Source organism: Cebidichthys violaceus, unplaced genomic scaffold (genome assembly GCF_023349555.1).
Source record: "Cebidichthys violaceus isolate CVI_PGR_0920_01 unplaced genomic scaffold, fCebVio1.0.p SCAF_6, whole genome shotgun sequence".
Lineage (NCBI taxonomy): Eukaryota > Metazoa > Chordata > Actinopteri > Perciformes > Stichaeidae > Cebidichthys > Cebidichthys violaceus.
Genome location: NW_027176816.1, coordinates 8,430,777 through 8,491,724, shown reverse-complemented (window position 1 = coordinate 8,491,724; position 60,948 = coordinate 8,430,777). Strand labels below are relative to the sequence as shown.

The 60,948-nt window shown below is 41.1% G+C and overlaps 3 protein-coding genes across 4 annotated transcripts; 2 read left to right on the top strand and 1 right to left on the bottom strand.

Moving 5' to 3' along the window:
• The first annotated feature begins 280 nt into the window (after positions 1-280).
• Positions 281-3,547, top strand: masp2 (MBL associated serine protease 2). Its single transcript, XM_068733413.1, has 6 exons — positions 281-358; positions 434-656; positions 745-922; positions 1,403-1,534; positions 2,599-2,795; positions 2,974-3,547. Exons 1-6 carry the CDS (start codon positions 351-353, stop codon positions 3,133-3,135), a joined length of 900 nt encoding a protein of 299 aa, XP_068589514.1. The 5' UTR covers positions 281-350; the 3' UTR covers positions 3,136-3,547.
• A 2,060-nt stretch (positions 3,548-5,607) lies between these two features.
• dffa (DNA fragmentation factor, alpha polypeptide) lies at positions 5,608-12,563 on the bottom strand. Its single transcript, XM_068733412.1, has 6 exons — positions 12,323-12,563; positions 10,695-10,853; positions 10,414-10,598; positions 8,303-8,495; positions 7,341-7,465; positions 5,608-7,005 (listed from the first exon to the last, which is right to left on the bottom strand). The coding sequence occupies exons 1-6, from the start codon at positions 12,414-12,416 to the stop codon at positions 6,829-6,831; spliced, it is 933 nt and encodes a 310-aa protein (XP_068589513.1). The 5' UTR covers positions 12,417-12,563; the 3' UTR covers positions 5,608-6,828.
• A 1,564-nt stretch (positions 12,564-14,127) lies between these two features.
• pex14 (peroxisomal biogenesis factor 14) lies at positions 14,128-59,023 on the top strand. Of its 2 annotated transcripts, XM_068733232.1 has the most exons (10): positions 14,128-14,208; positions 15,718-15,768; positions 33,699-33,783; positions 39,921-40,046; positions 42,531-42,616; positions 44,221-44,323; positions 48,038-48,135; positions 53,820-53,911; positions 56,811-57,183; positions 58,637-59,023. In XM_068733232.1, the coding sequence occupies exons 1-10, from the start codon at positions 14,158-14,160 to the stop codon at positions 58,658-58,660; spliced, it is 1,089 nt and encodes a 362-aa protein (XP_068589333.1). In that variant the 5' UTR covers positions 14,128-14,157; the 3' UTR covers positions 58,661-59,023. The 2 variants fall into 2 exon arrangements, with proteins under 2 accessions (XP_068589333.1, XP_068589332.1); XM_068733231.1 differs by having other exon boundaries at positions 56,811-59,023.
• Positions 59,024-60,948: the final 1,925 nt, after the last annotated feature.

Genomic DNA, 60,948 nt, shown 5'->3' with positions numbered 1-60,948 from the left:
TTTTCAGATTTAGTTTGATTTAGAAATCCATATCAGTGTTGTCGGTCTCCTTCCTGTGTTTAGTGAATGCAATTAATTTCAAGGAAATACTGTATGTATAGTCATATTAATCTAAATTATCATTTCCCACTTGTAAAAACTTATAGAGGTGATATAAAGAGTTAAACAGAATAAAATTAATATAAATGAATCTGGCATTCACCAGTTTGATAGATTTCTGCGAACCGAGGGAGGTGGGGATTGATGACAAACTGATCATGTGCTTGTCTCACTTTGTTTACCTAAATGTCGGCAGCTGGGTTCATTTACCCTTGGCTCACTGAGGGTGAACTATTCCAAAACACGTGAACATGACCAGGTGAGTGTCAGTTAGCATTTTATTTGTGCAAAAATAATCCTTGAAACTGCTGCCATCACACCTAATTTTGCCCAGTGGGTGCTGTGTTCTTGCCCTATTTTCCCTCCTCCATGTCTCACTGAGTGTGGAAATGACAGGGTTATATGGCAGCTTCACCTCCCCCAACTTCCCCCAGCCATACCCTGACAACCAGCTCGAAGTGTGGAACATCACTGTCCCAGATGGCCACAGGGTCAAACTCTACTTCAGCCACTTCAGCATGGAACCCTCAGACCAGTGTGAATATGACTACATCCAGGTAACATGCTGGAGAAACTCCAACTCCCATTCTCTGTACTGGAGTCCGTGGCTTACTGACTAAAATGCCTCTGACCTTGTCAAACTAGGTTTTGGCAGAGGGGAATGAAACCTTGCGGTTCTGTGGTGAGGAAGAGAAGAACTATGAAAGGACCCCGAGGAACACCATCATCCTATCAGCTGGGAAACTCATGTCAGTGGTCTTTAGGAGTGACTACTCTAACGAGGGACGATTCACGGGCTTCCAAGCATTTTACACCGCAGAAGGTGAAGCAGAATAGTGACATGTGTTGCCAGAAGGCAGACACAGTTTTTGGTCGCTCTAATTGCACGAAGCAGTGAGTAAGGGAGTTTATAGCAAAATAGGAGCAGGATTATATCATCACAGATAAATACAGTAATGTTTTAAAATTCATCTTTAGAAAGAAATCGGTTTGTCCAAATAATATAATTAATTTAAACATAGATTGACAGTATATTTTTCATTTTCATGTCATTTTCATCATCCAGTTACTTTTTGGATTGAAGATTTGACGCCTGTTTTCATGCAATTAATACTTCAAACTTTTCTTTAAATGTCTAGCGGTTGTTTACGCAGATTGCCAATTACATTTTTGTGTGTTAAGACAAACCAGACTCATTCAGTGTCTGCTTAATTCTGCGAATAAAGTCTGCGATTTAAAGTATGTTGGAAAATGCATATCTACTGTACAGTGTTTCATTCTCTAATCTCTCTATCTCTAACAGACATCAACGAGTGTCTGTCCAAGATAGATGGGGAAAGAGTGTGTGATCACTTTTGCCACAATTACATCGGCAGATATTACTGCACGTGCAAACAAGGATACCTTCTCCATGACAACAAAAGATCCTGCACAGGTAAGAGCCACGCACACTAAAGCTCAAGACGCAAGTGAATCAAAAGTTGTATAGTTAGGTTCAGTGTTAAGAGCTTAGCACACAGCCTTTCACTATACATTGATACGGTTTATGGTGTTTATGGTGACTTTTGTTTGATGTACTGTATTTGGCTTCAACATACTTTAATTCCACAGCTTTTGTTGACTATAATCAAAAATAGCCATTTGGCGATTCGGTGTTGGGGTGTTGAAAATACAAAACGCTGCTAATGTCAGACTTTTACAAAACATGTGGATGAAAATAAGATCAAATGGCTGTGTTGTAAACATGTAATTACACTTATTGGAAAGTAAGGCCATTTGCATTTGTACTGCAGAACAAATCTTCAAATAACAATTTTCTAATATTTCACAGAGGGCACACAGTTGATATTGTATTAGATTGGATTTCCTTCTATCATAGCTGGACTCTGCTAAATAATTTCAGACTGATAAGGCGCACTGATGCGTCAAGTAGTTGATCTTTGCCAGCTGGTGTGAGGCAAGGTTAATTACTGTCGATTCCTGAGGGAAAATCAACTTCAAAGTGGCATTAAAAATTGATACCTGTGCAGCATAAATAGTGTACTGACACCAGGTAATTAATCACAATTACCAGTTGATGTGCCTTAAATTATTATTCTTTGCTAGAGGAAAAGGGGGTGACAAAACAAATCATACAATGAATAGGCAAAAACGATTACCTGCCGAGAGATTGTACTAATTATATGAATTACAGGAACTCAGCCTTTTTGCGATACTCATTTGTTTTTGTCCGTAACAACATCTGCACACTTGCCGGGGCAATAATGCAAACCCAAATGAATCCCATTATTTATGATGCCAGCAAATGTCTCAATTGACAGGAAAAAATGTTTTCTTCTAAACCAAAAACTTTTTCATAGCCAGTACCTTATTGTTGCAGGTAGATCATTAAACATAATCATTTAAATTAACATGTGAACCCTGAGGACTGGACAAGATATCTAAAACATGCCTCAAAATGTTTATGTGGGATTCTAAATGTATGAGTCTTCCCCACAGTGCCATGCCATAGCCAGGTGTTGACCACACCATCGGGGGTCCTGACCAGTCCGGGCTACCCGAGCCCCTACCCGCCCATGAGTCAGTGTGACCACACCATCCGTCTGCAGGAGGGCTACAGAATAATTCTGCACTTCCTGGACCCCTTTGACATAGAGGGACACTCAGATGTCCCTTGTCCGTATGATATGTTGAAGGTTAGTCATGTGACAAGCAAATGTATTCCTCCTCATGCCTGTAGAGGCAGTTTGTTACAGACCTGTCCTCCTCGGGTGATATACTATACGGCCATGCCGTTTCCTGCATAATTTCTTGTAGACATAAATCAGTCAAGCCTTTAATGAATCGTCTCATTTGATCTTCCCCTTTTATAAGATTTCAACAGCTGGACAAGAGTATGGACCCTTCTGTGGATCTGTGCCACCAGGTCACATTGACACAGGAAGTTACCAAGTGCATGTTGCATTTAGATCCGACCCCAGTGGGAAAAACAAGGGATGGAAGATCAAGTACACCAGTATCAAGGCGGAATCCTGATAGCTTGTTGACATGAGCATTGTTTGTGTACTTATACTATCTGTCAATTTTACACAGTGACTTTTATAACCTGGGAATTTAGCACAACCGTGATGAAGCTTGGATATTGTGTTTGAGCATGAGGCTTGCAGAATCATTATTGTAATGATACCTTTGTATGACATTATGAAACTGGTGCTACAAAAATACTCTCCAAATTTCAAGGAATTTCATTGATTGCATCTCATTTCTAATCTAGTTTAATCCTCTTTTAACTACTTTTGTATTAGGTGTTTCATTGTTTTGTTTTGTGTGAATTAAAAAAAAAGGTCCATTAAAATACTATACATGTTTTGTGACCATAACATAGAACCTGAAGTCACATATGATCAGACAAGCATTTTAATTAAACAAAGAGTGGGTATTCCTCAAAGCAGTGTAGCTTAATGCAAACCGTTCTGCTCTTTAATGCTCTGGCAGAAATAACAAATGAATTCCCTGCAGTATTCTGGAAGTCAGTCAGTCTGGTCTAAGAAGTAGTGAATGTTAGTCGTTTAACCTTCATACATTATGCAGCTTGTTCTGCGCAATCCCAGCTCTGCTGCTTTTATCAAAACAGTCATTATAGGGTTCTTCAGCATGAAATTGCCTTTCATTTCACACCTTTGCATTCACTCGCTAACATTTCGTCCGTCTGTGCCCCACAAGTAGCGCAAAAGAGCACGCCTGAATGAGTGGATGTGAGAAAGGAACACACTTGTGTTGATTTCTATCCAGTGTTATATCCAGTGATCTTTTTTTTCTTTTTTCTTGTTTCTTGGAATTAGTCCAACATGACTTTTCTGTGAACTTGCAACTTTTTTTAACCCTCATTATGTTGACTGAACTGTTATGCTGCTACATGCGTTGTACTGTGAAGGCCAACACAACTTAGCAAGGCAAGGTGCGTACTGACCCATACATCACCTTGGCATTTGCAACCCCACAAAACCACAAGGCCTTAGGTGGACATGTGTTCTCTGAAAGTCATCTGACTGCATGGAATAAGGTTTGTTTCCAGCATGAAATTCCCAGACAGTCCTCGGGGCAACTGGATGCTTACAGAGCAAACCGGCAGTTGTTGCACTGTTACCTCATAATCTAATCCACCAAAACTGTGTGACAAATGCCCAATACCCCACTCACTTCTAACTGTTCAGCTAGTTGGAGCCAATTCCACAGGAATTACGCACACCATGAAACCCATTAACCAACTGTTGGAAAATATCTAGCAGCAGCATGCTGCCAGTAGGCTTATAGCTAAGAAACCCTGCATCTTGTGCATGAATATATATGTTATGTGTGAGGAGAGAGATATAAAGGAGGCTCACTTATTTCTGAAGATGAGAAGAATTAATTTATCAGTATTCTAGTGAATCAAAATTTTATTCTCACAAAGAACAGCTCCTAGCTTTGAGCCCAAAATTGTATTTGGCGTTAGATTTAGGTCTTCAGAGAAAGTACTCTCAAGAATGGCATCTGTCTGTGAAATCCGTCATAATAAAGGTCAAGAGAACTGTCGAAAGCTTGAGGGCTGGTTGAATTTCGAAAATCCTTCTTACCACCATTCAACATGTTTATAAAAGGCACCTTCAATCTAAGAATGTACGCTCATATACAAATTCCCATGTAACATTTGTCGTGCATGTTCAAATCAAATAGAGTGTGAACGCACTGGAGAACTGACACGTGACAATTCTTACAGGGTTATAAAACGGAAGAGAGACTGCTCACTTTTGGGGAAACCGCGTGTTGTAGACTGAGTAACTAGGAAATCTTGATGAATAACAAATACTAAAGTACAAGACAGTGGTGTCATCTCAATCTCACGGCAACACAAAAAGATGATCCCTCCGCAAATTCACCCGTCATTCATGATCACTGTTCAAGAGACCGACGATGAGACGACAGGCATGACAAAGGCTATCTTCTACATGACCTATGAGTCACACAAACCTGCACACATTGTACACACACCATCTTACATCACACAGCCCCGACACTGATACGTAACATCGATAAGAGTGTATAATACAAGGTCTTAAATGAGCTCTCATCCAGAAATGTTGGTTCTGTGCAACTCAAAGATGAAGCTGTCATTCTCACCCATAATGTGCTCAGTCAAGCTTCACTGTATGACCTGAAATACTTCTTATCCTGTCATAACCTTTATTGTTAGAATGATGAATTAGTCAGCGTACCCTTTTCAAATGAAGCTTTTATACAAATACAGTTGGTTGATGTCTGCATTTGCATACATCTCTCAGTAATACATTTCTCTCAGTATGATCCTGTCTGCGCTCCATGTCAGTCTAACGCAGTGCTGTAGAAGTTCCTTTAGTATTGTGCCTTATGTTACATATTACATTCCACGTAGAGATTCTCGAAATGATCACACATCAAGTAATGATGGCATTTCACACCACATACATGAAGACTGGAAAGGATGCCACATTCAGGCCAGTGTAGTTTATTTACAAAAAAACCCGCTTATGTTCCCTGTAGGGGGGCCTGTTTATTTTCATCACAAGTTAGACATTATTTGGGTCCAACAGTGGCCCTTAAAACTGACAAAAAGGTCAAATCAAAAGGAACCAACTGACTGAAATAACAACACCCATCCCAAAAGATCCCATATACTCAAGATATAAATGAGATTTCAGTGAAAGCACCTAAATTCTTTCAAAGAGATACAAAACAATATATTTTGTCACTCACCAAATGCTGGAGATCCACAGGGTTTCTCTAGCTAGTTCAAAACATATTTCTTACCTATAGTGCACGCCTTCTGTCTGAACTAGCAGTGTAAAAAGGGGGGGGGGGGTGTGTGTGTAAACAATAACACCAGGAAGTTAATTTCATTTAACAGTAACAGTTTATATAAAACCTGAAAGCAATGATTCCACATTTTGGGGAGAACGCTTTGATACCACTCTCATTCCTATCAACTAAATACGAAGCTGCCATAAGCATAGCTTAGCATACAGACTGGGAAACAAGGGAAACAGCTAGCCTGGCTCTGAAGGTAACGAAAGCTAGCACCCCTTAATCTCATCATTTAAATCACACAAATCAAGTGCAAAACCCACAAGTTGGGGTTTTTACAGGGATAATGTGTGGGACTACTTCTTAGGTGTTAATTACTGAGCTTGCCAGGGGCTGGTGCGAGCTAGCTGTTTCCAGTCGTTATGCTAAGCTATCGGGCTGCTGGCTGCAGCATCATACTGAACAAGTGTGTTCAGAGAGCGATGGTATCGATCTTCCGAGATAACTCTTGACAAGAAAAGCAAATTGGCATATTTCCCATTTTGCTTTTCACATGGATATGTTTATCTGTGATTATTTTTCACAGCATGGCTCTCACCAAAATAAGGAGCCAATAAAAAAGTTGATGCCAGTGGTTAACGCCAGCATGTCTTTGATAAACATGACTTGTGCAAATGACTGTGCTTCCTCTTGAGGCAAAAAGCATTCAAGTGGTTTGCAAGTTCAACAGAATTATGCAAACGTCAACATCATTAACATTCATGGATTCCAGCATTATGGATCCTATTATTAACACAAGGTGAATCCCATTCTTCTGACCCTGAGGCAGGTTGTGTGAGTTCTTATCAGTCTCTTCTCAGGTGAAGCCTCGGCCCAGTCGTTTTTTTCTAGACCCTCCTCCGCTCTCTGCTAACTGGACTGCCGGCTGCTGTCCAGCTGTGTGTTGCTCCTGATGGACTGCACGGCTTGAACCTGCTGGAGACGTCCGGTCAGCTCGGCTTCGCAGGCCTGCAGCAGCGCAGAAGTCCTCATTCTGTCCCAGCCCAGCACCTGCTCCATAGCTTCTACGCCTCTGCTCACAACCAGCTGAGGAGACATGGGAGAGGCTTCATTTCAAACAGTGCAAATGTGAATATGTGAGACTTTATATTACTGACTTATTATCGATTGTTGTGTTTGAGACAGATATATGCAATCCAAATCAGTCTCTCTTTGTGCATGCACTTTATATAAGTAAGTAAATGCCCTTTGGATTACACAACAGAGTCACTAATAAACTATGCATGTGCTGCGTTAGGACTTGCAGTTTTCCATAATTGCTTCATCATTTTCTCAGCTGCTTATTAGACTCGATGGGGTTTGTTACAGCATAAGCTGCAGAAGTTCTGAGGCATACTTGATCAGCGGTGTGAGGGGATTACCTGCAGATCCTCAGTGGAGAGTCTGGTCTCTGGGCTTGTTTTGCCTTTCAGGACCATCAGTGTCCTGGACATGAATCCGAATGAAGAGTCCACCTCCATTGCATCCACCTCCACGTCTCCAGCCCCTGACACATTAAAATGGATTCTCTTTCAGGATGATTTGTTGTACAAGGGTATAGTTCCAATGAAACGCAACAAGGGGTGGGATTATTCAGTAGCAACAATGTTTCCACCTTGTGGCCAAAAGGCACAATCACCGCTCTTCTCTCATGAGCTGTCTATATAAAATAACATGTTATTTATAATTTGATTAATTATCTTGTCATGACTACATGCTTTGCTATAATGTAAATACAAAAAGTAAAGGATGTGAACATGGATGTATAAAGATATTGCTATTGAATACAAATAGTGTGCTTAGCTCTTAATAAATAATACATATATCAAGAATTATTGTGATTGTTTAAGCCTTTCATGTTGATTACGGGTTGGTCAGCTTTGTCCCTGACCCCTGTCCACAGAACAAGCAGAGGAGTCATTACCTTCCTGCAGGCCTACACAATCAAAGGTTAATATTGATTATTTTTGCTGGACGTTGAACTCATGATTATTGATCAGAGCTATTCATTTCAATTTTCATAGGATAGACTCAGTGGTTAGCACCTGGAATCTTTTGAATCTTTATTGTATCATTTGGAGGGTGGAACGCTGGTGTACCATTTTTATATATTTTGTGTGTGTGTGTGTGTGTGTGTGTGTGTGTACACACACACACACACACACACACACACACACACACACACACACACACACACACACACACACACACACACACACACACAACCTAAAGATTCAAAACAATTAAAAAAAAGAGGGTAAACCAAGAAAAAAGTGTCCAATATTATTTATAACCATTTCCAAATTGTTTAAATGAAAACCACCACACAATGACACAGCCATACCTTGGCTTTGGTCTTCCTGCTGTCTGTCCTCTTTCTCCGCAGCTTTGAGGTAGAGCTGGAGCAGCTCCTTGGACTGCCTCTCCTCCTCTCGTCTGTCCAAAACCCTCTGCACTGTCTCCTGCAGGTCCTCGGCCTTCTTCTCTTGGAAGCCCAGAGCAAAGGCGAGCTCAAGGCACGGGGCATCCACTAATGTCTGGAACAGCAGGTGGCACAAAGCAGTAATATCCTTTCTTAAAAACACTACAGTAGGTCTATGTGGTGCTTCGACAGCAAGAACAAATACTGGGATAAAACAAGGAGGAAATGAACAGCAAAGCAAAAAGTATAGCAGATAGAATTTTATTATGTTCTTTTAGAGATTGTTTGTGTTCTCCTTTTGCTTTTTCAAAGTCCTAATAAACTTAAATGAAAATGCAAAAGTAATTAAGAAGAGTGTCAAATATTACACTGTGAACTTTACTCCTGCCAAAAGGTAAACGTTGCCTATTTTAGCTTTAAGGATAAGGCAGGTGTCACTATACGGTTTTCTTATTGTCAACAAATCCCCAACAAAACCAACAGTGTGTTACTTTGTGACTTCCCTCCACTGTTCCTATCTTTAAAAATGAGTAACATCACTTTCAAATGTTCAGTGTCCTGCCACACTGACAGGCGAGGAAACAAAACCCTGATAGTGAGTATTTATGGGCAGTGTATGCAAAATCAACTAAAAATAAACAACAGTGTCTATTTTACTGATGGAACATCAGTGTGGCTGACTGATGTATTTGTAATAATTCTTGAATAACAATGGAGGTCTATGGTGTGACGCCTCTCCCAATGTCTTGGAGGCTGTCCTTGCCAACCTGAGCAGTCGATTGGCTGACATGGGAGGGATGTCAGCTGATTGGGCTCACCTGGGCCACTGAGCTATGAACGCTGGCCTCCATGCTCACTGTCTCACCCTTTCTACAGGAGTTTGTTTTTTGTCGATTTGGTCAAAAGGAACAGCATTTGTCCCCAGTTTGTTTGGTTTGCAAACCCATAGAGTGGATGCCAGTTTTTTGCCTTTTTGTTCTGGTGTAATCGTTGCATAATTACCCACCACCAGTATCCGTCCGAAGACTACGGTTGAGGCTACTTGGCTAGTAAGTGTTATTAGTTAGACAGGGCTCTGTGGTGGCTCTTTGAGTTCACCATTACATGTGTTTCAGTACATGTATTTGTGGGTTTTTTGTCTTGCGGGCTTGTGACCTTAAATACACTGTAACATGGCTCGGAGAGTAAAATAAATCTGTGCTTTGTCTGGTCTTTAACTTGCTTTGAGCCCAGCATATCTGAAGATGCTTTGGTTCATGATATAATTTGGGGTGGTGAGGGAGGAACTAGAATATGAGCTGTGAGGAGGTTGTTGCCTTAAATGCCTGCAACTTGGCAGCTTTGGTAAGGGCTATAGCCCATGCTGTGTTTTGGTTTTCATTTGAACTTTGTTGATGTCGTTTCTTGATGCGTCTTGGGAGGATTTGTTTGGCTTGTTAGCCTTTGTTTTACAGGGCCCTTTGGGTATGCTACTTTGGTTATTAGACCTTGGTAATTCCAGGTGCTAACCAAAGTACTATTGTTATTGCTGGCCTCTGTGCTCACACTCTCTTCATACAGCTGGCATTCACCCAGCATAAATGTCTTTGAGGTTTTGCACCTTCAACACCTCCACAGCACACATGACAACACATCTGTGCACGGCTTTCACTGCTGACCTAAACACACTTATTTTGTGTTGACCTTTTAAGTTTAATACATTTTATTTGAAACAAATCTCTTGCATGGACTCCCTCCATGTCACAGCTCGTGGGTTTGTTTGATGAATGCAAAAAGGAATTTGCTATATTAAACTTTAGTCACACAGATAATGAATCTTAGTGAGAGCAATCTGTAGAGTTGGTCCATGATGTTTGTTAACGATAAGGATACAGAATATTGTCAGCCTTATCCTTTAACAGAACAAAGATTAAAAAGCTGATGGTGACTACTGAGGAAAGTGTTTTTCAAGTACTATTACCTTGTTTTCTTCCCAGTGCATGCTGGGATAAACATGACTGTGTGTCACAGTTGGTGAAATGAAGGAAAAGTACCTGTAAGTCTGCCTCCGACATGAGTATGATGCTGGCAAGGTCCTGCTTCAGCTGTTGAGCCAGGTCCAGCCAGGGTGCTGCAGCACTGGAGGCGTCCACAGTATCAGCCTCCACAGCATCAGCCTCCACAGTATCGGCCTCCAGCACCAAAGAATCTCTGGCCATCCAGGCCGTGCCACCATCCACTACGACAAAAAGAAAATTACTACCTGAACAGGGACGTGCACTTAATTTTAAAATAAGAAACAGAAATGTAGACAAATGCCAGTACATCTTCTTACCCCTGCGAACTGGTGACCATGTCTCTTTTTCATGCAACAACATGAACTTTGTGTTTAAAGGTAGACACAGAAAGTAGGCTTGATCCTCTACTATTGTCCCATCATTCTCCAGGACCACTGTGACAGGCTCACCAGGACTGAACCCAAGAAACTCACTTCCTGTGGGAAGAATAGAGAAATGACAGATTTTACAGATCTTTGGTGGATATCCTTTATCACACACACAGGACTTTCATACGCTTTAGCCATATGTGTAAAGGCAGTAACAACTCACACACCACCCGATCATTCCTGCAAATACCAAATGAGTTCTGTAAACAATGCAATACATCAAAGTAATCACCTCTTCTTTCATCACAGCTGTTTCTATTTGTCAACCTTGTGTTAGACTTGCCTTGTTAAAGCATCTATATTCTGTGTTAATGACAAACCCATATTGTGTCTGGTGGATTTGCCCCTGGTAGTTTCAGTGGCGTTCCCCACTGAACATTTACTGTGATATTTGAATTCACATGTGAAGCATCCTGGTGATACAAATTAAACCTTTTTATGGGTAACCACCAAGTATAAATGAACAGCGTATGATTTAGGGGGCTTTAATACTATGTTTTATTTAATTTCTATGTTTTCACTTGCATATAATCACCAAAAACTAAGAACTGTTGTGTGTTCCTTAGCTTGCGATGCACCTTATATCTACATAGGGAGCGTGTCCTCTTCACGTAGCCTGGAGAGGACAAACCGAACACTGGCTCTAGAGAGAGCATTTCATATTTCTACACCGCCATAGTGTTCCAACACCCTTGGAAAGAGAGGGGTGAGCGGAGGGGTCTAGATGCCACTAATCCTACACACTGCTCCTTCAATAGAGTGATACTGAGCTGCTTACATTAGCTTTTTGTTTTTATATTGTATTTATGTACTGGTCTGAGACGGTTTGAAAGGAAGAACATAACTCAGTACTGTCTAGAACAACACATGTGGTTTTAATGTATAACTTTATACAAAAGGTCAAAATGGTGAATTTGAAAATGGAAGTTTTCCAAATAACACTGGAGGTTTTGTGTCATCTGCAGTTACGGGACTTTATCCAGATCCAAACTAAATCTATAGATGTAGACTGTTTAACAAACTTGATCAGAAACGTGGTCCTGTCTTGTATGTAAATAGTGTGCATTGAAACGGCCAACGCCTGCTGACTAGCATTCCTGGTATGAGCAGGACAGGAGGGAGATCTGTCCTGACTCTTCCTGTTGAGCTCCTGCGAGTTTGAACACGATGAAAGTGTTATATTACTCAGCTCGTTCGTGACAGATAAGCAAGTTTAAACTGTGCGGTAAAAAAAAAAAATCTCAATGGCGGCAATGATAGTGGCTGACAACAGTGATGAAGATCATTGCTCATCATGACATTTGTGTTTCACTTTAGACAACACCCTTAATGCCTTTTTAATAAAACACAAACCAAAGCAAACTGCCCAAGATCACCGCTAAATGCACGAACACAGTGTCAGATTTATCTTACATTTTACATCTCATGTAATACAGTTTTTATTCAAATGAAAGCAATACAATTAGACTCACTCTTTAGACACGTTTACGAGTTAAAGTCGTTATAACACAACTTACCTTTCATCTTCAGGTCATCTAAGGAGGGAACTACCACCCCGTAGGACTTCTGTCGGGTGAAATTGCACACCTTGCACGGTTTCCTGTCTGTCATTCTTAGCTTGTTGTAGAGAAACGTACTTCTTCTTCTTTCTCTTAACTTTAAACTGTCAGACACCGAAACTGTAGTTCTCGTCGATAAGCAGACTCGAACACGGAACCGCGGCTGTCTTCTTCTTCTTCTTCTTCTTCTTCTTCTTCTTCTTCTTCTTCTTCTTCTTTTTACTGTTGCATTACTGCCATCTCCTGGACTTACTTGACTCATACAGTCTCCAGCTTGTCCGTTTTTTTGGTTTTTTTTACTCCAGTCTACTCTTTCAATTTATTTCATCATGTCCCTCCTCTCTGAATATTTCCCGCAATTAACAAACAATATCTACTTGTGTTCACAGAGACTGGGACGTGTACTGTTCAGATTAGGCCACTGTGTCCTACCTTACCTCCTCTTTTCTATTTCCTTCCCCATTTCTCGCAATACACACCTTTGTTTGTATTGAATGTAAATGTCCGTAGATGTATGTAAATATCCAGGAACCCAAAATGAATGTGACCTTACTGCCTTGTGTTGTTACTTGGATGTATTACTATTATTTCAAATAGTATGCCCAGATCCTGACAATTACTGGATGCACCTGATTTAACAGTGGACTGACAAGAGACTGAGTCACTACAGATTATAATTTAGTTTGGTTAGATTTGTTCAACCAATACCACAGCCATCAAAACAACTAAAAAAGTGTACATACTTAAAATGTTTACGTTTGTTTGCATATCTCAGCTGCAGAATCTGTATTATCTGTTATTTGATCTTTTGATCAAAGCTGCACATAGTCTGTATATTTACAATCCTTATCACTAAAACTAACTCACTAAATTTGAACTTTCATTTCTTGACTTAATTTGAGGTAATTCCAAATAGTTTCTATACCACACAGGGATTATAGGCATTATCAAAAACTCGGACCATGAAGTAGTGAACTATACAGTATAATAAAAAGGGAGTGATTTTTGACACAGCCTCTGTCTTCAATGGAGTCTTGAAATGTGTCTGTCAACTTCTCTCGGGAAATATGAAGACAGCATTGTCTTTCCACTAGACATAATGGTCACAGTAGCTAAGTTCACTTCTTTTAATGTGTCACTTGGTGGAGATTATGAAGATTAATGTTCCAGTAATATTACAGCTTTTATAATGATATATCAGTCATACTGGCCTTGATTGACAGGATTGTCTTGGAGCAGCCAGACTCCGAGGCTATAGACCGGATTAGCAAACGGACATTGGGGACAACTGCTTCAGGCCCCCAGAATCTCAGGGCCCCCAGACTTCCAGGAGCATAAATGGCCCTATTTTCACAGTTTTGTTCTGTCTTTTAGATTCATTTAAGTAAGAAAATGCACCACAAAAGCAAAATATCTTCTCAAACAATAAGCAGCTGAGGGCTGTTCACTGCATTATTAATCTGGAGACCATCTTGTAGAGGGGCCCTGTGTCACAATGTTTGATTAATTATGTCTTTAATTTGTGTATTATTATGGTATTGCACATGCTTGGCCAATAAAGCGGAATTTGGTTCTGATTACGTTATTATAAGAATTATTGATACAATGTAAATTCATGTGATATTGTACTTGCTTGTAAACACAAGGGGCTCCTGACTAATTCTAATTAAGTGAATTCTGCTGTGTTTACTGAATGTAATCATTAACATTGTTTTTAGACAGACTTTATGGACCGTTGAGATCCGGAAAAGCAATCGAACGTGGCTCACTCGAGCAGCCTGTGCTGAAAGCGAATGAGGGATCGGAAGATGGCATCCACCGACCAACCTGATCCTCCAACACAGGTCTACATTTATGCAACTAGAACAATTAACTCTTGATGTCCAGACACGACAGTGGACTCTTATAGTGTGTTTAGATGTCGCGCACCTTGAATGCCTTCATTTTTTCGTTGTTACGTTTATAACCGCTCTGTTAGCTAAAGTTAGCGAGTTAGCATGCTTGCTAGTTAGCACGCTAGCTAGCTCCTTCAACGCTGTAAAAGTTGCCTCTCAGACATGCTTGCGTTGACAAGTTGTCCGAAAGGCCGAGCTGTCGTTCTTGTGCTGCAAACCACATGTTGCCAAAACTTGTATGGCTTGCTAACCTTGTCGGCTAGCTAGTTACCGTGACCATATGCACGTCTTTCCACCTAACCACGAAGTCTTCCCTCAGGCTCACTATCTGCAGTTAGTGACATGATGTGGAAAGGTCACTGTAAGTCGTGGATTGTACTCGGCTCTTTGCTTCCGCTGTTTTGGGTTTAAACTGACAAGCATTGAACGTCACGACAAACACATGTTTTAGTAAGTTGTGGCTCATACATGTGGCCATGGACAGCCTCTTCTACACTTTGTCTCTACATTTACAACCTCTTTAATTTCAGCAAGCAAATCGGAATTTACAATCAGAATGTACAATACGGTTACCAGAATTAAATGTGCTTAGTTCAAAACCATCATTGAAAGGTAGCTTTTGAAGCAGGAAAGAAAATTAAGTAAGGAACTGAATTCATGATTGTCATGCATGCCTACATTTACAAAACAATTACTGAATAATTAATAAACTGGTGCATGAGCACATATCTATCCAAAATGATCTAGACCTAATTATGCAGCATTAATGTGATAGATTGATCGACTGATCTGCTCACTGCAAATGTCACTGCTATCCAGTGGTGGAGGAAGTACTTGGATCTTTTACTTCAGTAAAAGTGTCAATACCGTGGTGATGAAACATTCTGTACTCAAGCTTTCACAATTTTAATAGTACAAAAGTATAAGCATCAAAATATACTTAAAGTACCAAAAGTAAAAGTACTCATTATTCAGAATGGCCCATTTTAGAATTGTATATATTATTATTATTATTATTAATACAGTAATGTGTAGATTACTTTACTGTTGCAGCTGCTAAAAGTTGGGACTAATTTGAAGTACTTTATATACTGTTTAGTAGCTTATGACTTCTCCACCAGGATAAATAAGGCCATATCTTAATTGATGATAGTGCATCGTAATTTATTTGTTGATTATGTTATGTATTTTTAGTCTGAATTTGCAAAGTAACTAACTAAATATACTAAACTAATGTACTGGAGTAAAAAGTACAATATTTATTTCAGTATTTAAGCAGCAGAAAATGAAAATATTCAAATAAAGTACCTCAACTTTGTACTTCCGTACTGTACTTGAGTAAATGCCCTTAGTTACTTAACACCACTGCTGCTAACTAAACATTGCTGCATTCAACCAACACAGCCTCTGTCCTCCAATAGATGGCAGTCTTATACAAGTGTTTGTTTATCTCCTCAGCCGGGCCTTCCACCTGGACATGATGCAGCAGCTCCCCCCAGAGAAGCACTGGTAAGGACTCAGTATTTATACATTACTTGACTGAAAAAGCATTTTGTACTAATTTAACAAACTAATTTAAATATGCATATTTGATGTAAGTGCTTATTAGATATATAAAGCAGGTTAGTTCATTTCATTTAGTCTCATGTTAAAGAAAACCTTGTTTTTCATCACAACAGATTTCACTGGTTGGTCCCTTTGCACTGATTAACTAGTGAAATCAGCTGCTGTAGTGTTGAGTGCGAATGAAACTCGTATCATATTTGAGGAATTGAGAGTTGTTGTTTTTGATCTAGTGACTTAAAGAAGTTGTTTTTCATTGTTTCGTCGACAAACTACTTTTCCTTAGCTAATCAGGTAGTATTACACATTCCCCAGTGAGATCAAGTGTCTCTGCTTCCAATTAGCAGTCAGTCACTTTAGCACTACACTGATGTCCCCAAGCCCATAATGAGAGTGTAATTTATGAGAGGTAAAACACATGGAGGAAAGCTCTGTTTTAGCAGTGGTTTCACAGTTGCTTTAATCAGAACCGTTTATTGCCATGGTATGTTGAACATACAAGGAATTTGACATGACGGGAGGTGCATAACATTTAACAATCAACAACAATCAACACAGTGTATAAACATATTCAAATTTACAGAGAAATATAAAATAAAGTGAAATATAAAATAAAATAAAGTGCACAAAAGAACCGATAACGGGACTATAAACAAGTGAGATGTAAGTGTAGTGTAAAAATACACTTTTTATGTTTTGCATTAAACTTTTACCACATTCCTTTGTAGTTTTTAGTTCAACCCATTGTTTTTCAATTTGGATCATGTCCCACAAATGGGTCCAGGATGTTTTTGAATTATTTCACCAATAGTCAGTCACCAATAAAAACAAACAAAGTAGACCGTGTCTAAGTCACACAGCATGAGTTTAGTCCTCCCTGCGCCTGCAAAAAACGAAATAAAGTTTCCTTAATTATTCTTGATGACGTAGGAGAAAAGTAAAGTAATATTTTAATGGCACTGCACCTTGAGTATTGCTTCATTGCTGCATTACAGTGACATAGTCATAAATATTCTGCAAAAAGCTATAGAAACAATATGGAATATATATGTTTTTGTTCTTCCTTTTTAATCATTATCTCTAAAGTCCTCCGTCCAAGTTGTGAATACATGCAAAGCCGGGAACATTTAATTAATGACAATAAACATCAGTTGTTTTCCAATAATGTGTGAAGGAAAGTGTTCATTAGACTTCGCTCGGCTCAAGCGATGACAACGATTATAGCCACAAGTTCTTGCCAAGTGGGGACAGAATACATCACAGGTACATTCACTGGGCTCATATGGGCACAGCATCCAGGTTCTAGGAGTGCTGTATTGTTCAGCCTACATGTCTCAATGTCATTCACCGCCATTCACTCTTCATCCTCCCCCCATCATCCCTTCATGCCAAGGCTAATTTAATCCTGGGGTTATTGATTGTGGGAGCATTCTCCCAGGCTTTCTTTCAATTTACTTCAATTTCATCATCCCAGTGCGCTTCAAGACTGCCTCCTCCAAAAAGGGAAGAAATTCTTGTTATGAGGGTCCTGATTCGAGACTGGTTGACAAGTCTCCCCGCACCACCACCGCCCTCACTTCCAACCCCTTTTCTCCTTTCTCTTTTTGATGAGCTGCTCTTTCCCAGTTAAGTGGATTATTACAGTAGGGATAATTCTTGTCACATGGCATTATTTGGATGAGGTGAATAATTGAAATTTATGTCTGAAAGGATTTTATCTGGATGAGAGGAAAGGGAATGCTGGCAGGGTTGGGAGGGCAGAGAGAGAGAGAGAGAGAGAGAGAGAGAGAGAGAGAGAGAGAGAGAGAGAGAGAGAGAGAGAGAGAGAGAGAGAGAGAGAGAGAGAGAGAGAGAGAGAGATGGGGGGGCACACACACACACACGTTTGTATAACATTTATGTGCACATGTGCATGTCAGACAAGCCAGTGTGTCAGGCTGGGGACACCAGTCATGTTAACAGGTTCTGACTCACCTCGCCCAGATCAGCAGGCCCTGGCACACGGCACGGCGTGGGCTCTCTCCTCTGTGGGCAAGAGGGCCCGGCTTAGGGGCCAGTACCGCAGCCTTTGCCACCATCGCAGCCCGAGGGAGCGGTCTGGACCTGCAGTTACAGAGAGAAAAGGGTTTGAGTGTGTGTTCCACGCTTGACTGGTATACCAGTCGCTGCCAGCCGCAGCTGTTGCCTCTGGCGCTGCTCTTTGCTCGCTCTCACCCCGTCTTGCTTGGTCGCCATCTACACCCCTCCCACCTTCCACTCATCACAACCCTGGCCTGTCTCTCGCCGGTGTCTCCCTAGTCTTTGTCCCCCCGCCCCTGCAGTGACACCCTGCGCTCATCCCTCGTCTCCTCCTATCACTCTGTCCTCATTGCTTTCACAATCCACCCAAACACATCAGAACAATAATTGTGTGTACAAATCCCTTTGATCACATCATTTAGAAAACAAGGTCAGTTCTGAAACAGTTCAGGAAATACAGCAATGTGATATCCAGAAGCGTAGGAGAACATTTTGATATGAGACTAAATATTGTATTGGATTGAATTTAAATGTTGTCTTTACCTCATCACAACAGTTGCATTAAGGAACTATTTTTATTTATTTGAATTCTCCACATTACTAACAGATATTTTCTTTCTCAAACTGTAGTTTGTGTATAAAAAATAAAACAAAAAACATTAATTGCCATAGTATCTTGTAAGTGTCAATATGGAGATTAGGGCTGCAACTTACAAATTATTTTCATTATCGATTAGTCTGCCGATTATTTTCTTGATTAATTTTTTTGTCTCTAAAATGTCAGAAAATAATAATAAATCCTTGTTCTATCTGAATATGAATCCAAAAGCCAGAGATTTTTGTTTTACTCTAATTTATGACAAAGAAAAGCAGCAAATCATCACATCCCAGTCTGGTTGTCCCTGACTTTGATTGTGAATTCTAATGTTTTTTGGTATCTCTGGTAGAATGAGGCCTGCTCTTTTCTTTCCACACACTGACAAACCACAGGCCCCAAAAGAAAAAGGTATGATGCATATGTGTGTGTGAGGATGCAAGCGTGTGGTTTACTTATGCAGGAGCTGCGTCTGTATACCATTCGCACACCTCTACGTGCACTTGGGCATACATAGTGTTAACTGTGTGTGTGTGTGTGTGTGTGTGTGTGTGTGTGTGTGTGTGTGTGTGTGTGTGTGTGTGTGTGTGTGTGTGTGTGTGTGGGGGGGGGGGTTAGTACAGCAGAGGGAGGGTGGTAATGGGAGGGGAAAAAGAATTGTAAGAAGAACATCCCCGGTCTCACTGCAACTTCAAAAGCTCCCCTTCCCCAGGATATTAAGCGACTGTGATGAAAAATTTAGCAAGCGTTAAATAAGCCGCTTTGAAGTGATCTGTTTTGGCTCAGCAGTCTCCAAATTTCCGTAGCCCCTCTGCAATAGCCATCACACTATTTGGGGGGGGGGGGGGGGGGGGGGGGCAGCAGTGTTAAGTGCAGGAGTTGTGGGGGACCTGGCAAGATGGCAGAGGACGTGCCAACCGTAATTGATCCAGCCAGCGACATGAAGGCACTGCCTCAGTTGTCTTTTTCTGGCTCTTTTTCACCTCATTTCACCTCCCTCTTCTGCTGAACCCCATGAGTCGCAGGCAGACAGATGTTTCTCATATGTTCGCTGTAAAAAGAGATTTCTTTTTTTTCTTCACTAAAGCGTGGGAGTGACACAAATGTATCACAGTGGTGATACCAGGAAGTCAGAGGTTACTCTCGGGTCTTGACTCAGTGTTTGTAAAACAATACGTCCTTTTAACACCCAGCTATCCTCTGCGTGTGTGTTTTCATTACTGGTTTATATGACTTGGACAATTATTTTTAAAAGAAGAAAAGAAAATAGAGCACATTTCAAGTGATTTGGACCTTTTTTACACTTCCACCTCCATAAAGCAAAAATAACAAGAAGTTAACCTCTTATTTAATCATTCATATTTCAATTCATTTCACATTCATCACTTTCGAAACCATTATTTAAATTTTTGAGTACTGCAGGTTTCAACACGCCCCAAATTAATTATTGGGGAAGAATAAGAAATGGGAGCCAGTAATGAGGCGGGTATGGTAACTCCATTCTGTCAAGAAACTAGGCTACCATTTAGTTAGTCAGGGGAACCTTCTCTGAGATTTTCCTTTTTTTCCTCTTTGCTCATTACTTTAATTGTAATTGTAATCCTTTATTGGAGCTGTCTGCAGTAAAGGAGAGTTATGGTCCGAGTGGGGGCGCGAGCCATAGAGATATTTCATGATTATTGGAGAAGACGGTCACTAGGTGGCAGCCACTAGTTCGGCCTCGCTGTAATTACTGGGTGGGAAGTGATGGCGAGAAAGAGTGTGTGTGTGTGTGTGTGTGCGTGCGTGTGCGTGTGCGTGTGTGCGCGTGCGTGTGTGCGCGTGTGTGAGTGAGAAGAGAGATTTTTCAGATTGTAACACACTCCTTGAAAGAGAAAAGTCAAATAAATCTGATCACCTGCCATCTCGCAGTCAATAGATTCAGTATCCTGTCACATTGACTGTAAACATGCTGAACGCTCTTGCAAAGGCACAGAACAAAGGCGTGTGCGGAAAGCATCAATCTTCATATTTTTATGTTTAATTTCACATACGTAAAGTTACTATGAATGTGATCTGAAGGCTGTATTTCACAGTGCCGGCTATAATGTGGAGTGATGTGGGATACGGAGATGACATGACAGCAATTTTGTGTGTGTGTGTGTGTGTGTGTGTGTGTGTGTGTGTGTGTGTGTGTGTGTGTGTGTGTGTGTGTGTGTGTGTGTGTGTGTGTGTGTGTGTGTGTGTGTGTGTGTGTGTGTGTGTTGTTTTTTTTTCTTCCCCATGCCCGTAGGTTTACTTGTGAAACATCTGCACACCACCGCTCGTTTCAGTGGTCGGGCTGAAGTTTTTCTCTTTTGAAAACGCTCAATTCTCTGTTTCTCAGTGCAACACTCATTGTGCATCATGCGCTGTTTGTTTCGGTGGTTAATGATACAGGAAGGGCCCTCCGTTTTATTGTTGCTGTGTTGCACTTTTCCCCCCCTCCTCACCCAACCCGGCAGCCAACCTCCTTAGAGGACTCCGTATGAATTCTCACTGTCATGTCCAAGGACGAGTGGCGCAGGGTCAGCTAATTGCTTTTATGATTATGATTTCACGTCAGATTTATCGTGCATGCTCGGAGCACATCTTCCAGGTCCTGCCGACGTTGCTGGCTCGGATGGGGGAAAATGAGTTTACAGCTTCTGGCTGTGACTTCTTGTTTAAGTGCAGGTCACACTTTTTGACTCATTAGAGTTGAACGCAGAGGGTGAATCACACTGGTTTTTCCTGTAAAAGCCTGTGTTTTTCTATGTCAGTAAATGTGCTTGTTTTCTCATCTTTGGCTTCATCGAAGCATTTCTTTACTTCGTCCTCAACATGTGCTAAAGTTTGGAGGTCACGAGCGGGGAATGACACAGACAAGGATTTTGGGTTTTTCTGGCGTTTGAACTTTTTACGAGCCATAAATCTCTCGTCTTCATTTCTGTTCTCAGATGAAATCATGACGCCTATTCCCCTCATAGTGTGACAGAGTTATCAGGCAACTTCTATTTGATGTCGGGGGACTTTTTTTTTTTTCTGATGGTTCCTCCCACCTCTTTGAAAATGATGAGCACAGATGAGTCCAACCCATTTGATACATTTTATTTTTGCGGTTTTCTGTGGACATCTGCATCACTAGCCCTCCGACAATAGTGTCTTGATCTTTTGGATTTTTTGGATGAGAACATTGGAAATCCTTTAATTCACTGTAAAGTTCACGGTAAATGAAGAAGAAGCTGTTGTCACTGTGTGTCATTAATACGCATATTTTATGTAGATACCAGAGTCTCACGTCGTGGCTCCGTGGCTCTTTGATTTGTTGCAGTAATTTGACCTCGCTCTGACCCGCCTGGCTGGGCCGCAGTGTGACTCGTGACAGATGCACCCTGGGAATATGGTTTGGATAGTTCTCCGATGCTCGAGAGGAATGTTAAAGCTAGTTTTACCCAAAGTTCATTCTGGAGACACATGTAAAGTCTGTGATTAAGCCCAATTCAATGAACTATAATGAATACTTAGGGCTTTATTTGCAGGGTTTTTCGTCTCTGCGAGTACATTAATGTAAACAGGATGGTAACAGAGCTGTAATTTCCTATTCTCCCACAATTTAGTGAACTGTCATAATATGTTTACTTAAGAAATGATAGAAATACGACACCACTTTAATTACAGCGCAGTCATTTTGCCTCGATATACTTGGGAAAGTGGCCTTATTGAGCCGAGCTTCCTTTTATACTCTCTATTCTCCTTTGTAATTACTTCAGCTTGATTTATCGTCTTTTCTTTGTGTTTATGGTTGTAAACTGCTCGAGTGAGTAACTTGGTCTGAGAGTGGCTTGTCTCCTCGCAGCGAGGCTGGAAATCTCCCGATGAATCTGAGATGTCTCCGCTGTCAAGACTGCTCACATCGCTCTCAGCCTCCAATGTCACTTTCAAGGCATAATTACACAAGTTGTGTTGATTAGTATGAGAAGCAATTACGCCGGCTTTCCGCCGCAAATGGAGAATGTGATGGCCCTTGATTGACAGGAAGCATCCTGGCTTTAATAAGTAAATGACTATGGTAATTCAGGTACTGAGACCCCTTTTGATTTGTCAGCATCTTTCTAATTTTTGTGATGTCCTCTGATTTTAATGAACATGAATTTGATTGAATCCCCCCGTCATTTCCCCGTTCCCTGCACCCATCCGTCTGTCTCGCTCCTCTCTGACCAGCAAGTGCTCTCACGAGGGAGCCATACGCTCACGCTCTCAGAGCCGTCCCGAACAATCCTGCTGCCGCTGCTGAATTATTTCTCTGTGAATGAATCCAGTGTGTAAAAAAAAAAATAAGACCAGATTAAATGAACAGCATGCGGGTTTTTGGCACACTATTCCAAATGCTTTTTAGCACATCACGCTTTTCACGAGTGTGGGAAATCAGAGGAAAAATTATTTGTAATTGACACTTTGGGGAACATTTTTTTTTCTCTTTTTATCTGGCTTCCCAGTAAGTTATTAGCTGTTAATTTGTCGGCAAGCTCCCCTACAGCGCCAGATATTTGTTCAAATGCTGGGATCCCCTCAGTGCATTTGTAACTACACTTCTGAAAACGCTGCCCTGTCTAATTATGTAATATACTGCCTTTTAGGCAAGTTTCTTTTAATTGAATAATATTAGTTTGAGCTCAGCGTAAGCTATTGGAACAGCGATACTTGAAAGAGCTCTTTATACTGTATAAAATACACAGTGGTGTACTTTTAACATGTAGCTTAAACAAAGTCTGCCATTTACTCATTTTATAGATCCAAAAGTCTTATCGATTCTAAGCTTTTACACTGTGATGTGTGTATTTTTAGATTTTTTAATTGAGGCCAAACATTTAAATAATGCTGAAATGTGATTGGCTCACCCCTCAGTCTCATATTTCTTTCTTTTGTTAACCACAGTTGGCCTAATCAAGTAATTCCCTGTTTGTCTTAGTAACCCCCTATAGAGTCATACATGCATAAATATAATAAAATAATTTGCTCTTGCACTCCCTAGCCCAGCTGTAATTTATATGGATTGAATGAGTGCTGCATTGTGGAAAAGCACGAGTGGACCAAATGCTCGTTTGTCACCTCTAATAAATGTTGGAATGTAAATTATGAAGTTATGCTTCAGATGTAAATGCACTTTATTCCAGTCCTTTAATGTAAACAGCCCACTCCAATACATTAAGGGGGGTAGGGGGGGGGGGGGGGGATTTGAATTTTGACTGTTTTCATAATCAATAATAAACACAAAAGAGCCTAGATGGGGAACGTTATAACATATCTGAAGTCTGGTTCATAAATTATTGCATGAAAGCAGGCTTGTACACCAAAAATGTAAATACATTAATGTTATTAATAATGTAGTGACTAATAGTTCTATCAAGACTGTAATAGCAGTTTAATGGAATATGACAGCAAGAATGTATTACACTTCTTACATTTAGACGGGACCTTACATGACATTTATCAGGGATTTCTGAAACAATTTTTTTGATTATTTTTTTTAAGTTAATTGCTTCTCTTCTCCCCCCGGCCCCGGTGTCTTCTCTGGAAGAGGGGCTAAAACTGGTAATGGATATTAATTAATATGTGTCACTTTTCTAGGTTTGATTAAAAATAATGAAAGCAAAATGCTAATGGGATTTCAGAGTTTCTCTGTGTGTGGCACCCTGAGATTGTGGCGTTATCTGGGGAATCTGGAAAAAAAGAGATAGCTGGCTGTACTCTCTCCAGGCTAAAAAGAAAGAAACTGAGATAAAATATCTTAAAACCCGCAAAAATAGAGCACTTACGTGAAAACTTTGCACTCTAATTAGCCTAGCTTTAGATGTGTGATACAGAGGTGCATCGTCTGTAAAGTTTTCAGTAAAAGTTGAGACTGGCGTGCAAATCATCATCTTCTCAGAATGATGTTATCAGATGAGGGAGTTTTATTTCTCAATGAAAGACACACGTGAATCATTTCTGACAAGCTGCTGTCTTGGCAAGTTGTTTTTCTCTAATACATGGATACATGGACCTGTCTGCGTTGCTTTCCAAGTGTTTTTTGGCCTTTCATTTAAATGAGACGCTCCCCGTGCTTCTTCAAAATTGAGCTACACTTCACTTGGCACTGATTATAGCGGGACGTCTAAGCCTTCCTCCGTAGTCCACTACTGTCAGCATGGGGAACCCTTGCCAAGACTTCTTTGTGTCTGTGTGCTGTCTTCAGCAGAAAGAGGCTATCATTAAGGTGGGGCACAAGTGTAGACCAGCAGTGAAACAGAGGCTGGCACAGTAAAAAAAAAAAAAAGCAACCTGACAATTATCCAACACCTGGACCGGCTCCCCTCCCTGGCATGTGCGTCCAGACTGTCGACTTCTTGTTAATGCAGTGATTAACAGGAAGATTGCATTTGTTTTCCTGTGCAGCTCTCCTGGCAGCGCTGCTTTGCTTTCTCTTTGATTAAAATAGTGGATGAATGAATGCATTGTGGCTCATGTCATGAACTTCAAAAGAAAGGGAGAGCATGAGATGATAGAAATGTAAAAAGAAATGGAAGAAAGGCCGAGGCCTCTTTGTCACTTTAATATTGTGGCCTGAAATCATTTGGAATAGAGCAAATGCTCACATTTTAAGTTATTTACTGTCACTACGTGACTTGCCCTGATCTATTAGACTTCCATACGGTGTTGAAAGTAGTTTTAGGTATCATGGGGACGAGAAAAAAGGGGAAGTGAAGGGTCTTCGTCAAACGGCCCGTACTTTTTGAAATGCAGAGAGAGGCATTGTCATGTGTTTTCTGTGTCAAGGTCGACAGAAAATGTCAGAACAGGTGCGCGTCTGCTGCTGAGCTGCTTGCCAACTCAGCCCCTTTTGCCGTAACACGCCACCCCGCGTGACATTATGGTGGTTCACTGTGGGTCGTCTCTTCTTCTCTTTCTTTTGGAGGAGCCTGGTTAAAACATGTATTCCCCCCGTCACCATGTGAGTTGATGTAGAGTTCAGACGGGTGTCGACGCCGAAACGTTGGCCACTGTCTCCGATTGTCACGTAGTCACAAAAAGTATGGGTGCTGTGCAGGAGTGACGTGCAACATTCCTTTCTGATTACTCCTTTTTTCTTCTTTTTTTTTTTCTCTCTCCTGCTGTTGTGATCTGATTGAATCTTCCCATTTTAGGAGACATTCTTTTAAAGGAGAGGGAACCCTGTGTTTTTTTTATGGTTAATTAATGTTCTTGGCCTTCTGAGGAAGAAGACAGTACATTAAGTACCTCTTCAGTGTGTGTGTGTGTGTGTGTGTGTGTGTGTGTGTGTGTGTGTGTGTGTGTGTGTGTGTGTGTGTGTGTGTGTGTGTGTGTGTGAGAAATCTTTGAATCTTTAAAAATCGAAAAATCTGGGATTTAAAAAAAAAAAAAAAAGCGTTTCATGACAGCCGTGATTTATGGCAGAATGGATGAAGTAGTTTCGTAGTTGTGCTGATTTATATCGTTGTTGTGTCACATATAGTTTTTACAGTCTGCTTCAGCCAACTATGTCGCAAAACCTGAAAATTGTGTCTGAACTTTCTCAGAAGAGGTGGATAATGTTTAGGTGTGGCATAAATCGAACTGTCACGCATGCCTTTGTCACTTTATGACATTTTATAACCACTGAAATCTCCAGCGTGTTGCCTCGCCAGCTCAGAAAGGTTGAAATGAAGCATTATTATTCGATCTGACGAGCTGTCGTGTTTGTGTCCTCTCTGGCGTCGGGTTAAACAAGAAGAAAAGAGAACCGCTACTTCCACGACCCCGATGAGTGTTGTTTTCTGACACCGTCAGCACCGCACTCTTTTTTTTACGCTTGTCCTGTTTCTTGAGGTTAGATTCTTACTGGCAGCTGGAAGCCTCCAGAAAAGGGGAATTAGCCAACATTTTTCTTTGTCACTTTGTGTGATCAGGAACAGACTTTTGCCTGCTCTCTTTCTCTAAAAGCAAAACGAAGACCCACTGCCCCGAAGTTTCCTCCCTCATTCAATGGTGACTTATCTGCTGCTGTAGACGTGTGGCCCAATGGTTTGGCGAGTGTGTCTAAATGTTTCTGACAGGTCTCAGTGAAAGACAGGCCGCAAGGGTGAACTGCCATGCAGTTGCCCCCCCCCCCCCCCCCCCTCGACTCCACCTGTATCGCCCCTGACCAGTAGATGGCGGTGTTAATCTTCTCTGGCTGCGCGCCTGCCTTTGATGCGTCTCCCTTTTTTAACGCCATCCCTCTCCTCTCCGTCTCTCTGTGGCACTCCTCTGAGGAAAGAGGGGTCTCACCCCGTGTGGAGGGTCATGCCACCAATTCCTGGCCTTCTTTGAAGACCATGAAATCGCTGATCCAAGACGCACGATTAGTGCATTCAGCCTATTGACTAGAGACGGGCTGACGCGCGATTATAATGTCACTGGAATGTCACAATCTGCCTTGTTGTCTTTGTGAGCGTGCTCTCATCCGGTGGCACAGTGTACCCAAGAAGGAATAATTTGATCAATAAAAAGGACACCTCTCTCTCTATTGTCACTGGCCTCTCTATTCTCGTTTTATTAGTCCATTTGGCAGGCCGAAAAGGGCCGCTCATACAACTGATGCCAACCACGCTGCATCTTCACCCGGGCTCCCTGCTTCATTTACAGTGCTTCACTTCAAGTTGCTGTGTGTGTATTGCAGGGTGTGTGTGTGTGTGTGTGTGTGTTTGGGTGGGTGCTGCCTCAGTGAGAGGAGCGGTTTGGATCAACAGAGGAGGATAGGCTTGTCACTGTAAGTTGCTCGTGACGGAGGCGGCTCTTCTTCTGACACCACAACACAACTTCTGTGGTGTGTCGCTTGGACACAAGCTTCACGTTGTTTGCTGCTGGTGCCGCTTGCGTTTTGCCTCAATCAGCTAATTGAATGTGAGAGGCCTTGATGATATGAAGGACAACACAAACAGCGATGGCAGTTTTAAAGGAAAGCCTTTGTGTCTGTTAATGTGACTACAGACGATTGTTTTCCCCATTTCTGTTCACAAAGAACTTTTCAACTCTTTATTTGATGATAAAAACTTGTATTTTTAAAATGTTCATCTTTGAATATTTTTATTGACCGCAGAACAGTTTTTGTTACTTTTTAAAGATTTATATGTAATATGATTTTAAGTGTGTAAGTTGTCATGTTTTTAAAGTTTTTTTCTTATATTTTACGTAAGATTTTTGGTAACATAATCTACTTTACAAGCACATTTTTTTGTTATTCCATTGTGTTTGGTTAGGGTTGTGATGAAATGCATAAAGGCACACTTTGTTGTTCGCCGCAGAACGCTGTCATTGACACAAATTGACGTTTGTGTGTTTTGGGAAGTACCAAAATGTAATTTTCATCAGGAGAAAATGAAAGTCAGCGAGCAAAGATCAGTGACCAACATTTATATGCAGCCTTATATTTTTATTGCATTTACATTTTTTTTTCATGTACTTGATTTTCATTTCAAAACTTTTCATACGCAACACATTTCGAAACCCAAAAATGTAACCACCTTATTTAGCATATTCCTGGTCTGGAGTTGCACTCTCTTGTGTTAAGTAACGCTCGCTCCCCATACTGAAGAGCACTGCTTGTCACAGAATGTCATCATTGACTGTAAAAAGAAAAAAGAAAAAGAAAAGCTTCGAATTACAGGAAAGAGGCACTGCATTAAAGAACAAAGGAGATCGATGGCAGTACATTAAATTTTATGCGAATGAAAAAAAAAAATCAACTAATTAAAATTGATTACTCCTGCTTTGTAAATGTGTTTCTGAATTAAATTATTGTATGAAAACATTTTGACCAATCGAGGAGCTGAGGAAGTATCCATTACTGGATTGCAGCTGAGAAGGGGCTTGAATGTTTTGTGGTGGCTAAGTAGTTTGTTGTGCTGCGCTGCGACTCCCCCACTGCTAAAGTGCCACGGGTTAATCTCTGATGACCCTCATCTCTCAGAGCAGCTCCAGACTCACGGTTTGGGCCTTTTACCTGAATTAAAAGGAATTTGTGGGCTATAGAAGTATTTTTTTGTCCAAAGTGGGCGAAAGTGAGGTGTCACTGGCGGAGTCGCTGCTCTTTAGTCATTGAGGGGCTCTCGGGGCTCTCTGGGCCCCGCTGGGGACGTCCTTATCTAAACAGTCATCTGTCTCGCTAGTTTAGCAAGGGCAACCCCAGGCAGCACGGCCGACGGCTGCACATTAAGAAATGTCAGACTCTGCTTTATACCGTATTTCTCAAGCTAGAATTGGAATTGGCTGGATGCCACATGTTTCCCTTCAGTTTAGATCTCACAGGAATAAAAAGAAATGCTTCACTTTGCTGTTGCATCATCTTATTTTTTTTAAAAACACTTTGCTGTTTGCGTGAACTCTGGTTTCTTCGTCCTGCACTAAAATGTCTTTTTAATCTTGTTTATCGAGATCTTGAAAGAGGCTGACTTATTATTTCTAAACCACAACCTTTTTTAAAAACACTTATTTTTGTTTTCAGACATGTCATAACTTTAAGTTTACAATATGAAGGAAGGGAAGGAATCACATAACATCTTCATGCATACCCGACATATTGAATCATAAATATATGTGTCTACAGTTTTGAAATATTATTTAAAAATTGCTTTCTTTCTCTCCAAAAAAAGAGCGGGGAAATGAACCGTTTTTACAGCTTGGTGGTGTCCTCGCTGGATCAAACGTGCTCTAGCCCCCAGTGTTTCTCACCGCTGAACCGACTCAACTCTTCCATGTTGGTGATGACAGAGCTGTGATAGGGAAATGCTGCTGAATGGAAAGTTTAGTCTGTACATGCAGTGGACTTGAAAAAAAAATTGTCCACCAACCCTCCCACCCCTTTTACAAAAATTGCATAATGTGCTTTTGATGTCATGATCGTAGCCTTGCCCATGGCTCTAACACTGACACAGATACAACGCTGTCTGTTATTTTTAAACCTTTGCAAAGCAGATGTCAATGAAGTTTTCCATGACCCTTTTTTCATCTATGTCGACTCTGATCTTTAAATTTTCAAAAGTTACAAGCATTCGATAAAGATTGACTGCATTCACAGAAGAGAATAAGACAGACAAAACCAAAGCACCGTATTTACCCTTCTACCTATTTTACTGTTTCAACAGATGTAAAAGTCGGTTTAAACTACCTCATAGTTTGTCAGGAGAAGGAGAAAAAAAAGCCTGTTTTACCCATACTCCTTTTGTCAGATTTTAACTGAAGTTGAGTTTCGGTGGTGGTGGTTCATTTAGTTTTCTCACATTGAAAAGCACTGCCCCAAAGTGAAGAAGACACAAAGACACAAAAAGCTCCTTTTGTACAGTCATTGTCAGAGTGGTTCGGCTCCAGCAGAGCCGTCGAAGCTCCTGCAGTGTCTGATGTGGAAGTTAGCTAAATGGTCGGGTCTGCACCTCACTTCCTGATGTCTCTCAGGGTCAATAATCCCCTATTGCTGTTCCCATGAGGCCTTACTTCCTCCGCTAAAGGTCACAGCAAGGCGGGAAAGATGTCACAATTAGAAGGGCATTTAAAGCTGCTCTTTTAAAAAGATTAAAAAGCACTGCTGGCCACATCAAGCAGTCAGGCGACTAACGGAAACACAATAATTGCATTAAAACTTCATTCCTTTCTGGTCGGGCTCTGGTATCAGAAAGGTATTGGGTTAAGTCATTTAAGACAGCTGCCCCTGATAGCAGATCATCCATGAAAGCACCAAATTAATATAGAGCTTCATTTTTCGCCGTCTCTCATTTTCTCTCGCTTTTGGTCCTCCAAACGTGTGTTTGGGGGGGAAATTTGAGACCAACCTAACACAATCTTTGTTCATGTCTATCAGTCTGTTATTATATCAGGGGCACTTCTCCACAAATGTACAGGCCGGGGCAATTTGGAATGAATTGATTCACACTGAGACTGAATCCTATACTTGCTAATGATTTCCTTTTAGCCCCTCCATTGTACCCCCCCCCCCCCACACACACACACACACACACACACACACACACACACACACACACACACACACACACACACACACACACACACACACCACCACCGCACACACAGACACACACACGCACGCACGCACACACATACACACACACACACACACACACACACACACACACACACACCTTCTTCTAGTTCCATCTTGCCCTTTGAATGTCTTCGTTGTTGCAGACAAAATGTGTTGTATACTTTTTTTGTGGAGTTGATGACATGGATTAAGGCGTTGCTTAGAGTATGGGAATTTATTTTTCTGCAAAAAAAGAAAAGGCCTAAATGACTTTTTACAATTGAATCGTTGTAAGATGAGTGTAATATTTGAATCAAAAGTTTAAAAGCTGCTGCGGGAATAACATTGTTAGTTAACTGTTTTTTTGGGGGGGTTTTGGCCCAAGTAATTGGACTAAAAACAAGAGTCTTGAATCATTTCTTAGGAGGTATCTTGTAAATCTGTTGTGGTTCAAATGTTTATTTCAAATACTGAAACTTACTGGAACTTCAACGACTGAAACCAGCCAAAAGAACCAATCATAAGGTGTACAGTGTGTTGCAGTTTCTGTATAGCAAAGTCTGAAGATCCTGAAACCTCCTTGATGCACACCTGCACAATATCCATAGGCCTTACTGTATATTATAGTTAAGTGCAATTACTAGTTAAAGCAAAAATATACAACTGGTTACATAGATTTCCTCAGGCGTCCAACCATGTGGTTCGAATCTAATTGGATTTTATCCTCATTTCTCACAATTTAAGTTATCACAATTGTAATTTTCAGACAAGTGCAGAGCAAAGTCTTGTCCAATTCAAACTCAATAACACTGCTTTAATCTTGTCCGTTCATCAACTTCACTCTCTTTAAGTGTGTTGGTTAATGTTATCTCTTCCTATGATTGAGTTTCCCCCTCTTTTTCGGCTTTACCTGACACTCTATTGGTTATTTGGTTTGTAAAGATTATTGCTCTTAACATGGAGCACTTTTGGTGCATTAGCAGTCAAAGCTTTACAACAAGCTTTACAAAAGAGTCGTTGATTTAACCAAAAAGTATTCGCCAGTTTTCCAAAAGAAAGGAAATTCTCCATATTTTTAAAATTGTAGTTATTTACATTGCCGGCCCAAATGTGCCTTCTACTGTTATCCATAGCACACAACCCCCCCCCCCCCTAAAAGCCCAGTTGTGTGCTACCCAACACTATAACTGGGATGATCCATAAGTCAATAACAAGACAAGACTGAAATCTCTGCAATGTGGTTATAATTGATTGAGATGTCTGGGTGGAACTTGTGCAAAGCGTCATCTGCTAAGAAGTGCACTTTTCCTCTCCCTGAAGATCTACCACTACAGTTTTAACCAAATGGACAGTTGCCTCATTAGCTTGCCGCTGAGCTAGCTGCGGCTCTTACCAAGATGTCATACTTACGCCTATTAACATTGACACAATTTTCCTGTCAATGTTGTGCTCTTGAAATTTTGAGAATGCAAACAAGGTTTGCTCATTCAGCATTTTCTCTCTCTATTAGGCCATTACCTCACAGGGCCTACATCTCTCACGTTATTTACTGAAATAAATATTATAATATTAGATTTCAATGTATTTGTTATCTCTGGTTTCTGCCTTTTACCACAAGTAGTCTCATTGGCTCACTTACTTGGAGCAGTAAGAGCTTTGCCAAGAGCACAATAATTTTGTCTTGTTATCAAAGTGGATATTTTCTCCGTGTTTTGACTGTATCTTTCGGCCCAGAACATCAGTTGGGGGGGTTCACCATGCAAATGGTTTAATCTGCTTGTCACAATGAAGGTTCCGGGTGACTGACTTTAATAAGCCCTCAGCATATAGAGAAACAGGAAATTCCATACCCCTTGTGTAACCCATATGTACATCAAGGTTACGGTAGTGTCACAGTGGAATGGTAGATTAGTGTCTAAATAGATTGTGTGCCGGCATCTCTTGGGATGAATCTGGCACATCTTGGTCAAATTCATTGAAGTTTCATTTATTGCATTTATCTTAAACCGTCATAATAGTCTAATTTTGCAGCAAGTCTCCGAGTGCTGCATGGTATTTTAAAATAAGTGTTATTAAGTTGCTTTTGAGCTCATTAATAGTCGTCTAAAGACGGATCAAATGTATTTTCAGAAGTTCCATCAAGTTGCCGGTGCCGTGATCCTCTACTGTACTGTTTGCTTGTCACAGACATCTAGCCCTTAATGCAGCCTCCCTTGCCACACCTACCTCCTCGGACAAGTTTAAACTGCAATTCTTTTGGATTGAAACTGGTTCATAGTATATGCAATGCATTACCCAAAACGAATTACCACTGGCAGGGCGCTCAATCACTTTGTATCTTTCAACACTAAGAGAAAAGAAGAGTAATCAAAACCTTTCAACCTATTAGAGGGATGACTTTTACAATTGAATCACGGGGACCACAGGTGCGATAATAAGTCATCTAAACCTCCCATCCAGTGTCTTTCCCCTTTCTCTGTGTTCTTACATATTTATCTATTTTAGGAGGCGCCACTTCATGGCGCCCACTCCAAATTTATGTTTTAATGCCATTTGAGGATGATTTTTTTTCTCTCTCCCTCCAATTCTTGGAAATGCATACTGGGGTGGAAAATTAAGGTGCATCTCGAAGGAAAACATAATAGAATCGATGAACGCAGTGCACTTAAAACTACTGATGTTCTGATGCTATTTAACGTTCTAGTGCATTAACGTTTCAAGTCATTACAACATTCAGGCTGGGTGATTTGATCATGGCAGGTTTTTAACTGGAAGAATTACAGAAGTTTTCAGCCTAGGATTCTCAAGTTATTAGATACAAATGATCACCTCTGCATTAAGTATAGATTTTCTTCCACTGCGCACTTAAGAATGGAAGTTTGTCTTTAAGAGGGTAATAGCAAATTAAGCTCCATACTCCATTTGTCCAGCACTCTTGATGGGCTAATTTTATAACTGCTGATTTGGTCATTCCCCACATTTAGCTGGAAAGTGGTCAGGTGGTCTTTCTCCTCGCTGCTGGGTGTGGGGTCTTAGAAGCAAACTATCAAATTGAATCCATTTATGATTTTGTCTGGATTTCTAATGAACCTTTTTCTTAAAGAAGGTCTAGAGTGTTGTTTGTACTGTTAAAAGCATCACTTTCCTGCAGACCATATCCTCTCACATTATCTCATTATGAGGAATTAAATCGCATTTGTCTCTTCCCAGATTATCACTGCTGTACAATTTCTACAGAACCCAAAAGTACGTCAGAGTCCCTTGGCCACCAGGAGAGCCTTCTTGAAGAAAAAAGGTGAGACATTTGATTTGCTTTAGGTCTGAAGCAATGCAGGAAGCCTTGAAATCCAAATTGTATTAACATTATAATCCATATGTGTTTTTTTACAAAATGTGGTTGGCCCGTGATGCACACTGTTTTTTTGTTTTTTTTGTTGGCAAGATTAGTCTATAAGGGTCAAAGGTTGTGGCTGTAGCTCTTTGCCCTGGGGTCTAAACAGGGGTCGATTCAGCTTCAGAGTGCATGATTCAGGCCCCGTGAATAAATGACACACCAGTTGGGATGCTCCTTTGGGTTCAGGAAAATTAATATTGACAAACTCCCTCTGCATTTTCAATGGAATTATCAATATTGCCTTCCAGCATTTTAACCCTTTTACTTAATTTAACTGTTATCGTAAATTTGAGGCCTGACACGGAGGAGGTTTCTAAGCAGAGATGGCGGAATTGTTTGCTGGCTCTTCAGTTTCTTTGCAATTCATTGAGATTATTTCTGACACATTGTTTGTGCAATAAAACTTGCAAAAAAGCTTTATTACTCTGAACTCATTTAAGTCGGTTCAATATATAGTGGCGGTGGAAATGTGCAGTGTTACGCCATGTATTTCTCACATGGGCCTGTGGCTGAGCAGAGCAGAGAGAGTGTGTGGCTTTCTCGCAGAGAAGCTCTTTGTGGTGAGTATTTTTTATTTCACTTCTTTGCAGTTGTGTACTTGGGGGACTGTACCTCTGCAGTGCTGGGGGACTTTGCCTCCAGCATTAGAGTAGCCAAACAGTGAAAAGTGAGCCTAAAAGCTCCATGACAGGGGAAGGTAACCCGAAACCAAATCCATGGTTGCCGGCTGCTACTACACGCATCTCATGTGGCTCTAATGACTCTCAATATCTTTTGAAATTTCTCTGTCTTTGTGTCTCTTTATTGGCAACTAAGGCATGTTCATAATCTACTGTTGGATATCTCAAATGTAATAAGGCCTCATCAATACCAAATGATGTCATACTACGCCACGTTTTCTTCTTTACTTTCTTCTTTGTTGTAAACTCCGCGGAGCGCCGCTTTCCAAAATGGTTTGCTCTTACTGCACTTTAAGTCCATGAAATATGTATGACTCTTTAATGCAGATTTATTTCGGAAAGTCCGTTTCCACTGTACATCTAAACAAGAACCCTCAATTTGCATAAGGGCATTGATCTCAGGGAGAGGGTAAATAATGAGAGACAACAGAGCAATGAAACACAAAGCACAAACTATATTTGAGTAGCACTCTGCAGTATTCATAGGATAACTCTGGACTTGCATGGTACAGTTACACAGGGAAACTGGAAATGTTGTGCGTTAATATTGAGCTTTCCTTGAGTCGTTTCAGGAAAGGGTTTCGACACACTAATTTCAATATAAGAGCAGAATTTATAAATGCTTTATGTTACAGGAAATCATGTCATTGAAAGGCTATGGTAAGGTCCACCTTGAAGATTTCTATTGTAATTATATAATATAGTTTCATTTAGTAAACAAATAGTCCAAAAGAGTATAAATCAAGAGTCAAATTTAAGTTTGTTGTTCAAACGACCACTTTTCCTCCATAAGAATGTTTATATGTTATAAGATAGTAATAGAACATGATCTGTCATGATGATTGCCGATTAGCTGCTTCCTTTTCCGTCTCACTTGAGCCATATTAGGCTTTTGCGTAGACATAGCAGCAGGCCAGAACTCACAGTTCCCTTGTTTCGGTACCTAGCATGTATTGTCCTCTCAACCCTTTGACCTAGAAACTCAATCATCCTCCTCCTCCCACAGTCACCACAGCAGATACGTCAGTCTTAATTTCTAATACAGTTTAATGTCATATTTATGTAAATACTTCTGGATTTTACTCTATATTAACAGCCAGAAATGTCAAAGCACACATAAAATGAAACAATACCATCTCCCGGTAGAGTGGATTTTAAATTGGATTCCTCTTGCTGCCAGTACTTACGCTGGACAGCTGATGAAGGGGAAAATAGGGCCCACTTTGATTGCATGTTGCAGAATCTTTACACAATAATCCCGCTCCTGCATATTATTTCCCGGCACATTTGAGCCCTAATCTGCACTGAAGGATGCCTCTCTAGTTACATCTTGTTTTTTTCCCAAAGAGATCCTAATAGTGTGGTTTATTTCAATATTCATTGGAAAAATATAATTTTCTGTTTTCCTTCAACTCAATTTGAGGGTATGAATTGGCAATTATGCAGTCCAATATTTCTCGCTGCCCTTCTTGAGTCCTTGTTGAATAAACTGGCTGAAATATTGAAACTTTGTCACTTAGATCTAATATAAATCAAGATTCAAACCCAGATGTTCTTTTTTTTTTTTTTCTTTCTTTCTTTCTTTTGTAGAGGAGACGGGAAATGAGTTGCATTTAAATTGTCTTGCAGCCATCTTGAAACACTTTAGCTTTACTTGTTCCTTGCCAAGATCTAGTACATTTTATTGTGTTTGAGTGAAATATAATGTGCTCCAGTCTCATCTAGTGAATTGTGCCATCTATGTCCTCTACAATTAACAGATGTAACAACTAAAGAGCGTTGGGCCCCATTTTGGCACCATCATTAAGCCCAGACAATTAGCAGTTGCACACATAATTACCAAAGAAAAAATGAAATTCGTAGGACAAAGTCAACAACATTTTCCACCTTTCAACATGTCACTTTGACCGTGGCCCCTAAACCGACATCACTCAGCCGCTCCCACATTACCAAACTGAGTGCAGTTTGTTTGGGGAAGTAAAGCACAGAGAATACACATAGCGTACATTGTCGCATTACAGTTTAATACAATATTAAATGCATTACTGGCACAGTACATTCTCTGTCAGTGTGACATAAATGATGGCTTGACTTATTTCTTTTTCATGCCATCCCAATTGTTATTGAGTTGAATAAATAATGCTAATAGATTTCACCCTGAGTAGAGGGCCAGTGATCGAGGGTCACGGGGAACATAGGTAGGCTGTTGGTCTATTACCATACCTGGTTTGAAGGTAAGGGTAAGGTTCATCATCCCAGATATTAATAGGATGCTGTTTGTAAGTGGGGTTATGCGACTCACCTCTCGGACAAAAATGACAATGACCAAGGCCTGCATAGAAGGTAAAGGGATTGATGTGGTTATAAATTACTCCACGGCGCCACCTAGCCTAGGCCTTGCCTACTTTGTCATCAGTACAAGGCGATAAAGCAGGGAAATGAGAGCAGAGTCCCCCCTTTTAATACATAAATGAATACTCTATGAGAGTGGTCATTATTTAGGGCATGCTATTTTCAAGCAGTTGTACCGAACCAAATGACATGTAGAATCTCCCTCGGCTAGCGCGGCATGAGACGTTGAACTCGACCTCTTAATAAGCCATTGACCTCCATCCATTTATGACCCCTGCCATGCCTTTCTTTCTAAATACCGTATTCAAAATGTAAGTAATTTTCACTCAAGGACAACTTCATAATTCAGGCCTTGGCGGCGACAGTGAAAAAGGCGTTCACCTTTTACCACCCAAAATATTTTAGTAAGCAATTTTTATAATTGGCTGTCCGGCCTGGGTGTTGACCCATAGAGTCCAGAAGTGCCAGAATTGGAGAAATGGATTTAATGTAAGAGCCTTGCTGCCTCTTTGCCCTTTAAAAAATACCCAGAGAATATGAGCCACTGAAAATAGAGCTGTAAATAACCCGACGAGCAATGGGTTTTCCTTTAAATAAATACCGATCAGGTTTATGTTGAAAGACAATAGAAAACGTAGCCCAGATATGCAGTTTACAGTATTTATAGCTGTAATATCGAGGTGCCAGCACCGTAATTTCATGCCCCAATGAGAATGGCAAGGTCAAAGCAAATGCTTTGGCTGAGCATCTGCTAATACGGTGACTCATAAACAGGCACTGCGTGTATCAGGTGCACCAAATAATACAGTATAATGAAATACAGAATAGCTTTCCATTATTGTTCTTTTTTTATGGTGTCGTCATTAGGTGTAATTTATGTCTTAAAAAATTCATCTCCCCACACGACGATCTGAAATGGGGGTCCAGGGGTCATTCCACAGGTTTTGGAACTCATAATAAATTTCACAATCCCTTTTTTGTCTTTTCCTTTTATATGTAAAACTCACTTTCTTCTTGTTTCCTTTTCTTTTGGATCTGAGGGCTCTTTCATTTGTTGTTGTCCTTCAGATCAGAGCATACAACACAACTTAGCAAGCTGTAATTTGACTAGTAAACAGCTTTAGGAATTTCCATGTATTTTATTTTGAAGCAAGGGACAAAAACCTTTCATTTGTTGCCTAAACAACATCAAAGATGGGAACAGCCATTAAGGTGTACATACATTAATGCTCTATAGCAGCATAAATGTAAATTTAAATTTCAAGGTGAAAGGAGAAAAACCTGAAGCTGATGTTTTTATTTCTTCTCATTCGGTGAAACTGAGATCTTTGCATGTCTCACTCAATAGTCTGCCACCATGTAGTCTGCTGTGGTCAGATGAATCAGGAGTCCGGGGACACATTATTGCTTATTTGACAGTGCAGTCTGACTGCACAAACTCAGCACATGGCGCTCACCACTTCCTGGCACTCAGGACCTGCTGTAGACTGCAGGCCAGCCAATATTTGCCTTCAATTATTCAACAATTTTCATGGCCATTTGAAGTCCTCGGAGCATTTAAATAGGTGACAGGAGGGACCTCCTCTTGGCATAAACTGTGTGGTAGATTATCAAAGGATTTCTTTATGCTTTTGGGCTTTCGGGGATAGGTTAGAGTGGTGTTTCTGATCAAGGTTCAACCAGCTACCCGGATTATTCAAATGGAAAGAATCATTTGATTTGGTTATATCTTATCCACCTTGCAAAATGGAAAGTTCTGCTCTACATGCTTACACAGTTTATATTATTAATACTCCACAAGGGTGTTTTTGTGTGCTTTTCTTGTGAAGACCACTCTGGAGGTCCGTACCAGAGATATGAGGATCTGGCTCTGTGCTCTTACTGTTAATGAAAACGTTGAGTCATTTTTTGAAACACTGCAATGGAACCTTTTCCAATTGCTCGATTTCTCTCAAAGGACGGAGGAAGCTTATTCTGAGCTTGTGTAAACTCTCTAAATCCTTCGGGAATTGTTCAAGTAAAAGGCTCTCTTACAAAGGGGTTTTTTCTGTCAATAAGCAAAGGAAATGGCTAAAGGAAGTAATGATAAGATGTTGGGGAGAAGACACATTGTTAGTCCACAATGGTCAAAGACAACATAATGATACAGATTTTGCTGATTTTTCATCATAAGGTAAATCATGCTCATCAGTGTCTAAGAACTACTGTATTTAACAGTTTTGGTTCATTGTCTTCAGCTTTCTTATAATTGTTTTTCTGCAAATTGGTTAATGTTGTTTTTGAATGTAGTTCATCAAAAGTTGTAATTATTTTTCCTTTGTTTAGACCGAGTCGCTCATTAAAAGATGAGACCCACAGCAATGGCAGCATATGGCGCCTGAAATAAAATCCTTTCTTGCCACAAAAGGAGATGTTCATATTAGATTTTTTTTTCCTCCTCCCATCAGATTCTCCATCAGGGAGCCCTTTGCAATTTAATCATCACTAAAATCATTAAAAAGATCTGAAGATTAAATTATATTGGCATTTGCAAAATTATGTAATACATTTACATTACAATGAAGAAATTAAAATAATGCATTTTCGCTGTCTGGGGTGTATGAAATCTCCACATGGGAAATATAACTGGAGAAGTGGACAGACTCTTATTTTCTTTGCCTTTGGTGGCAGTTAATAGGCTCGCAGAGTTTCAGATTTCATTGTGTGAACCTTTCCACACTATCTTCCTTTTGATGGATGTCCCTGAAACGGAAACTCTCAGTGGAATTTCTGAATTATGAAATGAAAATGTATTTTTTTTTTTTTTTTTTGAGAAGAGGGAAGGTAAAATTGAATGAAGATTTGTCATACTTTCTCTAAATTGTACTTAAAAGATTTGTGGGCAGCTTGGGAAGTATTTAAGCGTACATTATGATAGCCAAGGAGCCATTTGGTGTTTCCCATTAACACGCAGTCACTACGCCGCCTCTGAACGTCTTAAAATGTGTGTGTGTGTCTTGATTCCAGGGCTGACGGATGAGGAGGTGGAGTTGGCCATCCAGCGCTCTGGCAGCACAGAAGAAGTCCTGCCTGTGAGCCTTGTGGGGCCCCCACATCCACTCCATGCAACTCAGCTGGCGCTTGCACCACATAGTGAGTGCACACACCCCTTTTTTCTCCCCGTTGATACCTGGTGCATATAAATAGTATAAATATTTTATGTGCACTGTCTCACCTGGAAAAAAAAAGAAGTTTCATTTAAAATGTAAAGCCTTTGTTCAGGTTTACCTAGAGAGAGAGATCTTCCCTTTTTGTTTTTATTAATTTAAACCCATTAAACAGGATTATCGGTAGCTCACCACATAGCAGGATCTTTACAAGTGTTATAGACATGCATGCCGTACAACATTTGCCTTGATTGTGAATTCAGATACAGGGATATGACATTGCACCGCACGAGCTCATGAAGTCTCTTGTCATTCTGTTTCGAGGGGTTCTACACTGGCAAGACCCCACACCGCAACCTGTATCTTTATTACCTCAGGGGGTTATGAGTGCTGTCCACTGATTTACCAATGCAGAATGAAGTCCGCGTAATGCTTAACCCATATGACAATGATTCCAGATGTATTCCACCCTCATTTATTACCACACTGTCCTTGACTCCCCTGGCATCTCATGTTTTGTAATGAAAGTGATGTTGATGGGATGGCCATGTAGTTAGGGAGACTCGCGGCTCTCCGTCCATAGTGGGGGGTTTTATATCAAAACGGCTATAAGGGAGCTGCATAATGAGGAGAGAGCGGGGAGTCTTGTATAGGGGGGTCACGCTGAAAAGAGGGGGCTACCTCTCTTTGATGTCCTTGTTATGGGGACGGTGCACGGAGACCCGCATCCATCTCTGTCGAAGTAATGGATACTCTGATCTCTATTTCCACGCGGTAGAAGGACAGGAAGGCCTCCACTGAACCCAATAAATTTGAGAGGAGATTGGAAAAACGGGGGATGGATACCACAGTTCCAACAGCTTAAGTGACCAAATAAAAAAAGGAAGATGGCAGAGTGGAAGTGGTAGAGGAAAAAAAGAGAGATAGAGGAAGAATGAAGGGTCCTAACAGGGGGGAAAAGAGCAAGTGAAGACCCCTGCATCCCAGTGATGCAGTGAGGCTCGTTCAGGGTCAACCACCTATCCCAAGGACTCCCAGGCCTCTCAGAAGCACGGCATTCTGGGATAGGTGACAGTCTGTCGCAGCTATAATGTTGATGAAGACCCAAATTTATGTGGTTACCATATGGATGCTGGAGAATGACTCAAAAATTTCTGATAGTAAAGGTTACAGGTTCACCCCTGAATGCTGCAGCAGCAATGAAACATGGCCTTGAGCAAGGAGAATAGAATGGCATTCACCTTGAATATATACCATGTAGTCCAATATGACAGCGGGTCTCTCATTTTATTTGCATGTCAATTCACACAAGTGGTAAGGCACAAGATCAATTTGGTTTACTTACTTCAAGCAAGTAAACATGTACCACATAACCCATTAGGTGAAATCAGACCTGTAATAGAATATCAGTGGCGTACTTTAGTGGCCTGGCCGCTAATAATTTCATATTCATTTGGGCCCCACCAACGGTAAATAGGAGAAAAACCTCACACAGTAGATTTCCTCCAGACCTGTTTGTTGTTTAGTGACATTTTCAGTTGAATGCCTCTCTTATGTGGGGGATTTCCACTTTGACAGACAGTTGGCCTACCCAGATGACAGCTTGCACAATGACACACTTTCACATTATCTGTCACTCAGCAAGGCAGTCAACTTCTAAACACACACACACACACACACACACACACACACACACACACACACACACACACACACACACACACACACACACACGCTTACACACACTTACCTTTCAGCCTGCGTTTAGTTGTTTAAAGGTTTATATGCAAACACTGTTTTAGGCCCAACCCCCAAAAAGTGGAAGACTATGGTGTTCTTTATGGAAGAGCAGAATGAAGTGCTTGTTTACGCTTTATAGTTCAAACATTTTGTGGAAACGGACGGATAAATGGATGGAATTTGGAATGTCACAAATAGATAAATTGTATTGTATGGTGCTCATTAATTGTGCAAGTAAATTGCTAAAAGACTGTACAATTTCTTTATCCAAGAGGACCACACCAGTGATTTTGCATTCACTACAGATTGTGTATACTTGACATCAAATGTAATCATTCTAGAAACCACGTTTCTGGGTTTTTGACTAGATGGTGAATGTATTTTTTTCTCTTGTTTCAGGCAGACTGGCATTTACATTCATTAGGGAACTCTTAAAAAACTTGCTTGTGTTGTCTAGTCCACGACAAAGAACCTTTACACAATTGGAACAACTATAAGTTACATTATCACGGCGAGGTAATGCAGTGCAGACCTTTTATATTAATCTGCATCTAACATATGCATCCATGCATTATGTAGCATTGAGAAAAATCAAAGAGTGACAAAAAAGTACATCAAAACAATCTAACATGCATTCAAATATGGTCAGCAAAAATGTATGTAGTGTACATGATTCATTCTGTACTTTGGAGCTAAAACTTCACATTAAGTGATTTATCCTCCTCTCCAGGTCCAGCAGGCTACAGATGGAGAGACTACGGTGCCCTCACCATCATCATGGTGGGCATCGCCTTTGGCTTCCATCAGCTTTACAAAGTAAGTTACACCCTGCTGCTCCTGCTCTTTGGGCGATGTTTCCTTACTCACTTTGTTTTCACAGTTAATCTTTCTTAAATTTGTTGTACAAATTATCCTCTGCATCCTAAGATCTGTCAGTACTGACTCCCTGATATTACATTAAAATTGGTGGGCTTAGCAAGTACATCATTTATGATGAATGAGGGTGCTAGAATAGAAGGCGCCTCTGCAGTATGTAACATCACTCTGGTCTTGATATTAAAGCTGCCCTGCTCTACGTCAAAGCATGATCTCATTTGAACCCCTTCTTTTTAACTCAACCTTCCCTCCTCCTCTCAAATAGTTTTTTTTTCCTTTTTAAAAAATATAGTTGCTAACACAGCACACAACCATTTTCTTTTTTTGACGTCCTACCGTCTAAAAATAATCACCCTGGTTTTTATCGGGCTTAGCAGCCCTTGAACATGAGCTCATGAGGCCCCTTGTCCCCGGTGACATTAATCCCATAGTGGTTGTTAGTAGTAGTCTGAGTGGCATGTGGAAGCCATTACTCTCGTTTTAGAGGAGGACAGGAGCTTTAGCAGTAGCTCTCGGCCCGGATGACAGGCCGTTCTCCTCTGTGTGTGTGTGCAAGAGAGAGAAAGGGAGCGCGTATCATGTACTTGCATATGCCTACCTGACCCTGTCGGACATATTGGCTTCTCTATAGATCCCGTTATGTCCTATTATTTCATCCTTCTTTACACAGCCTCTCATAAGGCGGCACATGCACATTCACGATATCCTGTCCTTTATTCCAATGTCCCTGTGGTCTTTTCACTGACGAAAACACACACTGTACCAGTCCACTGTTTCCTACGTGCAGCAGGGTTTGCCAGCCACCGGTCGCCTGGGAGGTGGGATTCCCTAGCGGGACGGCACAGGTTGCTGTCATGTCACTGGAGCGTAGCGCCAGTCGCACCATATGTCCAGGCTTCTGCCCATACTTTATTTATGTTATGGCGCACCTTGTAAACACCACACTCCCAGCAACCCACTTATTAATTACTACGTGTTGACACTCATTTAATCTTTTTCTCTGAAAAGTGTTTATTACTTGCACTGGTGTGGCTGCTTGCCACCGGAGTTGGAGCGAAAACCTGGCTCAGGCAGGAGAGGGCTGCAAACCGGCCGCGAGGGTTTAAGTGATCCTCTTCCAGCCCTAAAACAAGACAAAAAAACATGTATGCTGTTCAATGGGCCCCTACAGGGTCACATGGACATTAACTTTATTCGGTGAGCTCGGCTCCACACACATTTGTTCAGGATTCATTGAGACACTCAAAGGCTTATCATCTGGTTAACACTCACACTGGATAATATACATATAACATTATATATATGCTAACATATAACAAACAGTTACATTCATTATAGATTAGTCTGATCATTTAGAATAATTAACAGTTGCTTGGATACTCTTCATGTACCTAATCAGGCAGTTTAGACAATGAGGCACTAGTCCAATAAAACAATGCCTTTGACCCTATGCTGCCAAGTCTAGGTGGCCCTGTCTTTTCCTCATCTTCTGCCCATTCCCACCAGAGAGAAGTGTGATGTTGTGCCATGTCTTTTAATTGCAGAAATACATCCTTCCCCTCATTATGGGCAGCCGAGAGGACAAGAAGCATCTGCAGAGGATGGAGAGCAACATTGCAGCAATGAGTGGCACGCTGACACAGACAGGTGAAGATTAATATCTTCATCACTTTCTCCCTCCTTAACATTTTCCCTCATTTATCTGTCGCCAAAATCGGGGGCCCCCGCACGTTTTTAACAAATGACGCCGCTGTCATTTCGCTTTAATTTGAAATTGCTTGTTTACTGTCAGGCTCCGGCTCAATTAATTACGTTTCGCTGAAAAGCTCTTAACCTCGGAATATTAATGAGCAGTTGGGAAATGACAACTTTTCTCCCCCCCAGCCCATCCTCCCCCCCCCCCCTCCATCCGTCTCCCCCTGCACCAACCTCACTCCCATCCAAACCTCCACCGCCATCATCAACATCCACCCTCTTCCCCGTAGGTTGCGAGAAAGTTCATTTTAATTTTGTGTGTGTGTGTGTGTGTGTGTGTGTGTGTGTGTGTGTGTGTGTGTGTGTGTGTGTGTGTGTGTGTGTGTGTGTGTGTGTGTGTGTGTGTGTGTGTGTGTGTGTGTGTGTGTGTGTGCGCGCGCGCGCGCGGCATGGCACTGTGTGGCGTCTGGGCTCAGCACTGGCCCTGGTGTGATTAAGTGCACAGTGACAGGTGCGGCTCCCATGTTGGACAGGTGAGGAATCTCAACCTGGCTGTCAGACATGGAGAGAGAGAGAGAAGCAAGGAGAGAGATGCTTTCTGAGCTCTTCGTCAGTATAATTAAAAATCCAGGGAGGCGTAAATGAGAGAGGCACTCAGGAAAAGTTTGGTCTCGTTAGCGGTGCTGTTGAACTGGAGTGGGTTTTTTTTTTTTTCCCTGAAAGGTACCGATTCCCATTGAGATAGGTAGACTGGTGAATCAAAATGTGTTATTTCATTCAAATGTATTCCCTTTTTAAATACAATAAAGTCCCATTCAAGTGTACATGAGCTGTGTGCACCTGTTTGCCTGAGATATCAAACAAAGTAAAAGGAGGTAAAGGAGGTTTGTATGCGCAAAGATCATTCCAAGTCTGGTAGAAAAACTGTGTGAATTCCCATCATGCATGTTTTTGCAGGGTTCTCAGCTGCAGAGAGACAAAGAGGAGCCAAACGAATGTTTCCACCACAGGCAGTGTTCTTAACGTGAATCATAGATACGACCTTGTCAGTTTTAATACAAGCATCCTTTGTTTGATTTTCCCTTCATCTCCAAATTAAAACAAATTAAGTGTGTTTGAGTTAAGAGCTCCTGTCACAGTATAACATAGTGTAGATGAAAATATGGCTGTTATCGTTGTATCCAGTCACACCCATGCTATTGTTTTCTTGCTGGCTTCGGTAGGCGGAGGGCAGCAGTTTGTGTGAGATCGCGTGCGAGGTGTGTCACCCTGAATCTGATTAACAAATATGTGCTCTTTTATGGTCATTTTCTCCCAACTATGCAAACACATTTCCTCTCTTTATTTCTCTGCCCATTCTTGATCTACTTGCCACTCTCTGGAGACGTGCCAAGTTACAAACCCTGTTTTGCTTGTCGGTATAGACCGGCTTTCACAGTAAGAGTCCTCCTGTGCTTTGCAGCGAGTAGGTGAGACTCCAGTGGAGGAAAAAAAAAGAAAACATGGGTCCTTTCTTCAGCCAGTGTGGGGAACTAATTTGCTATGACTGCAGTAGCCAAGCTGCTATTGTAGTTAATGACTGTTGTAGTTAACAGTTGGGGAGAGGGGTTGCAATTACACTGAGAGTTTTCTCCCTCTGCTTTCCCTTTGTCTTCCTCTCCGTCTCGCTCCCTCTCTCCTCGCTGCACTGAGTAATAGCGACCGACTGCCTCGCTGCTGCCAATTGCTTGAACCCCCTTTTGTTAAAGTTCATGTATTTCTCTATTGCCGGGCGCAATGAGGTGATGTATCCTTTTGAATGGGGACCACATTAGTCTCTCTCGCCAGCCCCAGCTCCAGAGTAGGGGCCTTGACTCCCATTATGATTTGCCTACAACTTCACACAGACAATTAATGAATGGATCTTGGAACTACTTCAGCGCACCCAGGCTGTAATGGAATTGTGCGGCTGTTTGGCCACTCTTTGTCGGTGGGAGCCATATTGGTGACCAGCTGGCCATTAAAAACAGAGACAGGCCCGGACATATGTAGTGTACATTATATCGCGGTATTTACTGAATAATTTACTGAATACACAATGTGCACCCTCCTCACAGCAGCTGTAAGCCTCACACATTATCTTGTCTCCTATTCTGTCTCACACACACACACACACACACACACACACACACACACACACACACACACACACACACACACACACTGCAGCTACAGCCTCCTTCTGATTCATGCCTGGCCAAAGTCGTTGACTTCATTATTCTTGGCTTCATATCTGTGATAACTGGGGATACGAAGTTATGCATTTTTGTCAAGTGTCTGAACAGTACAAAGGAGTGAACTTTGTGAAGGGACATGAAAAGAATCGGACTGTTTTGGCTGAAGTGGCTGAAAAAGCGATGCCAGTGGTAATTCAGGAGGCGCAGCATTACAGGCTGGCAGACCGACACGCACATCTGGATAAGCTGTTTTGCGGCGAGGTGGAATCGGAGACTAATAGAGCAGCTCTTGGTTTAGCGTGCACACCCTGTCATAGTAACACCTTTTTTTAAACAGAGATGGCCGCGGCGTTTTAGTTTTATTGCCGTTTTCAGAAAGGCTGGTCGCACTCGGGAGCTCAGGCTGAGTAACTAACTCAAATTGTTTGCACACTGGTTTTTGGCCCGAACCAACGATCCTGCTCAAACTCGTATTCCATAGGATTCTAGCAAGCACGGAAAGATCAAACGATTTTTTTTGGCACCCCACCTATATTGATACAACCCCGCCCATTTAAACACAGGTGTCACTACAAGATATTAGCTTCTTTGAAAGATCAAATATTTTGTCTGTGTTGGTTTTTCAAAAGAAACACAGACTCCAAGCCGGGCTCTGTGTTGTGTCCTGGCCTGGGTTAATGTGAGAGGAGGGTTCTTTACATCCCGTCCAGCCGGCTGCAGCTCAGGCTTTTAACCATTGGCCTGACAACCTCAGCAGTGGACCGCCACAATATCTGTTGATGTTAATCCTATTAGGCTTGATTTAACACTTTACACGCCCATGATTTATATGAATGTTTATTGGTTTTCTGTAATATAATCAGCTCGGGGAAACTTAATGCATTGTTTGGTAATACACGCGTGACTGGAAGCAGGGGGCAACAAACTGTGCCCCGGTGTTATTTGAAATCATACACCCTCGTCCAACACCAACACTTGAACTAATTCAATCTTCAAAGTCAATGGAAAAAGAACAATATTTATTAGGATTAGGGGGGACATTTTGTCTGGCAGCCTCCTCCCAAATGAGAGCCTTGTTTTTTCCTTTGTTGATCGTTTGAGGATTTAAGATGCATTAGAAGGCAGTGTCTGGGTGGATAATGGAAGGTTAGAGACTGTTATTTGATTTAAGTTCAGGCACTAGAGATTAATATCTCCATCCTATATGCCCCCCCCCCCCTTCCCACCCTCTACCCCTAGCACCTCGGACCAAAAAGCTGCGACTTAAGTTACCGGGTATTAGCTTTGATTACAATTCTTAGACGACACCTTTGATCAGTGACACAAGTTGAGTCTCATTAGTTCTGTCGTCAACGCTTGAAAGAAAATGTTCGGTTCTGTGGCAACAAAACAGCATTATCACACAATCTAGCTTCCTTTTTTCTTTAATAAAACCATCTTGTTTCCACAGTCAACCAGCTGCAACAGACCCTGGTCTCTGTCCAGGAGCTTCTGATCCAGCAGCAGCAGAGAATCCAGGAGCTTTCGCAGGAACTGGCTGCATCAGAGGTAGCTACCAGCTCATCAACAACCCCTCACCCTTCACTTATCACCACAAACAGGAATATCAGTGATTTCAGTTAAACCTCTGAGATTCTACCTATTTTTTTATTCAAAATGTATTTCTTTTTCTGCATCACCGTATCCTACTCCAGATTTGAGTTGTTTTTATGTCATTTAGTTACAGCTGATACTGGCACATTTGCCTATTAGTTTGAAAACACCGGTAACATCGAACTTAATCATTTCAATAAATTACATATTTGTGATATTATATCGGCAATGTTACAACGAGTTGAAATGGCTTCACAAAGCTGGCAAGACGATCGTCTTTAGTATAGTTTGAACATGAAAGTAACGGACTGGACCTTCAAGGTTTGTTATGTGTGATTTAACGTTTTTGAGAAAAGCTAGACACGCACTAACTCTGAAATTGCAGAAGAGCTCAGTAAAAGTAAAGTTGCCAGTTGAAATCTCCAGATTGATGAGGAGAGAGAAAGGGTTTCTCGAGGCCTCTGCATACTAAAATGTCTTGTACTGCCCGGAGTCATAACTACCTCAGACGGACAGCCTTATTATGCTGTATATCATCAGAACACAAGCTGCGAAAAAGTATGATGGTGCATCTCATCATGGGACCATCATCTTTAACCATATTGTCGCTCCTCCTAGGCTTGATGTTTATAGACCGTTTTCATAATCTACTCAGAATTGTAAGTGTTTAGGTGAATAGGTTTGAGTGATTGGTCTAAAAACTTATGTGCAGGGATGAAATGTTGCTTGCTTTTTTATAACACCGCTCGTAAATCGCTTTATGATCTCTGGGCTCTAAAAAAGTGCCTTGGAAGAGACGATCTTAGACAATGTTTTATGTCCACAGCTTGTTAAGCACATGGGTGTTTCGCTGCAGCATCTGGATATCGCAGGAAAACATATGCGGACACATCTGCTTCGGCATAAACGAGGAAGAAAAATATGAATCTCTTCCCTGGACGAGGTTCATCAAAAACTGACGACTCATAGCTCATTTTGTGCCATTTCAACTTCTAAGCAACACAGTCTCTCTGAGCGGTGTGAACAAAAGCAGCGGCGGCTCAGATCAGCATGTGTGAGGTACGATCCGGTTCGACCCCACGCTGATCGGAAATCTGAAAATTATGAAAGGTTTTCTGTCAGCCAGGCTGTAGGCTCCCTTCAAACAATGAGTTCCCTCCAGCTTTTTAAAGGACAAGGGATGTTTTCTCTTTCCATTTGTCATATCCAGATCACAGATTGGATTAAAAAGTATCTACTTCATTTGCTATGAGTGCCTTGTTGGACAGCGGCGGTGTATAAAAAGTATAATTCACATCAAAACACCCATTAAACAAATCATAAACTCTGCTTTATAGCTATAGTGTTGATCTTAAATTTTCCCTGCGAGTCGGCACAAGGCCCTCTGTTGTCGCAGGCCACGGGGGAAATTGGGAAATTGTTTTCAGGTCCGTGATGTTTGATGAGAAACACATGTTGGAGCTGGCGAGCTACTTATCATTCACCGTTTGCGGCTTTCAGGGGTTTGCCTCACCACGCTGCTCAAAGTGCGCCACGCTTACTAATTATACCTCTCAATGCGGAAATGTGCCTTTAACCCGAAACACATGGAGACTTCTAGTTCCTCAGCTGCTAAGAAAACAGTTCTCGTAGGTTTGAAACCGCTCAATTGCGGAGTGCGTTTACTGTCCCTAAACTGGGGACCTCATTATGGAAGTGAGTTTAGACAGACTGACTCATGTCCGCACACACGCACACGCACAGAGAGAGCACGCGCTGATGCTGCACATTTCCAAACGTCAGAGCCTGTGATAGTTGCTCTCTTTTTCACTATTTTCTCAGTTATCACAACTCTTTAAAGACATGCTGCTGCATCCTACCACTGGTGTTCAGGATAGATTTGCCCGAGGATGATTCAGCCCTGATGTTAAGCAGCCTAGTCTATTTCTGCTCCATTATCATTACAAATCTGCCTGTTAGCTGTGTTTTCCCTGCTGTCTCAACTCACTGATCGTTCTCTTTATTAGTGGATACTACATAGAAGATTAGAAACCGCCTCCTTGCTTGCGCGAGACGAACTGCCAGTGGGAAAGTGCATAAATAGAGAGAAATCAATTGCACTGTACCAGTGTTTCCACTCAAAAACACTCCTCTGGGGACTTCCTTTTGAAACTAATTCCATCATAAATATACATGCGTTACACGAAAACACACTGTCTGCCGGCGGAGTAACTGTGAATTAATTTGCCTTCAGACACTCTTAAACAAGCCTTGTTAAAGATCTTATCTTGTTGCTAATGGTCCACAGGCATTTATCTTCATTTAGCCAGATGCGTTGCCGTCCTTGGGTGCTGCTAGAGTTGATAGTCTTCTTTTTTTTTTCTGCTTGTGAAATTTTTTTCCTTTTTTTTTCTTGAAGCACTTAGTTAACCAGCGGAAAGAGGCCGACCCCGATCACACCCAGGCACCCACCCTAGACATATTAGTGACAAGACTGTTAAACCGGTTAGAGTAAATCTTTACTACGTACAGTATTTACACACTAAAAAAAATAAAAGAAGAAAACACACATCCAGCCAGCACAGTGGTGGTTGATAATGTGATAGGTGGCACCTCTCTTCCAGGTTGAGTTGTTGTGTTGGTTTTGGTTGGTTGGTTCATTTGTTTGTTTATTTGTTCATGCATGATGCTTTCTGTGATGTGCAGTGCCAGGCGGAGAATTATGTTCTCCACTGTTAAGGCCACACAGAGCCCTTAGAGCCCTGCACCTGTACATCAGGAAGTATGATAGAAGTCAAACACCAGAGCGAACTGCACTCAGAACTTGGAATCTTTTTACTTTTAAATCTAAATTCAGTTTTGCAGATATTGCCTTCTTCAGGGTAAACTTGTCACATGTAGTCTATAGAACCAGTTGGCCAAGTGAATGATTTAACAGGGCATGAACATAAAAGAGTAATAAATAGGCAATAAAGAGGTCGTACATGTACGTAGCCAAAGGCCTCTAGATATCTATATGTCCACATCCTAGGAAGCAGCAGGAAAATCACTGTCAACATTTACAGTAGATGTTTGCATTTAACTCAAGTCTTCAAGGAAATACTAAATGCTTTCCAGTTATACATGCAATATTTAAGGTTAATTACAAATTGTAATGTTCGTTTTTAATTAAATTGATCGATAAAGATGAAACTTAAACAATAGAAAGATTTTGGATGCAAGAATTTATATACAAATATCAGAAAATACATTGCAAAATAGCATACATATGCAAAACATTGAAGTCGAACATAAAACGAAGAATCTTTATTATTGGTAAATTGATAGTAAGAATAATAACATAGAGGTCTTATTCTGCATTGCACAGTCAAACATTAACTGTTGTACATCCACAGACCAGGAAGTATCTTCCTGATGACAGTGCGTTTGTAGTCAAAGCCACTAAATCATTGCAGAAGTTAAATATTTTGATCAGCAGTTTGTTAAAACATCACGTTGTACACATGTCAATAGGTCTATTGGATATGTGTCAACACTTCAGGTGGGGCTTTTAAAGTCAGCGGCGTTTCTTTCAATCTTTCCCGTCATTGATACCCCTCCACTCAGCCTCCGCCCAAGCAGCTAGTGCACTTAACACAAGATCCTTACACTGTGTGTGTGTGTGTGTGTGTGTGTGTGTGTGTGTGTGTGTGTGTGTGTGTGTGTGTGTGTGTGTGTGTGTGTGTGTGTGTGTGTGTGTGTGTGTGTGTGTGTGTACACACTCACATAATGTATTTCAAAGCTGAAATCCAGTCCTGGTCCACCATTTAATTAGGTTTCTTCAGACTTAATAAGACATATGTCAGTGGTAGTGTTGTTGTCTTGATGTGAGATATTATAGGGTGCTGCTCGGTGGATAATGCACATTATGTAGCTGGCGGTTTAACAATTCTACTCTAAAGTCCTTTTTTTTTTTTCTTATGTTAAGTGATATAATAATTTTCAGTTATTTGGAGCAATTTGCATATATCTTAAGTTGATTCTGTGCCTTGGAAGTCTTTTAGCTCAGCCCATACAGCAATTAATTTTTTTTTTTTAATGTAAAATGAGAGAGAAGCAGAATCCAGCCTTATTATACGGGGGCCTTGGGGAGGCGAGGGATTAAGATGGTTCTAATGAGGTGACGGCTGTAATAAGAGTGTCTTCAGCAGGCCTCCAATGCACCGCCTCTAAAACGGGGCTCCTTATCAGCGAGGTTTAGGAGTCGATAAGAGCCAAAAAAGCCTCCTTTTCTGTCTCCCTTCACTTCTCCTCCTCTGCGTCCCTCCTTTCCACTGTAAATGAGTGTGATCCCTTTCAGATGTGATTCAATTAATTTCTCTTAGATTTAATTATAAGTGAAAGAGTCCAAGTTATCCCTCTCCCCTCGATAGGGGGTCCACACTGCCTAACAAGCTTCCTCTGGTGAGTCAGGAGAGTCTTAATTAGAGTTTTTACTTTTCTTTTATCCCACTTTCTCCCTTGTCTTCTTCCCTCTGGTCTCATCAGTCTATCCCCCTGTTCTTGCACATGTTTGTGCTTTTTATTCAGGAATGGATTGTGTATGGGGAACAATTATCTACATCACTGGTTCCCAGTCTTTTGGGTTGAGACTCTTTACAGCCAAGCAACGCCTTCTCGTGATGCCTCGTCACAAGTTGCATTTGTCTATGAGCAGTTCAACCAATGACGGTTTGGATTGCTTTGAGCGCCCTGGGGAGGTACAACTTGCAATGGTTTTATGTAGTAGAAATGTTTTTTTTTTTTTTTTTAAATATCTCACAAACTCAGATTTATCCTGACCTCCATGTTGGGCCTTTACTGTCTTCCGTGTTGGAGTTGCTAGACGATTTTCATTCAATTTGCAGGAACCCAAAAGTCTACAAGGCTTTGCAACAGCAGTAGTCCAGTTTTAGCATGATTGTATTTTTTCTCCTCAAGCCTTTTCTCAAAAGTCATCATTTCATAGCTCCCTCTGTCAAAGGCCTGCCTATTTCTAAAAAAGTGCTGCGGAGACAGATTTTTGGCAGCAATTTGCCATTCAAATACTTGCCATTATGCCCCTGTACATTTCACGCCACACCGGTGTGTGTGATAACGCACGCCTTTTGATAAAAGACAAAAAGAACAAAACAAACTGCTAAGCTTTGGTCTACCTTCATGAATGTGGCCATTGTTCAAGATAAAATAATTATCCAAAACACTGGACACTGGCCTAATCTTTTCTAGATAGTATGGAAAATTATGTAAAAACAGCATGATTCACACTCGCTGCACTTTCTGAGCAGCCGAGGCCATAAAGGTGTCTGTAGTGAGATTGTACGTCCTCCTTTCTGTCATCACCAGCAGTAGGCCGTTGGCCGAGGTTGTTATGGTGACGAATGACCCGACTACACAAAAACATGCGGCTTTTAGCATTTGCATTTACCATATTTGTTTACCTTGAACCCAATGTCCTTTTTTCCAAACAAAGCTTCCTTTTTTTTATTATTATTTCATGTTGTTGAGACTAGGCACAGAGGAGTTGTTGAAAGATGTATATTGACTTTGTCCTCCAACCCTGCATGTGAACTGAACAGTGAGTGCATGTGTGTGTGTCTGTGACATTTGTTGTGTGTGTCTCACGTGTGTGTTTCCAATAGACATCGTCTTCAACCTACCGCGTCCTGGACAACCAAACAGTTGGAGAGCTGAAGGCTGAGATCGTCTCTTTGAAGGGCTTACTGCTCGGCAGGTAACAAAGTTATCCAGATCACCGTCACAGAATGAAACGCATGAAACAGAGAGGGTGTGGGTGTTGGGTGGGTGGCACGGCCAACCACTCACTGTTTTTGTGCACTTTTGAGATCCTGCATTCAGTCCATTTGAACCATTTGATGGTGTTAAACAGGAACAAAGCTCACATTACATTCATATCTGACATTAAAATACTTTTTAACACCATGTTGCTCTTTTCTGTTATCCTTACTTTATTTTGGGGGGTTTTCACATATAATAACTGGGTATTGACAGATTCAAGGTTCAGTAGGTAACTTTAATTCAAATATTTTTTTGCATATTTGCTCAAACTGTCACTGTATCCTGACAGACATACATAAGACAGATAATCTGTGAATAAATCGGGTTCCTCTGGCTCTTCTTAGTGCTCCTAATGGCATTTGCAAGATTCCCCTGCGCCCGAAGGAAAGGAGTCTAACGCAGCTGTCAATCACTGCTCCGCTCGTGAACTCCGATCAAACTGTTAAACGAGGCAGCGCTGATGAAATATAAATAAAGATTTATTTACTGCATTGCCTTTTTTTGTCCTCAAATGTTTTCAGAAACATATTTTATCGTGCTGTTAAGCTGTTAAATGAAAAATGTTGCTCCGGTTGGTGGGCGATGTGGTCTTCCTTGCAAATGGAGTTAGCCCTGTTGTTGTCGTCATGTGACTGAAGTATGGAACCATGCAGTGTGGTTTAGGGATAGCGTCAACTGACCACTCTAAATGCTGCAAAATGACAGATACATTCCCAATCAAGGGACATGGTTAGTGTTTAAAGAAACCGTCCTCAACTACCCATCCTGGATTGATTCTATGTTTACATTTTTTTTGTTTTTTCGCCCCAGGCAGTAAACATGTTTATTTCTGCTGTAAAATTGGGCCTTTTAATTGAGATTGAACCAGCCTCAAGTGGCCATTTAAGAGAACTGCAGTTTTTTGGCTTCATTTCTCAGCGGTTTGTGAGGTATGTGTAAGGACCCCAGGAATAATAGCCAATGCTTATGCTAGTGCTAGTATAGATCCTAAAAAATGAGATTAAAAAAAGAAAAGCGCCGTTGAGGCTGCATCACCAACTTTATGGTCTGGATCTTATGTTTGATGATAATATTACAGCCATAACTATTGTAAATTGTATCAAATTAGGATGACCAGAAAAGGACAAGACCAGAACATATGGTAGATGGTTGCTGGGGTCGGTTTTCACCTCACAAGTATAGCTTCAGGGAAATGTAGCCAATGTAACACTTTGACTGTATTAAGGTGTGTCCTGAGCATATAGAAGAGGAATGAACCCTAGAAAGAGCCATGTCCCATTCTTCCTTTCACCTAGATCATTTTCCCCGCTCTTCTCCAATATGGGATACAGAAACTGTCACCTTTTCCAACCCACTGGAGTTTACAGGCCTGAATGTAACTGAGTAAACTCCCATCTGCTGAGGAAGACTGTGAGATGTGGTTGAAAGCTCTAGGGAGAAGTACTAAGTTGACCTTTAGTTAAGATTCATCATTTAAGTACATATATGAGTTTAGATCTCAGAAACAATGTTAGTACACAACAATCATCACGCAACTATCCTTCCATAACCACTTCTACAGAACACTGTTGTTGATGGCCTGAAAGTTTGCGCTTGTGTCTAAATAAATAAAATAAAAGAACACGGATTGTCACATTGCTCTTCCAAATTGCTCGCACACTGAAAACATAATCATTAATCTCAAATATGTTTAATCTCACAGGCACTGGAGGTTATAATACTGATTGCACCATTTCTTTTACTTCACAACTTGCCTCGGTCGATTAGCATACTGCAGGCATCAGCTGGTCTTCTGTGTTTTATTGCTTTTATTGGTAAGCAAAATAACCACACGTGCATAATTGCTCCTATACAACTTCAGTCCTTTTTATGAGCGCAAAATGACACAACACAGAAATGACTTATATGAACTGAAAACTTAGCTGTGTCCTGATAAAATAGATACTTTTCCAATCAATCATTTTATTTGTTGTCAGTGTAAAAATCTTATCCTACCCACCTGCCACATGTTTATGCGAGGTGTAAAGTATTCTGTGTTGTTAAAGGTCTCGTCGTCTTTTGCCAGACATCCCCTCGTTCTTCCCATCTTTGTTCCCCAATCTAGTCAGGCGCAGCCCAGCTCAGTCAGGCCCATTAGCATGCATGATTATGTATCAGTGTCCATAATGAAGCCTGAAGTAGTGGCGTACATCAGAAAACCGGCGAGGACGAAAATTGCCTCAGAACTGTCTAGTTGAGCATGTTTTTGTTCGCCTCGTACATTTTAATCAGCAATAATATCCCTTTGTCATTTGCTTTCCTGACTTCATCCTGACTCCCACAATGAGTTTTCTGGCATAGGCTTGAATCACAAACTAAAGGCTCTGAGTCACCATCTGTTTCCAAGCGTGTTCCCTTTCTGTTCAAATGATCCAAATCATCTCCAAACTGTTGTTTTTTTTTAAACACTAAGAAGCGCTTATCCCATTACATTTCAACGTTGTCTTTTTGATCTTAAAAGCTGCAGTGGATGTGATTAAACAAAAAACAAAAACAAAATCTCAGAGCATCTGTACCAGGTGTGACAAACATCTGGCGGTTTGGGGGGGGAAAAGCCATTTTCTGAGCTGTAATTATGAGATTTTCATACGGTGCTTTGTGTGTGGCTGCATGCTGAAATGTAAACTAGTGTTGAAGATATGTTCTCATTCAACACCTGACTTAGGAGGCTATGTGTAGTTTTGTGTGCCCAATTGGCTGATCGTGGGAAAGCTCTTTTAGCACATTTTAATCACAGTGAGGTTTTTGATGAGGTCGTGATCTTCCTCTCTCTCGTTTGTTCCACGTTTCCGCAGGAGACAATTCCCGTCCACTCCCGCTATTCCTAAAATCCCCTCATGGCAGATTCCCCTGAAGCCACCCTCGGCACCCGACTTGTCGCCAGTCAACCACACCAACAGCAGCAGCGACATCTCTCCCGTCAGCAACGAGTCCGCCAGCTCCTCCCCCACCAGAGATGGACACCACAGCCCCCAGGATGCACTGGGAGGGCCCGATGGAGTGCATGGTATCGACAAAGACGACAGCGCTGTGGGCGAAGGAGCAACCCAGGTCCTGGACCTGAAGGACCGCATGGAGGTACAGGGGGAGGAGGAGGAGCAGGAGAAGAAGGAGCAAGAGGAGGAAGACAATGATCTCAGCCACGTGGAGGAGGAGGAGGAGGACGGTGTAAGCATGCAGACAGTGGATCGGCGTGGTGGGGATGGACAGATTAACGAACAGGTGGACAAACTGAGGCAGCCCGAGGGTGCCAGCAATGAGAGCGAGGTGGATTAGATAGCAGTAGAAAGCACAAAGACACTCTCCAAACACCGCTTCTCATCTCTGCCGACGGCTTTGTTTCATTCTGCTCCTCTCCGCTCACACTTGTTTTGTTTTTTTTATTTTTTGTTTTGTTTTTAATCTATCTTCACTGTCTGTTTCCTCTTGTTTCTCTAACATCTTAATCTTGAGCAAAATGAGGAGTGGGCGTGAGAAGATGCAAAACTGACAAATACTGGAGTGTCTAGTTGACACACGGCTTACCTCGATTTACTTTTCATCATGCAGACTAAATGACTGAATGCCGAGCCAAATGCCATGGTGTGACGAGCAACAGTCAAATCAGAATGACTTTAAAAGGCTGTGTGTGGCAGACTGCTTTTGATTTTAGGATATATTTTTGATCAGATAATTCACAGCTTTGCCTTGGTGTCCTTGTAATTGTATTACGGTTCTTATATAGACCAAAGAAGCAGCGCTGCACACAATCTCTCTCCTGTATAGTGCAGCTGTAGGTCAGGAGTCATATGTTGGCACTTCAGTCTCAAAGTTACCGTGAGCTCCCAGAGAAGCATTAGCAAAGTTCGTCTCCCCGTTGACGGCAATAGGAGAGGACAAGCTCTGCCAGGGCCGGAGCTTTTAGCCTCTTTTATGTGTCCTTTCGCATTGGTGTCAGTCTGTCAATAATTCACAAGGCCAGCGGGGTGGCATTTGGGTGAAATAAAAGCCCTGAAATTCGAGATTAGAATGTGATGACGGGCTTTGTTCCATGCCGGTGTCAGAGTGCTCATACTCTCAAAGGAGGAGAAGATAAATGTTTTTTTCCCGCCCGCTTTCCTTTTTTCACTGAGGGGCTGAATTGTGTGAATCTTTTACGAGCGTGTTTGCGCGTGGCAGGCGAGAAAACCCAGACCGTCTGCTGAGCTGTTTCTGCATCTCCAGCAGCGCAGCTGATTTGGTTTGTGAAGTATGTTAATAATCAAATGATCAACAAATAACAGATGTATTAGTTCATGCAGCTTGAAATGTCAAGGAGGCTAAAAGCGGAAATCTAATACAGAAAGCCCAGTTGCATTGTATTATTTTCCGTGACAAACCCTGCGGTCCAAATTATGTAGGGCCTCCTACAGTGAGTAATCTTTACAGAAAACGGCGCCAATATTTTATAATTAAGCTGCAGTAAGACAACGAGGGCTGCCACAGATGGAAGTTGCAGAACTTGTATCACTTTTCTCAGTGTGGAGGTGGATGGGGGAAGTTAGAAAAAAAACAAAAAAAACATTGCCCTATGATTGAAAAGGAAAGTAATAAATGAATACTTGACTTATTGAATTACTCACTCTGTACTCACTGTCTCCAGCTAACAAGAAGAGTCCATGAGTGAGAAGAAGGGATATCAGCTCTGGTGCCATTTCCACCTCCATCACATGGCCTTCATAGGAAGACAGAAAAGGTAGAGGGGCACTGCTCTTTGTCACCCGTCTTAACCGACAGATTCACTTGGGTGATGTTGATTGAGTTTCTGTTGAAATGAGGAGTCAACAACAATACAGTATGCTGTAAACTATATTTTTTGATTTTGTAGAGATGAATTTGTATGGATAACTAAGGTTGGTTTAAAGAAGTACATAATCAAGAGGTGTAACTTTTGCTTCTTAGCCACTGTAGAACCAGTTTCTGTAACCTGCTGATTACTGTCTGATTGTCAGCCCAAAATTGTACAAAGTGCAATAAATCTTTACCTCAAGTAGAATCTCCCTTATATTTTCATTTTAAACCCACTGGACACTAAATACATGCTGCAGTATGTTACTCTTAAAGGCTCAACCTAGTATTACAGGGATTTTCCATGTTTATATTTTTGCATAAGTATATATTTTGAAACACACACACTCACAGCAAAATACTTGACTTGCAGTAAAGAACAATGTTCCAATTCTAAATCATAATTGAGTGAAATATATTGTATGTGTATGTCCATCCGTCCTATTAATATTAAAAGAATGAAAAAAATGCACAATAACAAACAAAAACTCAAAGAAGAAATACAGAGAAATACTAAAATATATTAAAAGAAATACAATATTAAAATAAATACAAATCCAACATGCATGAATATCCAAAGGCCTGTGAATTCTAAAATCAATTTAGGTCAAAGTTTCTGCTATATTTGTGGTTCCTGAGCTTTCTGGGTTTTTTTTGTCACTTCTTTGAACCAGCTGTAATGTGTGTCTCAGATACAGATGAGAACCCTTCAGTACTTTTCAAAAAGCCATGAGGCCTTTTTCAGCTTTCTCTCTGGAATTGATGAGTGACATAGTTTCACATTGTGTCAAGTGTTGTTTATTTGCGTATGTGGATCGTCAGAGTCTTTTGGTTTTTGGTGTGGGAGTAGTGCTTTCTGAAAAAAGAATGCATTGAATATGGTGAGGAAAGCCATTATAGACTTAAATGTAATTTTTATAAAGTGCTTTATTTTGAAATAAATACTTTTTGCTCATTCCAACAGACAACTTTTATCCAGGGTGAGACAGGCAGAGAGATGAAAAATCAAGGAGAGGTGGTATAATGATTGCAGAGACAAAAGGTATGCTGGGATTTTTCCCAGGTAACTGATTTCACCAGGGTGAAAAGAAGTACCATGTGCCATTTACTGTATATACTGTAAACTAATAACACGATAAGTCTATTGCCATGCTAGCAGTTCAGTGAGGTTGTAATGCAAAAACAACAATTGCTAATAAATAAAGATTAATAAATAAATAATAAAGAGATTGTTTGGGTAAGCTTGAATTCTTACCACCAGTGGCGCAAATGTTGATTGATAAATTGTAGCCTAAATCAGATGGCTTCATCCTCATTAGTGTCCATTTTAGGACATCTCAGAGTCAGCTTGTCACGCTCAGCTATACATTGTTAAACTTTCAGCAGTCTAAGCTGTTCCTTCTCAATCCCAGCTAAACTCACTTATAACATGCTAAGCATACTTCGAGGAATAAGTCCTAAGTATATGTGAGCGATATCAATTCTACAAATGGTTCAGCATAGTATGCATTAATGTTGCTAACTTGTATAAGATACTAACTACAAAACGTACCTTAGCTATTGACATGCTAGTACTTGTAACGTGTATGAATATCTATCTAATTTGATAGAGTTCTTCCCCGATGAAGCATTGCACACTATTGTCTTTTTTTATTTTCACACGTTCTTCTCTCTTGTCAAAACCTGGCACCTACAGTACCCACAATGCAACTCAGGGAATCCAGTGTGTAATGCCAGTAGCAGCTTAGCCTCTAGCGGCTAGCCTATTATCAGCTTTGGTGCAGCTCCCTGTGGAGCCACAAAAGGCTTTTTGCAACACAGTAGTTATCATACCTGTAAAATTGTTGGAGGTCCCCTTAAATGGGAGTTTATCTAATAGTTTAAAAAAATAGTCAGATCATTTTCTCTGGATCTAAAATGTTGGACATTGCTTATCCTTAGAGCTCCACCTGAAACTCGTCTCTGCACCATTAGATGGACGACTTCTCAGGTTGACTTTCAGTCACCTTACACAAGCTATGGCCTGATTGGATGCTGCTTTAGATGTAGCCAAAATGCTAAAATGTAGGGAGTGTACTGTATGAGAGACTTAGGATCCATAGCATTAATTCATACCAGATATTCCCA

Excerpts from the sequence above, each read along its gene's own strand:
- masp2 (XM_068733413.1), top strand. Across the intron at positions 657-744 it reads GTGAATATGACTACATCCAG|GTTTTGGCAGAGGGGAATGA; the intron begins GTAACATGCTGG and ends TTGTCAAACTAG. Across the intron at positions 1,535-2,598 it reads CAACAAAAGATCCTGCACAG|TGCCATGCCATAGCCAGGTG; the intron begins GTAAGAGCCACG and ends TCTTCCCCACAG.
- dffa (XM_068733412.1), bottom strand. The coding sequence starts at position 12,416 with ATGACAGACAGGAAACCGTGCAAGGTGTGCAATTTCACCCGACAGAAG. Across the intron at positions 10,599-10,694 it reads ATGGTCACCAGTTCGCAGGG|TGGATGGTGGCACGGCCTGG; the intron begins GTAAGAAGATGT and ends TTTTTGTCGTAG. Across the intron at positions 8,496-10,413 it reads TGTCGGAGGCAGACTTACAG|ACATTAGTGGATGCCCCGTG; the intron begins GTACTTTTCCTT and ends CTGCTGTTCCAG.
- pex14 (XM_068733231.1), top strand. The coding sequence starts at position 14,158 with ATGAGGGATCGGAAGATGGCATCCACCGACCAACCTGATCCTCCAACA. Across the intron at positions 42,617-44,220 it reads GCTTCCATCAGCTTTACAAA|AAATACATCCTTCCCCTCAT; the intron begins GTAAGTTACACC and ends TTTTAATTGCAG. Across the intron at positions 53,912-56,810 it reads AAGGGCTTACTGCTCGGCAG|GAGACAATTCCCGTCCACTC; the intron begins GTAACAAAGTTA and ends ACGTTTCCGCAG.